Source organism: Nanorana parkeri, unplaced genomic scaffold (assembly GCF_000935625.1).
Source record: "Nanorana parkeri isolate BGI_ZX_2015 unplaced genomic scaffold, ASM93562v1 scaffold26, whole genome shotgun sequence".
NCBI classification, from domain to species: domain Eukaryota; kingdom Metazoa; phylum Chordata; class Amphibia; order Anura; family Dicroglossidae; genus Nanorana; species Nanorana parkeri.
In genome coordinates this window covers 2599527-2671615 of record NW_017306294.1, presented here as the reverse complement: position 1 = coordinate 2671615, position 72089 = coordinate 2599527, and positions in this window count along the sequence as shown.

The following is a 72089-nucleotide window of genomic DNA, read 5'->3' as shown; positions in this document are numbered from 1 at the left end:
TGGAACATACTGCAAAATATAGGCCTTCTTGATCAGATTACTTTTTACTAAAAGCGTTTTAACCTACTTTTCCCGTAGAAACACAAGCAAAACAAGTAGTATGAGTGCATGGTTAGTAAAATAGGGCATATGCAGTCACAATGCCTAGGGCAATAGCATCTCAAAATATGCACATAACAATCAGACTGTTGTATTAAATTTATAGTATCCTCAAGAATTAACCTTTGTTTGTTTTAGAATAAGTTAGACAATAAAATAAAAAATCTGATTGCTAGAAGGTATGTTGCCTTTGCACTGATCATTAGTATGCTTTTGTTACTTTTAAAATTGCTCTACAGGAGCATACAAATGATTTCTGACTTACATATTTAACACAAGATAATATTGGCAAAATGCTGACGGGGAAGTGATTCTACAAAAGGACATTTAGTTTAAAAGATGTCCTTAATTATGCATGGTGAATAAATATAATAATACTTTACTCAGTCATATTATATTCATCATTTAGCTGCTAAAAGTGTAAATAATTTGCGGTGTATATGCGATTTCATAATTAATATGTCTCTTAAATGTTTCATTGCATGTAAACTTTTCTTTGAATGTTTATTCTTAAAAAAATTATGTTGCACAAGCAGATCATCCTTTTTGGTTAAATATTGTCGGTGTTTATACCATCCAAAAGACTCCCACTCACTGACTGCCTTAGACAATCTGTGTTCCAGCTCTGGCCAGTATGGGTCCCAGGAATATATGCCACTGTACATTAGTATTAGACACAAGTAAACACACATAGGGGTCTATTCACTTAGCTGCCATAGGCAGCCGAGTGAATGACCGACCTAAAGCGAAGTGAGCCGAACGCTGTTAGGCTATTCACTTCAGGCTGGTACGGCTGATTTCAGCCGCATATCGGCTGAAATCAGCCATACATCAAGTGGCTTCGAGTAGCTTCGGGTCGGCCGAATATGCTCAGCATGTTCAGCCGACCCGAAGTGCATAAGGAGTTCAACTCAGCCGATCCAATGTCCTGGGGCCGAAGCTAGCCAAAGGATCGGCCGAAGCTACAGCTAGATCCTTTGGCTGCTTCGTGAATAGACCCCACGGCCTCGGAGCAGCAGGGAGTAGAGGGGCGGCAGGGGTGTGGAATTCCAATCGGCCGTTGCCCGGGAAATTCAGTTCCGGCTGCTGGGTGGGTAGTTTTTTTCTACATTTAGCCCTGCTTCAGGCAAGCAGGACTAAATGTAGAGTGGGGGAAATTGGCGCTCATTTAGTTCAAGTGATCCTGGCGATGCCGAGATCACTTGTAATTTGACTGCTCATCCACCCTCCCCCTCCATGGTCTGCCCCTACCTCCAGCTGCCTCTCTCCGCTGGTCGTCCCTCCCTGCCATGGTTTTTGGGGTCTCCCACTCTTCTGGGGAGACCCGGGACCATGGCAAGGTAGTTCAGGAAGGAAAGTGGGGAGCAGAGCGGAGAACTGCCCCATGTGAGCACATGTGTATAGGAGGGTCTTTAAATGAGTTATGTTACTTCTAATGCTTACTAGGGTTTACTACCTCCACTAATGCAGGGAGTGAGAAGCAATTGTATTCTCTATTCATATGCATTTATATAAGCTGTAAGATAATTTGCAGGTATTACTACTGGTGAAATTTGAATGACCATTTTTCTAGAAGATAATATAATATAGAACCATTTTTTTTTTCAGAGAAAACCTCTTTGACAGTTATAATATATAAGCTTAATACCCTTATGGTTGTCCTACTGTGATAATATAATTATAGGTCAAGCCTGGTGAGATGAGCCCTTTATCTCATGGTTACTCCTACAATGAGATCTTTCTGGCATAATTCTGTTTCTAACCACTTGGTAGTTTTGAGGTCTCAACTATTAAATACTCTAGCTCAGGGGTGCCCACAAGGTCGATCGCGATCACTGGTAGATCGCACTGTCCTCTCCTCCCGCCACTTCTCTGGATCCCCGCTGCTCTCCCCAGCAGGGATCCGAGAAGAAGTGAAGGAACCGGCGGCGGGGGAGGGCGGTGGACGGAGCCGCTGTCACAGAACAAATGTAGAGCGGTGAAGAGAGAGAGAGAGACGCTCGGCCAGGATCTGACAGCCGGCGCCTCTCTCTCCCCTCACTGCTCGTCCGTTCTGTCACAGCGGCTCCGACCCCCCCCGCGGCTGAAGTGCTCTTTCACTTGTCGGATCCCCCGCTGCCTCTGCCTGGGAGAGCAGGGGGGATGCAGAGAAGAAGCTGAGCCCCCTTGTGCGTGGACGAGCGGCGGCAGAGGATCGGTACATGTCACTAGTATGTACCAATCCTCTGTGCAGGACAAACACTGGAACTAGTACTATGTGCCCCCAGTCCCCAGACATCACGTCCCGTTCATTCATGAGTTTCTCAATGGTGAGAAGCACTCTGTACAGAGGCTCCTCCCCATTCAGAAACTGCTTGATAGTAAAATATGTTCTGAATGAATGGGAAGCCTCCTTGCTTCCCATTCATTTAGAATAGAGGCTGCAGAAAAAGAGATTGAGGACTTTGTGTCCTCAATTTCTTTTTTTTTCTTGCCTCAGGCGCAAAAGGAGCTGGCTACGGCTATGCTCCCGTGGTGCTCGTGCGGCTGCCGGCTGAATGTGTCAGACGCTGCAGATGGAAAGGTGCAGGACACCCCATGTGCAACGTCGGCCACACGAGCACCACGGGAGGACAGGACGCCGGGACCTGTAGGGCGCACTGGAATGTAAGCCGGCCGACTCCCTGCGTTCAGGTGCGGGAGGGGGTGTGGAGCTGTATTGAAGTCAATGGCATCGCCCAATTGCGATCGCCCGCACTCGGAACGCAGGCACATTAGTGCCTGCATTCCGGTCCAGTGCAATCTGCAAAAATAGTGCTCGCAGAATTTTTGCGGATCGCACTGGACTGGAACACAGGCACTAATGCAGGCGATGGCACTGTGGGCGAGGGGCCTGCCTGCGGAGCCTGGCTGCGGTGCCATTGACTTCAATGCACCGCCACGCCCCCTCCCGCCCCTGAATGCAGGTGTTTTTTCGTTGGTAGATCTCAATGAGCTCGTCATTTGAAAAGTAGATCTCCAGGCGAAAAATAGTGGGTGCCCCTGCTCTAGCTGCTCATGTCGTCTTTTCTACAATATAAATATATATCTCACCAATAGGCATCCCAAGAGAAAAAAGAAACTGTCAGGTTGTCAGTCAAATACAAAAGACAAAAATGAATGCTGCTCTGGATTCATTATTAAATATTGTAAGGTATTTTTTTTTATTGTAAGTAGTATAAGCTTCTGAATTTGACTTGGTTGCAGTCTCTGGCAATCCCGGTACAGTCAGGCTCAGACTGGAAGTGGGAGAAGCAACACAAGGAGCCAATCAGTTGTGTTGCAGTGCTCAGTGCTATGCAGGGACATTCTGATAGGTAGAAAGAGCAGACTGACAAACTGTCTGCTGCTTTCACTGTCCAGTCTCAGGCTGGCAGAAAGACAATACCTGTTGGGGCATGTTCACACCAAATCCGGACCAGATCTGGATGAGTTTCTGCATATGCAGTACAGAGCGTTTTGATGCGTTTTTGACACAATCCAGTCTGTTTGGGTTTTTTTGTGCCTAAAATGGGTTTTCAGGTGTAGTCCATTGCATTCCAGGGTGTTTGTATGTGTTTTGGTGTGTTTCAGATCAGAAAACATAGTGCATGCTGCAGTTTATCCACATGCACTGGAAGTGAATGCTGTGGTGTGAACATGGGCCCAAAATACCATTGGAATACATTGGATGCATTTTTGATGCCCCGAGGCGACCACAAAGTACTCAAGTTTTGGCAGAGTCAACAGGAGTCTGCCAGAATTTGATCAGTATATGGCCAGCTTTAGTTTGATTAAATGGCACAGCAAGAGCTATAGCAGCCCACCTAAGTTTACCCACTTACAAAGTAATGAAAGGTCTATAATTTTTTATCGTAGGTGTATTTTGAATGATAGAGACAGAATATCAATCAAAAATTCAGAAATAACACACGATACAAATGTTATAAATTGAGCTGCAGTTCAGTGAGTAAAATAAGTATTTGATCCCCAAGCAAAACATGGCTTAGTACTTGGTGGAGAAACCCTTGTTGGTAAGCACAGAGGAAAGACGTTTCTTCTATTTGGTTACCAGGTTTGCTTACACATTTGGTTACACATCTCAGGAGGGATTTTGGTCCACTCTTCTTTATAGATCTTCTCTAAATCCTTAAGGTTTCTTGGCTGTCGCTTGGCAACTCGAAGTTTCAGCTCCCTTTTAAAATTTTCTATAGGATTTCTTTTGAAACTAAAAATGTTTCTATAGGATTAAAGTCTGGAGACTGGCTAGGCCACTCCATGACCTTAATGTGCTTCTTCTTGAGCCACTGCTTTGTTGCCTTTGCGGTATGTTTTGGGTCATTGTCATGCTGAAATACCCATCAATGACCCATCTTCATTGTACTGGCTGAGGGAAGGAAGTTCTCATCCAAGATTTTACAATGCATTGCCCTATCCATTGGCCCCTCAATGCGGCAAAGTCGGCCTGTACCTTTAGCACAGAAACAGCCCCAAAGCATAATGTTTCCACCTCTGTGCCTGACTGTAGGGAGGGTGTTCTTAGGGTTGTAGTCAGCATTTTTCTCCCTCCAAACACGGCGAGTCGAGTTAATGCCAAAGAGCTAAATTTTGGTCTCATCTGACCGCAGCACTTTCTCCCAATCCTTCTCTGAATCATTTAGATGTTCATTGGCAAACTTCAGACGGGCCTGTACATGTGCCTTCTTGAAGAGGGGGACCTTGCGGGCGCTGCAGGATCTCAATCCATGGTGGTGTATTGTGTTACCAATGGTTTGTTTGGTGACTGTGGTCCCAACTGCCTTGAGATCATTCACAAGCTCCTACCGTGTAGTTCTGGCCTCATCTCTCACTTTTCTCATAATCATCCTTTTCCCATGAGGCGAAATCTTGCATGGAGCTCCAGACCGAGGGGGATTGATGGTTATTTTGTATTCCTTCCATTTGCAAATAATCTCTCCAACAGTTGTTTTCTTCCCACCAAGCCTCTTGCTAATAGCCTTAGGCCTCATTCACACTGCCGTGCATATGCGCATATTGTCCCATATGCAGCATATGCAAATAAATGGCTCCCTACACATAGCTGCGTATGGAGCTGTATATTTGCATAGCGTAAGAATGCGCAAAAACAGAATGGAACAGAGATGCGTTCGGGCAGCGTATTCCATGCGCATATGCGCATATACGCGTGTTTGTGGCCGTACAGTTCCTTAAAATTTCTATTACGAATGATGCATTCTGGGATTACATATAGTACTCGCATATACGCACATACACGCGCATATACGCATATATATGCAATATACAATTTTTCTCTTGCGTTGTGTGTGAATGAGGCCTTATAGCCCATTACAGATTTGTGCAGGTCTACAATACACCTATGATAAAAAAAAATTATAGACTTTTCATTTCTGTGTAAGTGGGCAAACTTACAAAATCTGCAGGGGATCACATCATTATTTTCCTCACTGTATATCCTCAGCACTGTTCTCTAGTAGTGTACTGACTATGCTGATAGTTCTCCTGCTACCTGTCCTCTTTGAGGTATGCTTTATGGTAGCATTATCACAGTTTAAACTGTCATGTGCTAGAGAATAATCAGTGTGAGACCCCATTAAAGTTTTGCTATGGGGCCTCATTATCTGTATTTTCCCCTTTGTTTTCATTTATAATAAATACATGTTTCAAAAATGTGACTTTCTTAATGCCAGCAAGTAAATATAATTAACATTATGTTAAAGAAGAACCCCAGGATTTTGTTTTTTAATCTGCTGAGTTACAACATGGTGCATATCGCCTCCTGGAAGTCTGAATGTTTTTTTTACAATTTACCGTTTCATTGAAGCCGAGAAATATAGTTTTCACTATACCTTTGCCACTCTGAAAGGAGACTATGGACTCTCCTACACATAAGCTGTCCTACTATTGGCCTACCTCTCCTCTCATCCAAACACAGTCTCAGCCGAGCCGATGCATATACGTTCGGCTCGCCCGAGCCGCTCGGCCATGATCGGGAGCTGTGCGGGCTATTGTGAATAGCCCGTACAGCACCCCTTCGGTTCTACTGAACCGAAGGGGTCCTGGGGCCGAAGCTAGTCGAAGGATCGGCCGAAGCTACGGCCAGATCCTTCGGCAGCTTCGTGAATAGACCCCTTAGTATTATGTGGACCAATATAATACAAAGCATTCTGTATATGGACAGGGGAGCAGGGGGCACACAGGTGGGCTTGTGTGTTAGAGAGCAGCAAGCTTCCAGTTGGAGCACCACAATTATAGCAAAAGCTTTACTTCCCAGCTAATGAGATTTTAAAGAACACACAGTGATGCAGGAGGTGTCATTACATTTAACTATTTGTAACCCAGCAGATGTTAAGGTTTTGTTCCTGGAGTTCTTCTTTAATGATGTGTGAAGATTTGAAATGTAGCCCAGCTCTAACAGTTGAGCATGTTGTGTTTCAGTGAATACATGAAATTACACATTAGTAGTGGCATCCCTTTCCTACGCTAGGCTGAACTGTAATTACCACCCAGTCTGAATCCATTTCATGTGCCTAAAGAATTACTATATTTCCTACTGAAAGCTTTTATAAAACGGCACAGGCTTACCACCTTATACGTTATCTTGCTGTTTATTCTTATAAACAGAATATAATCCGTCCTCTAATCCACACTAAATCCAGTTGTTGATGGGTGGTGAATCTCACTTTGGGGACCTTTCATTATCCTTCATGACCCTAGGATTTCCTGGCTTCAGAAACTGATAGAAACCCTTATATTATAAACTCATAGAGTTCCAGTATTATCTTCCATAGTCTCTGAGTACAAACATCTGGAAATATGTAAGTGAAAATGAACAACGACAGCATTAAAGATCCTGTACATTTTAACGTAATTGCATATGGCATTTTTTCTGAATCTGGAGATGAGTAAGAGATAACAGGAACGTGTGTGTGTGTGTGTGTGAGTGAGTATGTATCAGAGATAGATATAGTATATTTGTGTTATAGATATTTTTTCAAACAGTAATAACAATAGTATTTTTAAAATGTATTTTCTTCAAGCGGAAGGCATACAAGTTTAGCAGTCAAAACTGTGATTCTTGAAATACTGTGTGCCTACTTCAACAACAAAATGTAAAATAACTGGTCAATGAGAATGCATTTCATTTTTTAGAGAGGATAATAAATTTAGCTGAAGTATGCATTCATCTGAATTTCTTTTTTTAAACCAACAAGGTCTTCCTGAAATCTTCTCACGGTGCTGTTCGGGATTTCCAGTTATAGTAAATGACAACATAGAAAGAAGATCACCAGAATAATGCCTTTTTCTATTAGGATTTAAATTCATTTTAATCTCTTTACTTAAACTTGGAAACAAAATTAATTATTACAGATGGATGTTACTTTGAACAGTAGCTAGCTGCCTCTGGTTTATAAATGGCATCTTGGGGGACTGCAGGTGACCCTGATAACCTGTCCTTGCAGCTCATGAAATGAATAAAGACATGATTAAAACACATTTTTTTATAGTTGTTCATTCACTCTTTCACTGACCAGTTTCAGTGAGGGTTGAGAGAGAATGTAGCAAAAAATGACTAGTCGGCAGTGGTATTCCTGCTCTACCATATGATCACTTATAGTCACAGATTGTTATGGGGTAATTTTGTAATTGATGGCATGTTATACCAAGGGTTTTTTGATTGGTAGCCCTCCTTCAACAGAAAATGCCGACACACACTTGACTGGTAATAGATTCTCCGCTGCAAGCAACTGTAAACAATATAATTGTCAGCCCGAGCATAAATGTAGAGCAACTGTAAAGGTTAAAACTTTGTAGGGGAGTTCGCTGGTGTAGTTATGTGAAGTCTGTCCAGGAGGAAAAGCATAAGGACATTCTCCTACCTATGGGGAGCTAAACCAGGATATTTATTTACCCAGTGCAGGGCACAGGTCTCTTTCCAATTCTCTCTAACATTTTCTTTGAAGATCTTTGTAACTTTCCCTAAATACTGTATGTGCCTCCAATACTATAAATGACGGCTGTTTATCATCTGTTGCCAAGTAAAGTTGATGCTTTGGCACTGTTACAGGAACAAGTGTGGACTACTGGTATTCTGTACCCATGGGAGACTGCTCTTTGGCATGAAGTTATGCCTGGTGAAAGAAGTGGGACAAATGTTGGAAGGAGCGAGCAAAATGGAAGAAGGGTCTGGTCAGGATATCACTGACTCTCCAGTACAACAGATAGCACCAGAGAATAGTCTACAGTCACTCTGTTTTTCAACAGTATTTCCCTGTTTAAGGCTGCCCTCAAGCCCAAGTACATCTCATTGAGGGCAGAGCTACAATAACTGTTGAATCAAGTCTTTATACTAGAGCCAAATGGCTTATTTAAAGGTTCAGTCTGCATTGTGTGTTTGACTATAGGGGGAGGAATGTGTATGAGTATGTATATTTATTTTGCCATTTATACCCATTCTGGTCATGCTAAGCTCTTCTGGGCCTTTCCTTGTTTGATATTGTTCTGTCATTAAAGTGACATGGTAGACAGGTATGTACATGTTACCAGGGCAGGTGCAAGGATTTTTGTCTACCCAGGTGAAGGTGCCCCACACTGCCACCCTCAGGCAGTCTTATGGTAGCGCTAGCTCTGCAAAGACATCCCATAAAGCAGCACTCCAAATCTAATAGGAGATCTGTGATATCCATGTTACAGGTCAAACCAATTATCTCAGAAGCATTTAGAAAAAAGGAAGACCATCAGCTACTAGTGCTGTATATGCGAAGCCACAAGCAATTACACCCCAAATAGTTTACTGTGGAGCACCCCAATGCAAAGACACCCAAAGTGTACCACTCCAGAAAGCATAACGAAGCAGCTTACACTAAACATATCCAGAATTTGGGAAAAGAAGGACCATCATCTTCTGAAGCCCTATATGTAAAGCCACAGGCATTGACACCCCACGTCTATTACCATGGAGAACCCCAATACAAGGACACCCCCCATAGATCTTCACTAAAGATAGCATAACTAACAGCTAGCAAGTATTCACACTGACCGCTAATGTACAAAAGTAATCACAGTGACCGCCAATGTAACAAAAGTATTCACACTGACCACCAATGTAACAAAGGTATTCACACTGATCGCCAATGTAACAAAGGTATTCACACTGACCACCAATATAACGGAGGTATTCACACTGATCGCCAATGTAACGAAAGTATTCACACTGACCACTAATGTAACAAAAGTATTCCCACTGACCACTAATGTAACAAAGGTATTCACACTGACCGCCAATGTAACAAAGGTATTCACACTGACCACTAATGTAACAAAGGTATTCACACTGACCGCCAATGTAACAAAGGTATTCACACTGACCACTAATGTAACAAAAGTATTCACACTGATCACCATTGTAACGAAAGTATTCACACAGACTGCCAATGTAACTAAAGTATTCACAATGACCGCCAATGTAACAAAAGTATTCACACTGACCGCCAATGTAATGAAAGTATTCACATTGACCACCACTGTAACGAAAGTGTTCACAATGACCGCCAATATAACAAAAGTATTCACAATGACCGCCAATGTAACGGAGGTATATACCATACGCATACTTAAACGTACCATTTTCTTGCAGTCTTCAGGCTGGTGGGCAGGACTGCCTTCAGTACATGGAATGCCATGCAGTCCAAGAATACTGTGAGCCCTGGGGGGGGGCAGTGATTTGCATATGAATTAGCCGCAATGTTTACATATGTATAGGCTGCAGCTTATTGATATGCAAATACCATTGCCCATTCATATGTTAATGTTCCGGTGATGACAGCTTCAGGGACAGTGCAGACTTCCAGCAGGCTTCGAAGAGAGCACACAGTAGAGTGAACTGGGGACGAGGCTCATACTATAGAAGACTGAATCTCAGAGCCCCGCCCATGCTGCTGCTCCTGTGAATTGTTTTTCCACCCTCCCCCACCAGCACCCTCAAGCGGCCGCTTGTGCTGCCTATATGTTAACGCCGGCACTGTATGTTACCCTACCCGATGACCATGGCTGTAAATATAAAAATGTGTCACTACTTTTTCAACATGCTGGTGTCTGCTACTAGTTTTTTTGTAATGTCAGTACCTTCTAGTTGTCTGTTACCACATGTTTGTAGCCTCTAGTTGTATCTTCTAACTGGATGCTGGCCTCAGTTTGTCTCTTTCAACATGTTGGTGGCATCAAGTTGTATCATGTGACATGTTGGTTGCCTCTAGTTGTATCTTGCAACATGCTAGTACCTTTAGTTTTATCTTGCTAGTGGCCTTAAGATGTCTCTTACAACATGTTGGGCATTTAGTTGAATCTTGTAACATGCTGATAGCCTCTAGTTGTATTTAGCAAATAACTGTAAGCTTCTACTTGTATCTTGTAACTTTCTAGTAGTCTTCAATAGTATTTTGTAACATGCTGGCAGCCACTAGTAATATATGGTAAAATGCTGGACACCTCTACTTGTATATGGTAACATTTTGGTAGTCTCTATTTATATCATGTTATATGCTGGTAGCCGCTAATTGTAGCTTGTTACATACTGGTGGCCTCACATTGTCGTTTTACAACATGTTTGGGGACTCTTGTTGTATCTTGTAGCATGCTGGTAGCATCTAGTTGTATTTTGTAACATGCTAGTGGCCTCTAGTTATATCATGTTACATACTGGTGGCCTCTACATAGCCCTTCAAACACGCCACAATCTAAAATAATTTCTTGTGCAGGGGGTAATATACTGCAGGTGGCAAAGTTGTTATATTGTTTGTTGCAATAGGAGTTATGCCACTCATTAGCACATAAAGGCTAAAAGGCCTATCATTATTTAATCACACCCTATAAAATCTCACTGACATTTTACAACAGCCACAGCCTTATAATCACGTTAAGCCCCTTCTTTTAAATCTGCCATAGGACCCTCATTCTGTTGAACCACTCTGGCCACATTCAGGATGCATTAAGTGAAGGACTCTTTATTGTATACAGATAATAGCTCTACATGAAATATTACTGCTTGCAGGACAAAATGACTAAAAACTAGTCACTTTATGTCATAAAGAAATACATGTAAAGTAATATTTGTATGGCATATTATGTCTCCTGAGCTGTTACAGTAACAGGAACAGTGCACATGGAAATACTGTATATGTGCCTGGAACTGGACAAAATATAGTAGAAGAGTACTTTTGATTCTTCGCCTTGGGTGCCAGAGGACCATGTCCATGCACCACTTCACATATAGCATATAATGTTTGGTGTATAATGTTTCTTTAATTTAGTCACAATCACATATACTGTATATCTAAAAAGAAAAAGTAAAAATACTGTAGCCTCCCTCTAACAATGCAATAATAATGTAATGTCTTGTATTATATTTCCCCTTTATAAAGATATCAAGGTCTGGAGTAACATATGAACAACATTATTTTCTTCCTCAGCCCATTATTGTAAATGATGTAGCCAAGCTGTTAACGGGAACTGCATTGTACATTTTATTTCAGTGTTACACAGACCAACACCTTTATAGATAGCACGTGACGATAACATCTATCTAACAGTACTGCATTGCTGTTATGCTGTTATTAAGTGGTTAAGGGGTCCCCCTAGTGGATATATATATATAAATATATATTTGTTTGCTAAATTTTGAGTTTAAAATATCCAGCAAGATTTACTTGTAAATGACATTAACTACATTTAAGACATACATTTTATATCTGAACATTGAAATAGAATTTATAATACTGTAAACCTTGCTTAATGTATTACTTGGAGGGGATAACAAGAGGGGGTAGATCCTCAGAATAGTGTATTTTCTTTCTTTTAATTTGGAACATTTTGACCATTTGTTTTACTAATTTGACTAATTTTTCACTTCAATTAAATATTTACACCCATGTCAAACTTACAATGGAGAAAAAAAAGGAACATGAAATTGAGGTGAAACAATTAGTAATTTTTTTTACTGATCCTTAAAAATAGGTCCCTGAGCCACAATTACGTATACTTAGCTCAACACTCCAATCAGGGAGAAATAATCTCTTATGTAGTTTGCAGAAGCTTTGGGCTCTTACAAAGACCCCAGAAAGTAATTGACCACTTGTTAGGACTGAAGAGATGGTGTGGGGCAGAGACTATTGTCCTGTGCTTCTAGGTTAAGAGAAGCAGCTGTCTAGTGAGTATCCTTTCCAATTACTTCTGAAATAGCTCAATGTGCTGCAAACATTTCTCTAAAAATATATCACAGCAAAGAAACTGTAATCTGTTTGTTCCAGTATCCTAAAGTCCAACTACAAGCAGCTAAGAAGAATGACCCTTGCAGTGCAACCTCCTCTACTGCAAGGGTTAAATGCTAATTTTCTCTAGGGGTATTCTTATTCCTCATATCTGCAATCTTCTGCCACTATGTATGGCTTGTCCCTGAAGCTTCTTTCCTTCACCGCTCTACTGTTCGCAGGCTCTCTGACAACTTCATGCACAGAGCAGGACCAGTAGTCCTATATTGCAGGCCTCAAAATCTCCACTCGCCCCCTCGCAATTGGCGAGTGAAAATTGCGTGGGGGCGAGTGGAAACACATCGAGGAGCGCCGTGGGACCAGAGATGGGACATTACCGCCGCGGCAATTGCTTACTTCTGTTCTCTCTTCTCATCTGCCGCTGCAGCTACAGAGCGGCCGACAAGGAGAAGAGAGGACACAAGCGAACGATCGCCGTGGCGGTAGTGTCCCATCTCTGGTCCCGCCGGCGGCGCTCCTCGATGACATCCGCTGTCTTCTGCAGCTTCCTCCGCCCACCTCAGCTGCCAGGCTGGGAGGAAGATTGCAGAGACAGTGAGACCGGCCACCAGAAAGGTATGCAGCAGGGGGAAAAGAGGATACATGGACGATCTCTGCACCCTACAAGAAAGTTATGCAGCAGGGGGAAAAGAGGATACATGGACGATCTCTGCACCGCCCCCCCCAACCACCACCACCACCAGGAGAGAGAAGAGGCACCTGAATACCAGCTAAGTGCACTGTAAGTCCCTTTTCTTTCTTCCTTACACTGTGCGTCACACTGACCCTGCACTGTGCGTCACACTGACCTCCATGCTGTGCGTCACTGACCTCTGCGTGGCGTGTGTCATCTGATGTCTGCGCAGTGTGCGTCACTCTGACCTCTGCGCAGTGTGCGTCACTCTGACCTCTGCGCGGTGTGCGTCACTCTGACCTCTGCACTGTGCGTCACTCTGACCTCTGCACTGTGCGTCACACTGACCCTGCACAGTGCGCCACACTGACCCTGCGCTGTGCGTCACTCTGACCTCTGCGCTGTGCGTCACTCTGCGCTGTGCGTCACGCTGACCTCTGCGCTGTGCATCACACTGACCTCTGCGCTGTGCGTTACATTACTGACCTGGCGGAGTTAAGTCCGGGGCAGGGTAGGGGTTAGGTGGGGCAACTGGTGGCGAGTAACTTTTAGGCCTGGCTAGTAGCTCAGGACTTGAAATTTTGAGCTCTGCTATATTGCATGTGTGGACAGTGGTGGCCCATGCAGTGGAGGAGAGCCCCTGCTGCCGAGAAAACAAGGAACAAATAAGTATAGCTATTTTTATCTCTGCCCTTGAAAAAATGAACATTTAAAGTGACAATAAAACCAGGAGTTGAACCTTAAAGCTGAACAATGGTTTACATTAAAACATGAGTTCAAGTGGTACTAAATTCAGGAGTTAAACTTTAAAAATGCATTCAAGTACCTGTAGATTTTTTTTGTATCACTCAGCTGTAGATCCTCAAATCTCTGAATTCATGCTGACATTGTCCTTCTTTCTGGTCTCCAAGCTCACTCCTGTGATGGACTACAATCTCACATTGGACCATGGGGAGCAAAAGTAGCCACCCTCCAAAAGGAAGGATGGTGATACATTTTTGTTAATAGTTAAGGTACTTGAATGTATTTTGAAGTTATATTCTTTACCTCATTCTGCATCATTCTATCCTATTTATTTTCACTTTGAGAGTTAAACATGGAGTTGTTAGGAGATATTGGAGAGAAGAAGATGATCCTTTAGATTATAAAGATCAGTGGCGTAACTACCACCTTAGCAGCCGATATGTGGCCCAGGCCAGAAGGGGGCCTGGTCGGGAGAGGCTCAGGGGTCCTTATATTCCATGCAGGTGCAAGTCCAAATCTGTGCAGAGTTGCACGGAACATAAGGACACCTGCACTCCTCTCCCCTGCCACAGTGTAAAAGTGGGGGAGAGTGGAGTTATCTACTGCCTGTGTTCGGCTGGAGTAGAAGCAGCGGCGTGTGATCTCCACTGCTGGTACTGCTGGGACTACTGAGGTAAGCAAGGGGTCCAGCTGACAGGGACTGCAGTCAATCAGTCTTATCCTGATAGCTGCAGGAGCCATTAAGACTGGCTGCGGCTCATTCATATGCTAATTGTGGACTTTGCATATTAATGAGCAGCGATATTCATATGTAATTCCAGCCATGCCTCATTAATATGCAAATCGCACATCCCACTCCAAGGGTACTGAATGAGGGGGTGGGACAGGTGGGAGTTAGGCCCTAGAGTTGTAGAGTAGAGAAAGCAGGGTTAGGGCTTGTTCACACCATATTCCAGTGTGGTTAGCTGCTGGAACACAATGTATCACATAGTAAACTCCGCCTTGCATGCTGGGGCAATAGGGGCGTGGTGATTTGAAGTAAATGGCACCACAGCCACGCCCCCTGCCTGCAGTGCGAGCGCCTGCACCAGAACGTGTAGCACATCAGTGCCTGTGTTGCGGTTCAGTGCGTTAGGAAAAAATGCTGCATGCACCAGAACACAGGGGGGAGTTTACTATGCGATACAGTTTATTCCAGCAGCTAACCTGATATGGTGTGAACAAGCCCTTAGAACTGGCCAGAGGCAGAGAGGTGAGATGCTGTGCATCCACACTGCCCACTCACTCTGTGTACCCACCCACACTGTCACCCTCTCTGTGCACCCACCCACACTGCCACCCACTCTGTGTACCCACCCACATCGCCCACTCTGCGTACCCACCCACATCGCCCACTCTGTGTACCCACCCACACCGCCACCCACTTCACTCACCCATTCACTCACAATTTGTCGCCGTTTCACGGACGCACACAGTTTTTAACCTGGGCATGTTGGGTATATATGTACTCGTTGTAATCTCATCTTTTATATTTTATTTCAAAAATGTTTATTTGTGTTTTGGGTCAAATAAGTGCATTTTGCACTACATTTTGGGGTTTGATAAGGAGTTGTGCTAATATTGTGCAACATAAAAATTTGCAGCTGCCACCATTTTATTCTATAGGGTCTTGGCTTTCAGAAAAATATATAATGTTTGGGGGTTTTAAGTAATTCTTAGGCCTAAAATGTGGAATATAACATGGGTGAAAAAAAGGCTTCAGTTATGAAGGGGTTAAAGTTGGTGAGATTTTGAGCCCTGAATGTCTTAACTTTAGGATTGCAATAGGATAAACGGGACCATTCAGTTAGAGCAGCACAATATGTATTTTAATATAGTTACAATACCATGTTACACTTCTGCGATAGGCAGGTTTTGTGATGTAGTTGCTTGTGTATTGCAACTACACAGCAAGAGGGAGGTGGCTTGCAGCAGATAAATAAGTGATACTAAACATGCAGGATTAAAAATTATTTATAAGGAAACATTCAGAAAAGGCCTATATTGCCATCAACCTACATTCTTTAAAACATACATCATGCAGCGTCATTTACTCCAATACAATAATCACAATCTGAGAAAAAACGTAAAGCAAACAGGTTAGTAAGTCATGCAGTCACACAACAAACCTAGACGGCCCCATAACATATATTGATATATGAAAAATAATATAATACATTTGTATCAATTATACAAAGTCCCAACAATCCACGCTGTAAGCCACACCTTGTGATCACAATTCAACAATCTATCCAATGAACCTTCCCATGCAAGATTATACATTATGTGCAGATCTAGTCTTCATGGGATTTGTAGTTTCATCACAGCTGGAGGGCCGGAGTTTGGCCATCCCTGCTCCTATCCTTTACAGCAACGGAAGGTTCCATCTTAGCTTCTATTTGAATTGCAATTGGTGCCATGGTGCTGCACATGTGACCAGCTATGACGCCAGCCATTTGAGGGCTTGAAAGATTAGTTGAGAGCTGAAATAAGTGCACTGGAAACCTTGACAGTTGGCATGCTTTAAAAGTAGCTGTTTTGGGAGACCAATTGGTGGGTAAAGTTCCGCTTTAAGGATACTTTATTTTTCCACATCATCCAACTGCAACATAGATGATTGATCATTGTAGTTCCACAACTAGTAGAACCAATCGGTAATTGTTTAAAGCACCAATTCAGCCGCTAATGGATTACTGCATATGAACAGGATGAAAAGATAATAATGCTTGTCCAAAGTAAAAATTAAATAAAAATTACAATGTCCACCATTAGTATAGGTACACAACTTGCAATTGGAGGTATCAGATAATGTCACCTGATAATGGAATATGCATCAAATGATCACCCCACAATATATGGGAACAAATAGTATGTAGCCACCCTGCCCTATGCATTAATTACTTTTTAAATTTAGCTCTACTAGGCTGTGGCAGCCTAAGCTGAATGGATAGTACTGCTTTTTTTGTGTTTTCCTAAACTCAGTTTTATTGTTTACTTTTACCTGCTGCTAGATTATTTTCTCTGGCAATAGTGTGGGACTATGCAATAATCTGAGTTATGCATATTTACCTCCCCCTGGTCAACCACTAGAAAGTTATTGCCAGTGGTGCATGCTGGGAAAGGATATAAATATTTGGGAGAGTCTTCTGGAAGCTGTCTTGCCTCCCAGGCTTTGGCATGGGAAGAGTGTATGCTGTTGGTTCTGACAACCCTGGCCTGCTGTGTTATTTGGAGACAGGTCCACGTTTGGTGCTTGAACCTTGCTCTGCCTGGCCAGATTTGTTGCCCGAGAGGAGTAAAGCTGCATCTTGGACTGAGCACCAGTAGGAGTAAAGCTGCATCTTGAGCACCAGTAGTGAACTCTTGCTGAGAGAAGAGAGTACAATGAGTGGTGAAAAATCTTGACTTTTTCAAAAAGTTTGGTGACTCTTCTAGTTAGATAAGTGCCATTACTGCTACTCATTTTTACCCAATATACAGAGTGCTTGTCTAGGCAAAGGTCTGGGACTGGGAGCAGTATTTGGAGTCCGTATTGTGTGCTCTACTTTGGCATATCCTTTGACCTTAACCCTCTCAGTTTATCAGCCCAATTAAACACTTTCAACTGTACTATAGTGACCAGTGCCCATCTATTCACAAGGTAATCTTTTTACACTTTTTGTAAATACTGTACGTTGTAATACTCTTTGGAGAATCAAATATAATCACGAGTATCAAGGTTTATTTAAGGGTAGTCAGCTCTGGATGCCAGTTGCATAAGGAAGGATATAAGGATATTATTTTATGCCATTTACTCTCATGTATATGTTTTTATTACTATGTATTAATAAAGGAACTTGTTTTTATGTACCTATGTAGTAATCATTAGTGGTGTTCTCTGATACCGTTAACCCCCCCCCCCCCCCCTCCTCCATCTATGTGGCCTTCCAAGCAATTCCAGTGATTTATATTATTATTCTGCTAGCTCTGTTAGCCACAGCTTGGCATTGCATGCTATTGCTAATTTTGTGGTCTACTAGGACTGCCAAATCTTTTTCCATCTCTGATTTCCCAAGAATAGCTTGCATTTATATTTTTAGCACCCAAATGCAAAACATTTTACTTTCACAGCATTAAACCTCATCTAAACCATAAACCATACCAATGTAGTTTCCCATTTCCCTATTTTTTTTTATTAAGGTCTTCCTGTAATGTTGCTATGTTCTGTGCTGAGTTTACTACCCTGCATATTTTGATATCTCCAGCAAACAATGAAACTGGAATATTTCTACCAACCTCAATATTGGTAATAAACAAGTTAAACAGTATTGAGCTACTACAGAACCTTGCGGCACACCACTCCAAACCCTAGAACATTTAAAAAATGAGCCTTTTACCAATACTCTCTGGGTTTATATACTAAAGGCAAAAAGGCTGTTCACTTTGCAAGGGAATGTAGTGAAAATTCACTTTACACAGAATACCCAATCACTGCAAGGAAAAAAAAGCAGTATTTTTGCTTGCACACAATTGGATGATGGAAGTCAGCAGAGCTTCACCTTACTCTCCAAGCTAAAGGAAAAGTACTTACAGCCTATTTGCCTCTAGTAATTCAACCCCATAGTCAAGCAGGTGTATCATTCATTCTAGCAGGCTAATTCAACAAAAAGCAAAACAAGTTCATAAATGTACCACAAGTCCCAGCAAGCTGATTGTAAAACATTTGTATTTGTAGCAGCCAATTGCATAGTGATTTAATATAGTTATTTATCCAAGAACCAGAAAGTGAATTAGCAGTCACACGTTTAAGGGAACGGTTCTTCAGGAGACGATCAGCATGTGGGGAAAACAAAAGTGTTACCTGATAGACCTGTGGTCCAGCACTGGGAAGGCAACAGTAGTTTGGGGCCCAGATACCGTTTAAGAGCGTGAGATGAGTATCAAAAACAAAATGCCAAATAATATAAAGTTTCACAATTGTTTTATTTATGTACAATATAAAATCACAAAAATGTTATAATATTTGAAAAGAAAATGTAAAAAAAAAATTGGAAAATAAATGACATCATAAAAAATGTAAATGCATATGCCTTCTGTTTGTAGATCCACCACCTCTTGCGCTGCAACAGCAACTAGACATAAGATCTGTTTCATTCTTGAAATTCAACGAATTGTGGCATATTCGGACATTCAGATGCACCCGAATTTCCAAATGAAAAAATAATGAATTCGAAAGTATCCAAATGTTTGATAATGAAAATCTCGGATGCATCCAACATTTATCTGAATGTCATTCTGAATGAATTCATGTTAAATTTAAAAAAAAACTAAAACGTGGAGTCCCCTCCCCAATTCATTTGTGTCTGGTAGGAATTTTAGGGGGGAAACCAATGCCAAAAAACAACAAAAAAAGTGTGGGTTCCCCCCTAAAATCCCTTACCAGACCCTTGATCTGAGCAGCAGAGAAGGGAGCAGAGCAGGAAAGAGGGGATGAGCGTGCACTCAGTCCCTCCTTCACCAAAGCAGGCCACATGTCCTCAACAAGGGGAGCACATGTGGCCAATGGCAAAGCACTATGTCCCCATGTTGATGAGGACAAGGGCCTCTTCCCCACAACCCTAGCCCGGGGGTTGTGGGGGTCGGCAGGCAGGGGGGCTTATAGGAATCTGGGTGCCCCCTTTCTGGATGCCCCTTTTTCGTGTCCCCTCCCACCCTCATCCTTGTGAATGAGTAAGGGGTAGTTGTTAAATACAGTAAAATTGTAAATAAACACACAGCACCGTGAAAATATCCTTATTTGAAAATATAACACAACACAGGTTTTGAAAATTTCTTTTAATAAAAACAAAAAAAGTCCATGAATCTAAACAAAACATCGGTCACGTTGTCCAGCGATGTAGATCCACATCAATCACGTGGTCGATGGCCACCGACTCACCGTAAGAAAAAATACCCAATGCTCACCAACACGGCCGAACCCGATGTACCCTTGCCGAAAAATGACCACTCTGACCCAAATGTCAGAGCAAGTCATGACGCCATGGGACTTGTTCCGCCTCTTTGTTGACATTTGGCAGCAGAACTGTCATAATAACAACTCTGCTCATGAATGTTAACAAAAGAGCAGAATGAGTCCTGTGACATCACGACTCGCTCTGCCCCTTTGTTGGCATTCGGTTCAGAGCTATCATTTTACAGTGGTGTTCATCAGAATCCATCATGTCGGCGGACATCAGGTATTTTTTCTTTTGGCGAGCCAGCTGCCGACGTTCATTGTGACTGACATGGATTTATATCACTGGACGACATGATTGTAGAGTGGATTACATTGGACATTTTTTTTGTGCTTTTTTTTTCTTCAAATAAAGTACTTTTCTTTACGGTGTGGTGTGTTTATTTACAATTTTGCTGTATTTGGTGGGTGAATCGGTAGAGGTAACAACTTCCTCTTACTCATTCACAAGGGGGGACAGCATCTGGTTGCCCCCTTTTTGTCAGCTTATATGTCTAACAGCAATTTATCCATGTTCCAATGCATGATGTTTTAAGTATGAGAGGTATTGTGTTGAAAATCTGATATGTCTGTTTCATCAATAGTCTTCTGCTCATTTCCTTTTTATGGATTGCTTTCAGAGCAATCATTATGGTTATAACTCTTTTTTGGTAAATTTACCCAAGAGCCCCATTTACTTACTTGAATCTGCAGCCATGTGACAGGTCAGGTTCCAGGTCGTTTATCCTCTTTTCTGTAGTGTGGCAGGGTTCTTCTTGCAGTGGCCCTATCTCTCCCAGCTTAGGTCCATCAGCAAGGTCCTCAAAGGGCCATGAAAACTTCCAGTGCCACAGTAGGCTGGGCAGCATCAACACTGGTCAGTCTTAGAGTTTTTTTTATTACCCCTTTTGTAGACAATGGTATTGGAGGGATGGGAGGTTGTTGTTTTTTTTTCCAGCGATAGGTTTTAAGATATCTGTTTCCGAAATAATCATATTAATGTTCACATGATTTTAAAAAAATTGTGGAGTGTGTAATTATGTATTTACTGGGAGGCAGCCATATTTTCTTATTACATGCCTAGCCTTCACTTCCTGCTCTGTAGTATTACATAGTGATTGTGCTTACTGCTCCTTCTTATTGCTCTGGTGACCCACTTCACTATACACTCCCTATGTGGCTAATATCTCAGCAGCTGTTAAACAAGGAATGAGTATGGTACAATACAGAGCTCCTTGTAGTAGATAATCTAGAAATCCTTTTATTTAATAATAGGGATGCACCGATACTAGTATCGATATCGGTGCCGATACCGAGTATTTGAGTGAGTACTCGTACTCGTCCAAATGCTCCAATGCCTAGCCCAATACTTCCGGCATCAGGAAGCCGAGCAGAGCGACATTACACGCTGCCCGGTTTCCTGATTGGCCGGGAAGCAGCTCTCTCGTCACTTGTGATGAGAGAGCATGGAGCCGACTTCCCGGCCAATCAGGAAGCCGGGCATCGTGTAATGACGTGCTGCCCGGCTTCCTGATTGGTAGGGAAGCAGCCCAATCAGGAAGTCGGGCGCCGTGTTATGACGCAGCGCCCGGCATTCTGATTGGCCGGGAAGCTGGCTTCATGCTCCCTCGTCACTTGTGATGAGAGAGCATGGAGCCGACTTCCCGGCCATTCAGGAAGCCGTGCAGTGTTCAATGACGTGCTGCCCAGCTTCCTGATTGGTCGGGAAGCTGGCCAATCAGCATGCAGGGCGTCGTGTCAATACACGGCGCCCGGCTTCCTGTTTGGCTGGCCAGACGGCTCCGGCTGGGTACCGGAGGAAGGCCGCGTTCTGGCTGGAGAGGCCACGGGGTGATAGGCTGGACACACCAAGGTAAGAGGGGACAGACTTTCTTGTTAATCTGAAAGCCGGGTGGCAAGTCTTTACACGCTGCCTGGCTTCCTGGCTAATCAGGAAGCCAGGGGTCAAGACATTACACGCCACCTGGCTTCCTGAATGGGACTTCCGTTACTCGGTAATTGGTATCAGCGAGTACCGAAAAAAATTTATCGGTACTCGTACTCGGTACCAAAATACCGGTATTGGTGCATCCCTATTTAATACAAAAGCAAAGTGTAGAAGTGTAGAAGAGCAAGCATGAAAAAAATGTCACATAAAAACTGCTTAAAAAGTACAATTGCAATACCTCAAATTTTTGTGAGAGTGGAACCTGTATAGCAGTTGTTCAAAAACAAATTGCCAATGCACTGCCTTGAACCATGTTGACTGCCTTCCATGGAACAATATGTTAGGGTGGAGCCTGATGCCCTGAAGACTTTGGAGAGTTGAGCTTGACTGGGGTATTTTGTAGTGGCTGAGGAGTTGCTCTGGGAGTGGAAGAAAAAAGTTGCCACTAGTGTGGCAACTAGTTATAGGGTGTGAGGGGTGGGGCCTGTCAATGAAGCAATAATTGCCAAGCTGTCAAGGCAACAAGGGAGTGGTTGGCATACCCAGTGAAAGGTAGTTGTGATAACCCTGCAGTCATTCATACCTAACATATAGGAAAGTCTCTTAGTGACAGCTGTTTCAAAAAGACAGATTTAAGATCCAGTGAATGAAGAAATAATGTTTGATGCAATATGTACTGGCTACACACTTTAGACTATTAGGTGGAAATACACACGGATAAGGAGCGCTACTACCTTAATGGGGGGTACAATCTGCCTCTACAGATGAAAAACCGGGAGGTCCGCCATGGTTCCAAGCCCAGCCCATAAGCTATTGGCCAACCTATCATCAAGTCTAATTATTTCCCGTGGTTGAAATTACACTGAGGCCTGATAAAGAGGATATACCTCGAAATGCGACCCTGTGAGAGCTCTTACTCCATCCATAGCTCCCATCGGTCTCGTAATATCCCGACAGTCCCCGTTACTTTGTCCTGTCATAGTGACGTTATAGGACACTAATCTACTCTCAGCCGGTCCCGGCATCTGTCCCTCCTCCACCCGCCGCGGCTCAGCCTGGCCAGCTGAGTCCACGTGTACATGTGGAACATTCGTTTTGGGTGGCGATCTGAAGCCTACCACTTCCCACATCTTCGGATGGTGTTACTGCCACTTCGACTGTGTCTTTTCCCTTCCTTTACTTGCATAGAGTTTTTCATCTGTAGAGGTAGATTGTACCCCCCATTAAGGCAGAAGTGCTCCTTATCCGTGTGTATTTTTTTTAATGTTGTATGGGGCTCCTCTCCCTGTTTAAAGGAGCTTAGCACACCGATCTTAATGTGACCATTGAACTGCAGTGCGCTAATTTTCTGTTTAGATCTCACTTTTTTTTACATACTATTAGGTGTTATTCTAGCACATAATAAACTCTTACCCCAAAGTGATGAAGACACCTTAAAGAACAGATTGTGCTTTTTAACCTAGACACAGGCTTAATTCAGCCATGCCTGAAACAAAAGCATTTCATGACTAGTCTTGTAAACTCCTTGATATTGCCATCATTTGAGTTACGTACAAGCTCCCACCTTCAACTGGTTTTATAAAATCACAGACAAGATTATAAAAAATTTCATTCTTTGATGTGATGCAACAAAAAGGGTTAAGACTGAATAAGCTGAATGTGCCTCCATTCATAATTCAGGCCTGCATAAGCACGTACAAATGTCAGCAAACTGCAAATTAAAGCAGAATGAGTACATGCAAATGAGAGAAAAAAAGATTGCTTCTTTTAAAAACTCTTGTAACATTTCCCCATTTGGCGTGCTATTATACATCAACATGGCAGAAGTTGCCATAATTGAGAGCAAGGCAAACAGATGAAAAATTGCCCCTTTCATAAGGGTGACAGGACATTTTTCCTGATTTCTTCATTTACTGGTTCCATATTAAAGAGCAACTCAACAAAACAAGTAAAACTATTCAGCAAACTGCACCTACTATATAGAAAACATATCACTATACTAAGGTCAGAAAGTTATCTATTAAATTGCTTCTAGTTTTAAATACCCCCTACCTCCCTTGGAAATTCAGCAGCAATGGAAGTTAATTTACCAAGTGAACAAAATCTTTTTGAATAATAAGTAGTGTGTATAATACTATGTGATGAAGGACCATTGGCTGGATGGGTCAGGTGCACTTTAAGAGCATGGTATAAGATGTAAGGGATTACAGTGAAAAAGTATTATTGTATCCTCTGCTCTTGGGGCATGATAAAGACAGAGCTGTCATCTGTAATGGGAACAGAAAAAGAGAAAAGCGGGAAATGGGGGGGGCAGGTTTTGGTATGGGGTACATAGGACAGGTGCTCTTCGTAGTCATGAAAAAAGTGTTCTGGCAGAGATCAGCAAAATCCTGATGGCCAGAATCAAGTAAGTAGGGCAAATGGGCTTTAAAGGAATTAAAATCACAGGCATTTAATGGGGTAATTTATCCCATCATTACCCCATTACCCAAATAGCAGGTGTTTCAAAGACCAGCAAAAATCTCATGATTAAAGAGTAAAGCATGCAAAATAAATAAGCTTTAAATGCCACATGAACCATGGCATTTGGGGGGTAATTAAACCAACAATCTACAGAAAAGTGACTGCACTGGAGGATGTGGATCCTCTAGGGATGCTAAAGGCCCTAGTAAAAAACAAATGCACACAACTAAAGTATACATCAGAGAATGCAGCATGAGAAAGACCTTCTGGACAGCAGATCTATCCAAGGACAATGCCCCACAGTGGGCACAGGCTGATTAACTAAGAAACGCAAGGGTGCAAAAGAGACCACAGGGAGAGAACAAAAATATTGGTGGAATATGAGCAAAAGGCACCTAATCACTTAGAAATGTTACAGAAAGTAGTATGTAAAGCCAAAGAAATCAGCAAAGCCTACCTCCATCAAAACACCTGTATATGCTAAAATGGGAGAGCGATTCAGAGGCAGATATAACAATAGACAAATGGCAATTTTGAGGCAAATGGAACTTTGGCATGCTCCATACATGCCTCATCAGTTTAAATGCAATTAAAAGATTCTAGCTCAATGATACATGGTATCCTAAAAATTATACAAGATGAAAACTCATGGCTCCTCACTATGCTTTTGTAATTTTGGACAGGTAGGATACACATTTAATAAATGGTGGCAATACCCCACAGTCAGCGAGTACTGGTCAAGAGTTTCCTCACAAATAGCCCTCCTTAATCAACCTGTAACCAATACACCCAAACACTAACAACTATTCATATCCTTTGTCCCACAAGAAGCCAAAATAGCTATAGCACATTTCTCAATAACTGAAAAGATATCCTGCAACAGCTTTAAAAAAATAAACTCTCTTGAATCATAATTAATGAGAAACTTTTTAATGGATAGAAAAGCAAAATCTGAGCTGATTTGGGAACCATGGCACACCTATATCAACCAGAAGAAATAGGCAAAACACACATACAGATAACTTTCAAATTATGCAGCGCCCCCAACATATAATGTGTTGAATGTCATAAATCCTAAATTTAATTAAATATAAATATAAAATAATTCTAATAAATAAATATAATATATATAAGTGATTCAGATAAATAAATTATATTCATATAACATACACATGAATGTTCAGTGCCTTCAAAATCTTTTTTTATAAGAAAAAGTCATCAATGGCCCTGGATCATTGATCCCACAGGGTATGTGAAATAATTAGTGACAACCACCATAAATTGTTAGTTGATGTGATGTGTCAAAATCAAAGAAAACTGTTCAAAAAATATTCCAGAAAAGACAAATGTTCAAAAGAAATTCCGTGAACTGTGTTGGGGATAAGGGTTAATACCACCTATATCCCCTCAAAAGGTGCACTCACCGTGAGTAGTGGCTGTGATAAGCAGCCGGAAAACGCTCAAACAGAAGCTCCCAGGGCTGAAGCATCCATCCACCGTCTCGTTGTGCTCGTGAGTAGTGGCTGTGGCAAGCCGCCGGAAACCGCTCAGTTGTGCTCTTCAGTGAAGGATATGTCTCCCCGTTTTATGGAAGAAAAAAGCCTTTCATTGTGTAATGTTTTTCAAGGCTTTATTAAAAACATCAAGTTTAAAACGAACAAATACGAACACCCAAAGTTTTGTTCGATCAGTATAAAACAGCCTAGGAACGGAGTCCTGTATTCAGTATGGCGTGTAGTGAGGCCCGCCCCTACGCGTTTCGTCGTCTTGACGTCTTCAGGGGGTTTTAGCAGGTCTATCACGTCATACCAAATCCTCTACTTATATTGAATAATCAATTAAAAACACACATACAACTTGTAAACCCTGAGGGGCGGCTCAGAGATTAACAGAGTTGAGGACACACAGAAAGGGATCAATTTAGGGCATAGTATCTTGCTGATTCTGTGCTGTAGTAGGTGCCTCCGAGTGACTTCACATCAGTTCAGGTATGACGATAGACTGTCCTAAGGGCTATTAACGCCAAGGTGCTCTATTTTCTCCATTACGAAAATACAGAGAAGCTCTTATGTGTTGTGGCTTACCCACCACAACCACCACCTGTGCCTCACTATAGGTCATAATGTTTCTCACCTTAGAGACACACCAATCAGCCATAACATTATGACCTCTAACAGGTGATAAATTGACATTGATTTTCTCATTTCAATAGCACCTGCAAGTGGGCGGGATATATTAACCAGCAAGTGAACATTTTGTTCCTGAAATCGATGTATTGAAAGCAGAAAAATGGGCAAACGTAAGGATTTGAGCGACTTTGACAAGGGTCAAGTTGTGATTGCTAGATGACTGGGTCAGGGCAACTGCAAAACTGCAGCTCTTGAGGAATGTCCCCGGTCTGCAGTGATCAGGACCTACCAAAAGTGGAAGAAAAAATGGTGAACCGCCAACAGTGTCATGGGTGGCCAAGGCTGATTGATGCACGTGAGGAGCAAAGGCTGGCCTGCGTAGTACAATCCAATAATAGAGCTACTGTGGCACAAATGGCTTGGTGCCAAACACCACATCATATCTTCAGAGGTCTAGGGGATTCCATGCCTTGATGGATCAGGGCTGTTTTGGTGGCAAAAGTCGGACCCACTCAATATTAGATGAGTGGTCATAATGTTACGACTGATCATTACAAAAACCTATCATATGGTAACAGACTGGTAGGGCAGGTTAAACGGGTTATAGGTACACTTTAATCAGTGTATAACTATCCATCCCTCATAAATCGGCTTGTTATATTTAAGTAGCACAAGGAGACAAATATATTATAATTTGCATTGATACTGCCACTTCCAAAGTACTTGTACAGCAGGCATTGCTAAGGGCTTCCATAGCGTACATCACATCTAATATTGAATAAATAACAGCACAATTGATTCACTCCAAAGGTCCAGGATGAAGCAATTGCATATTAGATGAAGAATATATAGCAAAATGTAGCAGCTTGATGTACAAAACCAATGCTATCATGAAATTAGGAGCATTTTACTAGTAGGTTTTGTTCCATTGTCTAAATGGCAAAATTATATGTCTGATCGGAGTGTACCTTAAAGACAAGTCAGCTTCAATCACAGTGCAGAAATGGAGACCACAGGATAGACAGATTTTGTGCAGTTAGGTGGGAACTGAGTGATAATGATGTACACTGATCAAATTCAAATGGACCATGAACTTCCTATTGTGATTAAATCAGTTTTTTTTCCATTCACTCTACTATCAAAGAGGACTCCAGGCAGTGAATATTACTTGTATTTCAATATAACTTTTTCAATCTTAGGTGAACTGCTTGGTTGCTTCTGCCTGTCAGGAAATTAGAATTGCAAATTAAATGCGGAAATGTAGCAGACAAGGGTCTGAATCAGTCACTTTTGAGAACACAATTATTGCCTAGCAACCACAGAGGAGATCATGCTGTACTAAAGTTCAGCTTTCACAACCCCTTTGTGACCCAGAGATGCTCAAGGGTAGATGGCATGCCGTTACTCTGTATGACGCACTGGCAAGGCTGGCATATGAATACAAGAGAGCTTGATAGAAACCAATATAAAGAGGCTTCCTATAGTCGGATGGGAATTTGCATTATCTTTTAACGTTGAGTTTATTTTCAATTGCACATCTGAAGAAAGATATAGATTGTCTTAAAAGCTTATAAACACTCAAGGTTTTAAGTAATCAGGGAAGATGTGCAAATCACCCTAGTAGTACTTGATGAAGAGTTAAAAAGTCATTGTCAAAAGCTACAATTTTCATTTAGTTGCTGAGGTGTTGAATACCATATGCTGTAATTTCTGTAGGAAGTAGCAGATTCAAATTTTAGCACCAAATCGTTATCAGGCTTTTTTTTTATTGATGAATGAAAAGTCATGATTTCATGTTTCCATAGGAAAACGTAGGCTATGCTACCTACTTTTGGCAGGTAGACAGAGAGCACAAGAAATATAACTTATGGATTATAATTATTTTACCACATTGCTAAAGTAAACTTTATCTAACTTTTATTTTGTTCTGTGAACAGAGCTTGTTTCCTTAAAAGTATGCATATTTGATTTAATGTTGGATTTAGTTGCTCTGTATGGTTCCAGTAACTTCTTATTCTGTGCCATATACATTATCACTGACGATTTTCAATAACATTTATTTAGGGGAAAAGCTGTTTGTTAATTAACAACAATAATTGTGAATACCTTTGTCACAAACCCCTATACTCTACCAGCTCTAGAAGAAATGGGGTCTTGGGAAAATAATAAACGTGGGACTCGTGATTATTGTATTGGACAAATGTTAGCATTCAATGCAGAAGCTTTGTGTTATTTTGCCTGGGCCACCACATTGCCATTTTTGAAATAAAGAATAAGATATCTAGTTTACAATGTGATACCTTCTACCTTTAGTAATGCCAAGTTGTCATAGACTGAGGTTGTGACAACCATAGTGCTTAAATGCTACCTTAAACTGTATTTCCACTTGTGCAGTTAAATTTGAGAAAACCCCTCTATCTGTTTGTTATGTGTTCCTTCCTCACCAAAGAAACCGCAAAATTACTCATCCACTCACTTGTTATATCTCGTCTTGATTACTGCAACTCCCTCCTCATTGGCCTTCCACTACACAGGTTATTCCCCCTTCAGTCTATCATGAATGCAGCTGCTAGACTCATCCATCTAACCAACCGCACAGTGTCTGCAACCCCCATCTGTCAATCCCTCCACTAACTTCCAATAGCCCAAAGGATAAAATTCAAAATATTAACAGTCACTTACAAAGCCATCCACAACTCTGCCCCCGGCTATATCTCAAACCTTGTCTCAAAATATCACCCTAACCGTCCCCTCCGCTCATCCCAAGGCCTCCTTCTTTCCAGCTCCCTTGTCAACTCCTCCCATACTCGCCTCCAGGACTTCTCTAGAGTCTCTCCCATCCTCTGGAACTCTTTACCCCAACTTGTCCGTCTATCTCCCACCTTCACTGCCTTTAGGCGATCCCTTAAGACTCATCTCTTCAGGGAAGCCTATCCCACCTCAACCTAACCACTGTACCATCATGTTCTCAAACAATTCATCCCCACACAGCTACCTCATCCTGTATCACTTGCCCCTCCCTTTTAGATTGTAAGCCCTCCTGGGCAGGACCCTCCTTACCATCTTGTCTTGAATTGTATTGTGATTGTAATTAGGGATGTCGCGATACCGATGCTAGTACCAGTATCGGGGCCGATACAGGGCATTTTCAGGAGTACTTGTACTCCTGAAAATGCCCCAATGCATAGATCAGATACCGGCCCTTTAAAAACATTTTAACTAGCTTCGGCCATTGACCCCCATAGCCCCTCCCCCGGAAAACCTCTCCACCAAATGCAGGCTGCCTCTCCGCTCTGACTTCTCCGGATGGAAGTGTGACAGCGTGGCGGGAGGTAAGTGTTCTGTGAAGTGTCTCTTCTCCCTGCTGGTGCTGGCTGCAGAAGTCTGTGTCCCTTTCACAGACCGCTGTAGCCAGCACGAGAAGGGAGAAAAGACTGACTGTGAAATCCCCCGCTGCCCCCCTCCCCTCTGTACCTTAGCTACTGTTCTGTTGCTCCTCCGTCCTTTTCAACTTCATGAAGCTGTTTCCTTTTGGTGATATATCACAATATGTGAGATGTCCATGCCCATAAGGAGCATTCACCCGACGTACACAGCAGTTTTCACTCTCATTGAAAGAAGAGAATGTCCGTTCTGTATGTTCACGGGGGAGGAGAGGAGAGAAGCTGTAAATCTTGCCTTCACACATAATGGACCTTCTCTTCTTTTATTGAGAGGGAATACTTCTGTGTATGTCTGGTGATGAGCACATTATTAAACACATAGGGAGCATGGACATCTGACACTGAGATGTATCACCAAAAGCAAACAGTTTCATGAAGTGGAAAAGTAATGGACACTTGTAACAATAGCCAGCCTGTTATTGGATATTCTAAATTGCAATAGCCAATAGCAGGCTAGCTATTGTACCCGCCCATTGCCTGCGTCTGTCAATCAGCAGAGAGAACCTGATTGAGAACTTCGTCTTCAGTTCCCTCCTTTGCTGATTGACAGCAGGCAGTGGGCGGGTACAATAGCCAGCCTGCTATTGGCTATTGCAATTTAAAATATCCAATAGCAGGCTGGCTATTGCTCCCAGCCACTGCCTGCTGTATTTACTTTCAGTGAATCCAGTGAAGTAGAAAGGTGACACTAGAGGTCTAAAAGACCCCTAATGTCACCCTAAAGAGACCCTGTCACCTCCAATGCACGCAGCACTGGTGAGAAACTGCCCTAAAATCATTAGTATTGTTTTTAAAAAAATGTCACATGTCCCTTTTAAGAAAAAGTATCGGTAATTGGTATCAGCAAGTACATGAGCGACAGTACTTGTACTTGAACTTGGCCATGAAAAAGTGGTATCGGGACATCCCTAATTCTAATGTATTCCTTATATTGTAAAGTGCTGCACAAACTGTTGGCGCTATATAAATCCTATATAATAATAATAATAACTTTTTTTTTTTATTCTTACTTTTAGATGTTTTGTTAAAGCAGGCAAGATGGCTGATTTCAGTTTTTCTTAGCCCTTTTACAGTGGTCTGTCCTAATGGAAAGTCTTGGGACTGAAATCTGAGTATTGTGTTTATCTGATAAGCTTCATTACCATACAATGGACAAGCCAGCTTAGACCTCTAAGCAACCTAACATTAAAAAAAAAATAGAAGCAACAAGAAAACTGAACCCTTCAAACCCCAACCCAAGTAAAAGCAATTTAAACTGCAAAAAGCATTTTTTTTTTTTTTTTTTTTAGCTTATGCTATGTGAATGAGGATTTGTATCAAATATAAAATGTGTTATCCCAATTTGGCTGCGAAAGTGAAAATACACTTTAAGTGACACTGTATTCATACAGTCATGTAAGCAAGAGTTATGTCAAGTTTTTACTGTAACATTATTGTGTAGGGACCCGGTCCATAAGATGTAACTAAAACCACCAAAGGACACCAGAAAAAAAGCCTATTGCATACACAAATGCCAAAGACAAAGGTAAAATTCTAGCAGGTGCCCAAAATTTGCAAATAAAACACGGTATACTTAAATATTAAGTTAATGGGCTTGCATTGGCTTAAATGTGATGCTGTTGTAACTTTCTGTAAAATTTTTACACTCTCATTTTGCTATGCCTTGCCTTGCTGTAACCCCATCATGCAGTAACCAGACCTCTAGCTTAAAATAAAAGTTAGAGGATAAGTATACCTTTTTAAGTCACATTAATGTAAAAATATCTAGAGTGATAGCACATTGCTAAATTTAGCAGTGAATGGTATGTTACCATAGAGTTGCCATGTTGTCCAGAACCAGTTATCATAGTGATGCCAGGTTGTCTAGATACATAGCTGTAAGGGTCTATTCTCAACATCTTACTCATCTCTAGTGTGTCTAAAAGTTACCTTAGTGACTTGCTGTTGGCCTACATGAAAGCATGGAGTCTATTTTAAGTGAAATCTGTTAAACTTTCCTCCAACACATTCTGCTGTTTGTTTTCTCCCTGAGCTAATGGCTTTCTTCCTAAGCTAATAATATAATGGGTCACAATAGACCAGTGTCTTTGCTAGACCTACTGTCAGAGCACAATGAAAACCAGACAAGCAAAAGGTGCAAGTTAAAATATTTATTAAGAACAGTGTCCACCGGAGCAAGCAAAAATCATAAGCCGGAACAAGCCAAGGTCAGGAGCCGGAGTAGGTAGTCATACAAGCCAGGTCAGATCCGCGTTGTCAGGAACAAGCCAGGAGAATCGACCAGGAAATCAGCATTGTCAGGAACAAGCCAGGAGCAGGAACCAGAGAACATCAGCCAGGATCGGGTCATACACAGAATCATAATACTCAGAGCAGCAAGAGCACCAGCAGGTAAGACCACGCAAGGGCATGGTCAGACTGGACTGAGTGGTTTATATAGTGAGTGGGGCGACATCATCACTCAGACAGGAAAATCCCATCTGGCTCTCTCAGATTATGCTCTCCTGTTTGGTCATAAGAGGGAGCCTGGAAGTAATGAGCAATGTTACAGAGTCTGCTCAGGCAAAGGAGGAATCACAGGTGGGTAAAATGGCAGCCAAGCCAGAATGCTGCAAACCAGATAAGTCAGGGTGGAACCCTGACACCTACTTAGTGATTAAGATTTAGGAAGACTTATCCCTACTCCTATTAACTCCTACTCCTACATTATGTCATGACCTTAATGGGGATAGTCTGCTAAGAGTTTCCCTCATTGGTATTCCAGCAAATCAGTGAAGTCTCTATATTGTTATTGGCAGGCATTACGGAGTTTGGGGAAGCTGTTAACTTTTTCAGGATAATTTACATATCTACAACACTTTTTTTTGCCATACTCTTCATGAATCTTGTTTTAGGGAGTAGTCTTAAGGGAAAGTTTTCCACCACCATGGTAATGGGTTCAGTAACTAATACAAGTTTGTGGTGGGTTCCTTTTTGTTAAATTGTTAGGTGATTACCTGGTGGTTTCTTTGGGTCTTCACTGCTTTTATGTAGTGAGTCAATGGGGGTGATTTACTAACCTAAACACACGCACGCACTAGGTGCGTGTGATTTTTACACAGCAAAACGTATTTATCAACCAAAAAGTTTCTAAAAGCATATTTCCACTAATGCCATAAATGGAAAAATCATGCACATGATGCATATATAATGCTGCTTCACAGTTTAGACAAAAATGGTTAGCTCATGCATTTACATTCCTGCATTCATCAACGCAAGCAACACAACATAGAGCTAATTTACACAACGTCACCTTGCAAATTCATGCAGGGCTTTGCACAACACACCTGCTGGGTGTGTACACACTACAAAGGTGTTTAGATTCCACCCATAGATCATGCTGGGAGGGGACACACTACAGAAGTGTATACATGTTCGTGGTGTGTTTATAAGGTTAGTAAATCAACCCCAATATGTGCATCAAAGAGCACTTTCAAATATTCATCCAAAGTTCCTGGCACACCTCCAAAATGGTGTCTTGTGCACAATGCTGGTAGACTGGACCACCCTGCCTCTTCTTGTGATGATCACCATTACTGTCCTAACTGTAAAGAAGCATGACACAATCTAGCATCTTCCTTCTACAGAGTACAAGTAAAATTTCAGAAAAGAAAACTTAGTTTTGTAGAGTACTGTATGAAAACAGGATTGCCTTGTTTTTTTGTGGAAGTGCCTGTGGATACACCTTACATCATCAGGTATAGTTTAACTGAAAAAAAGAAAATATAAAAAATATATACTTTGTGATATAACAGGAACAGCTACCATATGAACTTAGGCAACTTGGGTCTACTTCCTAAATCTATGTTGTATATTTAGCTCTCTCAGCCTCTGTATTTATCAAATTGGTGAGGTGACATAGTTTTCAATCACCAGATTTCTAACTAAAGAGGATGGACTAGTGCGCTATAGCAATGTCTGATAACAATTTCTAAAGATTTGCACAGGACGGTTGTGCAGACTAATTTTCCATTCTGGTGTTAAATATTCAAGGGATTTACATTCTTCTGACCCCTCTGTCAGAACCATATGAGGAAGCCAATTGTAATTTTCATCTCAAGCAGAAATCAACATTTTAGACGCTAGCTTCATCATGACGGGAGAATGCTGGTAAAATAAGATATAGTTATATGGTCATTTTCACAAAGCAGCTCTTTGTAAACATCACTTTGTCTGAATGAAGTCAGATGAGATTTGTCTGAAGTCCGATGAGTCAGGTACACAATTAAACAAGAGTCTAGTTGTTAATTAGAGGCCTTTGGTAGGTGGGCGCATGTTTGCATTATTGCATGGAATGGTGAACACCAGATGTGAGATATAACTTAAAATCCCTGTTGAGTCAGTAAAGAAGAAATTCAGCTTGATGCTGAAGAAGTGTTTATGATAGTAAATCTTAATAAAGTGAAAACAAGTTATTGCACAAATGATGTTTTCTTTCTTCCTCATTTAGCTTTCTATGTATTTTGAGGACAATTAATCCACATCAATCATGTTGCTTGAAGTACAGTCATTATATTTATTTTAAAATATATTTATATTTTTTTATGTGGATCCCTAGTGAATGCCTTTTATGTCTTTTCAAATATCCTTTGTTCTCACTAGACTTCAAGATATCAGCAGTTAATTGCATGGTAATTACTTGATGCCTACAAATGTGTGTCTTGGAAATATGATGCAGGAATAATTGAGAAAGTAAGCAGGAACAAGAACGATATAGCACATGGGCCCTGGCTCTGCTATACTGAATTCTTTTTTAGTGCAAAGCCTTCTGTCAGGACTAGCTGTGGACGCATGCTGTCAGAGCCAATCGTTACGAGTTGTTTCACCTTTAGCAGCTGCCGTTCCCATAGGGCAAGCATGCATACCAGTACTTGGATGCCCCCAGCAAACTATTTGCTTTGATCAGGTGATGCCACAGGCTGGCCCCCAGGAACAAGGAGGAGTACTGACTGATGTCAAGGTACAAGACAAGCAGAAAACAAGACACAAGACAGGAACAGGAAACAAATACAAGACAGGAACTAATACAAGATAAATACATGATACAGGAAGCAAAACATGTATAGGATTAAAGAACCAAGGCAAGACTAGGTTGCAAGAGCAAGGCAGGACTGAGTTTCAGGATCAGAATACAGGCTTGTGTAGACAGAGCAAGACAAGACAAGACTGGAACTATCACAAGCCCAGAGCTATCATGTTGTAGAGAACGACATTTGCCATCTGTGTAAAAGCAGTTATCTCTATAGCAGAGGTACAACATATTCCCTGCTAAGTTAGAGGTGGTATGTTAAATCCATGCAGCAAAACATATGGTTCCAGCTAACTGAAGAGCTCTAGTTCTGACACAGTAGGGAGAGCATTGGACATCTGAAGAGAGACCACTGCTTCCACACAGAGAGCAGGGGAACTTCTCTGTAGTATGTTGGCACGGAAAACACTTTTCTATTCAGGCTGTGATTGCCATTTTAAAGAAAATGAGCTGTAGGATTTTTCACACCTTTGGTTTTGATGTACCTGAAATGTATTTAGCTAATTTAAAGTGAAAGTTCAATTGGGCTTTAAGATAAGCCAGTTTATTTTATAAAGGTTTACAAGAATATTAAAGTTGTCTTAACAACAACAACTGGAACTTTAAAAATGCCAGCATATAATAACATATATAGGGTTGTCCTGTCTGCCACACTTTGGGGTTCTATTATAGTAAGACTAGGTAACAGACATATATGTTGAATATATCTGGTACTCATAAACTGCTTCCAGTGTGCTATATTTTAATCTATTAAGATTATTTGAGTTAAATCTAAACAGTTTGCAAAATGTGAAAGCTAACCATTGTGCAACTGCTAACTACAGCTCACATTAACTCTTAAATACTATGTATGTGTAGTTACTAAGTTAACTGAGGGCTCAGTATTGACTAACAGACACAAGGGTAAGAACTGCAAATTTTCTTTCAAAAAGGTTCCAGTCTGCAAAACCTTATCCTATGAAAAAATGCTTTGCAATAGTTTATAATGACAAACAAAAACTGCTTGATCATTTACTTACCTTGTTTTTTCCAGATATTGAAAGGAACTTATGCAGTAATACTGTAGTATCAGTATTTTTTCACATTGATTTTAGTGTTTTCTATTGCCAATGGTATAGCAATTTCTGTATAGTACTATACCCAAGGTATTAAAACACATACACCTCTTCTGATCATGCCACAGCATTTCAATGGAATGGAGGTTAAGCCATATTTATTCTAAGAATTTTAATTTCTTATGTTGGTTTTCTAATGAAAGACACAGATGTTATGTAATGCAAGACATACTTTCAGATTCTATAAGTTCAAGAATACAGCTTGCTTTTACGCTAATGTTTATATGATGCCCAATCCATGGTATTACATTTCCTTTCTTTGTAATCTATCTTTTTTACCAAGGGATGAAGAAGGCCTATGCCACTGGAAATCCTTTTGTAACACTTCCTCGGGAGCTTGAACAAGCAAAACAAGCATGAAACCAAATTAGTGTGTTTTTTTTATAAGATCATGTTTAACCCATGCTTGGGTTTTGTTTGGAATAGCTGACTCCAGTCACCATATTTGAAAAATGTAGTAGTCGAAAGGTTTTTTTTTCAATAGTATCGTTATTCAGACTGAACAATCACAGGTATGATCAAAACCTTCTATATATGACAACATCATGTAAATTTACCTCAATAAATGATCACCCATACAAATGGTATATGCCAATATGCCATCAATTTTTCATGTAACAAGTTTAAACACAGCTATATTGATATATATTAGAAAAAGAACAGAGAATTCTGGGAGAAAAATAGGGAGTATTACAAAAAATTGTGGAAAGGGTAAGAGAAAAAAAGAGGCACAAAACGTCCTCAGTATTTTTTTGTAGTGAAAATGTTTACATTTACTTACTGTTGATTGACTTACTGCCTCTGCTGGATGTCTGTTTCGGGCATCCATACTCTTGGTAAAATAATACTTTCTTTTACAAAGGTTTGTTGAAGTATTTCAACAGTTCACAGAAGACATATTAGCAGAAACATTTGGATCAATTTACTAAAGGCAAATAGGCTGTTAACTTTTTATATGTAATTTTCACTTTGCAAGGCAATTTCCTCTTAGCTTAGTAAATGAGGTGAATCTTTGCTGATTTCCATCATCCAATCATGTGCAAGCAAAAATAACGTTTTGTTTCCTTGCATGTGATTGGGTTTTCTTTGCCAAGTGAATTTTCACCACATTCACTAAGCTAAGATAAAATTTGATAAAATTTGAAAACTCCTTACAAATTTAACAGTCTATTATTCTTTAGGAAATCAACCCTATTGTCTCACATGTATACAAAGTACAGTGGTATATAAGGACATGGTAACAGAGGCAGAATATGAACATCAAAGTATGTTGCTTAAGCACTTACATAAATGTGGCTAACACAGAAGTATTTTGGTAATTAAAGGTTTTATGATGTGGAACCAAAGGGGTCATGTTGAATAAAGCAAAAAGTTCAGGAAAGGGAAATAGGGAATATGCATTAAAGAGATTGCAGAGAAGAAACATTTAGGGGTCTATTCACGAATCAGCCGAAGGATCTAGCCATAGCTTTGGCCGATGGAGCTAGCTGTCATTGCTAGCTCCGCACAATTGTTTTCTATTTATTCTTTTCTACTTTTTAAACTATTTTTCTGTTCTGCTCGGTCCCAAAGAGAGGCCGAGCAAAACAGCTGAGCCGAATGCCGCTCAGCTGCATTCGGCTATTCACTCACTGCTGTTTGGCATCTATAAGAATAGACCGAACAGCAGCGAGTAGCCTGCCAGAGGTTCGGCTTAGCCGATCCAGATGTTGGATCGGCTGAGTCGAACTCCTTCTGCACTTCGGGTCGGCCGAACATGCTGAGCAAGTTCGGCCAACCCGAAGCCACCCGATGTACGGCTGATTTCAGCCGTACCAGCCTGAAGTGAATAGCCGAACAGCGTTCGGCTCACTTCGCTTTAGGTCGGTCATACACTCGGCTGCCTACGGCAGCTTAGTGAATAGACACTTTAGAGTTAAGGAGAGGGGGCCATGAGAAAGAAGAAGGGAAGGGGAGAAGAAAAAAGGAAGGAGGGATGGGAGTGAGGTAGGAGAAGAGATGGGGGTGTGGGTCCCCGGGGGAAAAGTGCCCAAAGTGATCAGATGGTTAATAGGGTTAGTAGTAAGCTGTCAAGCCATTGAGGTTGTGAATAAGATATCCAGGGTTGCTATATTAGAATAAAATTGTCATGGGTATCGGCTAGAATAGCCATCAGTTTTTCACTAAGCATAATTCTGGTAAGTCTGTTATTGACCACCTGTTTTCCAGGATCTAGCCATTGAGAAGCAACTAACGAATGAGTCTAAAAACCCATATCGAAAGCCTGCTCGCTATTGGGTAGGTCCACCAAATGTGCACTATTGTGCCAGGATGGGAACAACCAAGGAAACGGGTAGATGGATATTTCAGACTAAAGTGTTCTAAAAGCGCTGGGTGTAGTACCACCGGTAGAGAACTTTATAGGATTGTTCTAAAGTTAAAACATTTCTATATCTTTTAGCTGTTGCTTGCCATATATCTTGCCAATCAATAGGTGTTAAAGAGGAACTTAGCTCTGATTTTCAGTGGAACTAATACACCCTAATAATTGTGCATTTAGAAGACATTATGGAGGCATAAAGTTAGGATATCAGATTGAGTGAAAGGGGATCAACCATTTACTTTCAAAAGGGGTACACATAAAAAGGGGGGTGCAAGAATGGAGAGAATGGAGCGTCTATTCTGAACACAACGATAGTGTTCTCTTCCGGGATATGTCATGTAAGATGCAAGGTTGTTGATAGGGTATGAAGTAGGAAAGTAGGGAGTAAATATAATGAAAGCCATGTTCCTGCCATCACTAGAATTGAGCAGGATGCAGCATACCAGCAAGAAAAAAGGGGGAAATTTTATTAAAAGGAAAGTGTGGTGATAAAGGACCCCCTGAAAATCTGATTGCGTCCCAAAGGCAAAGTGAGTGAGCTAGAATGGGTTTTCGAATATATTCAGGCAATGGGTGGTGGGAGCTCAGAGAGGGCGGCTATGGTATCAGATGGCATTATATAAAATCCAAAGAGGCCCAAAGTGGAAGATAATTGGTGGTGTGGAGATGGGATAGGGGGCAATATTTGCAGCTAAGTAATATTGATAAAAATTGGGTATAATTAAGCCCCCTGCTATCTTTGGAGCAAACAAAATGTGCTTATTAATTCTGGGTTAAGATTTGCCCCCAAATGAATTGCAAATGTTTATGTTGTAAAATTCAGAGAATATAAGAAGTGATAGACACCGGGAGAATTTAAAAACCCATAACACTGCCTGTGGAGATACAAGTTAAAATGTCCAAATGGAGGGAGGGTGGGGTTAGGGTAAAATAATACTTTTTGAGGTTAGTTTTGAACTTTCCTCCTGCTTTGAGGTCATATTCATGTGTTCTTGATCTCAGTTTGATATTGAAGATACTGCCCTCTTAACGTTATTCTAACACTTAATGTATTTAAAGGTTTTAATTATGTCCCCCATCTTTCCTTGAGGATGTACATTTTAAGTTATGGCACTGTCTCCTGATATGCTTTATCCCTTAGGCCTTGCACCATTTTTGTTGCCTGCATCTTAACTTTCTTCATCTTAATAAAATATTTTTGTAAGTGACTTCTCCAGAACTGGACACTGTTTGCTAAATGGAGTCTAACTAAAGTGATATAAAGTGGAATCAGGTCCTCCTTCCTCCTGCTGGTAATCCATGGAGTGACACATCACAGAATTCCAACTGGTTTCCCTGCTGCATTGCCACACTATTTACTTAGGAGAAAAATTGAGAAACAGAGACAGTTATAACCCCTCAACTCCAAATTCCTGAACAATGCCTACCAGGTATTATTTTATTAATAACTGAAGATTTTAAGAAGATTAAAAATGACTTTTGAAATTATATTAGCATGTTAAAGATTATATGACATTTGAGTGATTGGGTTCTAGTTATTGGCAACGCAAGATCTATTTTTAACACAAGAAACTATGCTTTACGGTGGGTACAATCTCTTGTCTGCATTATACTGATAATAGACCTTCAATGACATTACAGTGCTTTAACAAATACAATGTATAGATGCCTGTCATAAGAGGATACTCCCTTTCAAGTGTCCAGAATGTGAAAATTCTGATTTATCTCCCCTCTGGCCCTAATCTGTCCAGAAATATGCTGACCTCTCTAGAATAATTTGTCAGAAGTGGCCATGGATACTGTACCATATATAGTTCATAATATGTTTATTGATCCCTAATACATGTTAATCATAAATTAACTGTTTTACATAATTTTCTCCAAAAATATATAGCAATATAAATGCATGTGTTTGGTAAATCAGGAAACATTTATTATGACTGAAGAATATAGAGAGGATTTGTAGACATTCACAGTTTATAAGATAGATAGAGATAGATAGATAGATAGATAGATAGATAGATAGATAGATAGATAGATAGATAGATAGAGAGTTACGCTGTTCTTTAAGGCTACATCTAGGTACATAGTATGTTTGAAAATTACAGGTCGATTGATTAAAAAAGACCATTATTTCTATTTTAATGAGCTGCTTGAATGAAATTACTTCATCGAACTTTTGCCTGTAATCTGATGTATAAAACGATGAGATTTTCATCTTTACACCTATTATCATTTCCTGAAGCAATGTCACAACTCCAACCAACAAATTAAATACATTAAATGCATATCTGTCAACTTTATGGAGTCTGTATAATTTTGGTTAGCTCAAAATTGGAAAGTGATAATATGGTGCAGACATAGCATTCATTTTTGAGCAAAATCTATTACTGACATAAGAAAAAATATTTTTGGTGAATGGAACATGATTTCTTAATAACACCTACTTAAAAAAGTTAGCAATAATCAATGTAGTGTGCTTTAAAATATTGCATTTTCTGTGGACAACTACCAGTACGCTTAAGCAAAGCATGTGGCCCAGCCCCAAAGGTTATTTTTTTCTGGGGCACTGAATTTTAATTTCATACCTTCTTAGTACACTTAAATTGTGTTGATCCCACTCCCCTTCAGTTTAAGATCTTTGCTAGTGTGTTTCTATACAGATACAGATGCCTCATTCCCATCATGCTTGATTTGTAACTCCACCAACAACCTGCTCTTTTTACATACACCATCTGATCCACAATCTTGTTTATAGTCATGTTACATAAACGGTTTTACACTTCAGGAAACTGTTGTGATGCCAAATTGCCACACAACAATAGCCCGTTGAATGATGCAAGGCATGTTACAGAAGCTGTTGTAAAATAAACTACCATTATATACAGGCGCCATGTTACAAGAGGTTGTTTAAGACTTGCAAGTTATAAGAGATTGATAAAGACTTCTGATGTATAGTAGACTAAGGGGGTTATTCACAAAGCTGACAAAGTGAAGTAACCCAAGCGAAGTGAAGTGAGCTGAACGCTGTTCGGCTATTCACTTAAGTCTTGTATGGCTGATTTCAGCCGTACATCGGCTAAGATCAGCCGTACATTGGCTGCCTTCGGTCAGCCAAACATGCTCTGCATGTTCGGCTGAGCTGAACCCCAATAGGACTTTGGCTCGGCTATTCTGCTCGGTACCTCCGAGGTACCGAGCAGAATAGAAAGGAAGTGCAAAGAATGAAAAAAAAAGTTGAAAAGTTATTTTTAAAATTATAAAAAAATAGGGAAATTAAAAAATATATATATTTTAAAGAGAAAAAAAAAGTATTGGGCGGAGCTAGCGGTGACAGCTAGCTCCACCCAACTGTTTCCTATTGGCCGTCACCTTCCAGAGTCTTTAAGCAGGTCCCATCCACTGAATAACAACTGGGTGGAGCTGGCCATGTAATAACAGCAGGCTCCACCCAGTTGTTATTGTTTAATGAAAGATCAGCATCCCCAGGTCATTTGGCCCAGCTGTCATCTGCATGGAGATCGGTCGCCTGCAGCAGGAAAATTACACACCTAAACATTTGCAGTACAATGGATGACACTGCTATCACTTTCACAGAAAGAGTACAGATGGAATTGCTTCAGTAACTAGAAAAAAAAAACACAGTATCAGAAAGCAGAAAACATATTATAGCAGTACAAGTGCTCATGTAGCAATATGCATATACATAATTTTTTTCATGATACTTGCCCTTAAACTACTCAAATCACAGAAACTTTTTGAAAGCTCCCGCTTTCATTATAAAAAAAAGTTCTTGCACTTAAGTTCAGTGACTGTGGCTAGACACAATTGGGTTTATTCGCTTAAGGCAATTCACTTTGCAAGGACATTTTCCTTTATCTTAGTAAATGTTGTGAAAATGCACTTTGCAAAGGATACCCAATCATATGCATGAGGGCATTTATAAAAAAAAAGGATTTTTGCTTGGACATGATTGGATGATGAAAATCAGCAGAGTTGATCTCGTTCACTACACTAAGGGAAACTTGCCCTGTAATGTAAAAATTCCCTTCAAAGTGAACAGCCCATTTGCCTTTAGTAAATCAACACTAAAGTGTTTTATATAAAACTTCAACAAATAAAGACATCTGCTAATATGCTGTACATGAAGGTGTTAATTGTTTTGTATGCCATATTTGCTTCTTGGCTAAGCCAATTACACACTGTGATCTTGAGCAAATCACTTTATCTCCCCATGCTTTCCCTTGGCATATACTTGAAAATGAGATGTATATCTCATGCCTCAATAAAGCAACAAGATGAGAAAGTTTGATAGCACAAGTTATTGATGTATAAAGGCATTTAACACAAAGACGTAATTTTCAAATAAGTAAAGGCAATGTTTTCATTACTTTGATCATTCATGGTATAATTTGAAAAGAACTTGTTTTTGCAGTGTCTTCAGTAATCCTTTCCCAGAGGGTTAAAGTATCTAAAAAAACAAAAAGACTTCTTAATAAATAAGGTCACAAAGTACCTATAATAAATCAAAGGTGACATTAAATCTGTTTTCTTATGTTATTGCTACTAAAATGATTTGAGGTCATTTAGGGAGGTCCAAAAGCTCCAAGAAATATCCAACACGTTCTTAAAGTCTGGATATTGCTGATTCTACTTGCACTAACAGAAAATAAGTGAGTAAGGAAAATATGGGATGGCTACTTAAAGTACATCTTAACTTCTAAACATCTAAACTGGAAGACATTTAGTTTGATAAGGCATTGTATATAATAAACAATTGTTATTTTCTTTCATATATTACTGCTGGAATCCCCTCCAGTCTCATTTAGGTATTGTTCACAAGGCTGCTTGGATCGGGTCCGCCTGTCAGGTTTTTTTTCAGGTGGACCTGATCAGATGCCCAATGCAAGTCTATGGGCAGCTGTGTGCAAAGGGACCGGCAAAGGGATCAGGGGTAATCAGATGTTAATGGACTCATATTCGTTTACATCCGATTCCCCATAGACTGACACAGGGTCCAGTAATTGCAGTTATCGAAAGATGGAGGAAAAAACTGTACTAACATGGATGTCACAGTGGTGACATCTGCTCCCTACTGCTGTGATGACGTGCATGGATCCTCTCCTGTCATTTTGACATCTATCATTGATTATTACATATTTAAGAAAAATCAGACTTTGCTTTTAATTGTTGATTCAGCATATTATTTTCAATAATAAAACAAATGAAAACGGCAAGGCCAAAAATTATTGGACCCTTAATTTAATATTTTGTTGCATGAAACCTTGTAGTTTGGTCCACTCTTCTTAAGCAAACTCCGAAGGCAGTCTCAGGTTTAAAGTAGGTATGCACCGATACCGTACTTGTACTGGCCCAAATGCTCCGATACTTATCCCGATACTGGAACTGCCCAGTAGAGGGAGATTTCCTTTGACCGGCAGGGCTGCAAGGGAACATGGAAACGGCTTCCTGGCCAATCAGGAAACCGGGCCGCAGGTTATGACCCACGGCCTCGCTTCCTGATTAGATGGAAAGCTGGCTCCATGCTGATTGGCCGGGACAGCCGGCTTCCCAACCAATCAGCATCGAGCCAGCCAAGCAGCATAGAGCCAGCTTCTCAGGCAGTCAGAAACCCGGGCTCCTGGCTTTCTGATTGGCCCGGGAAGCCGGCTCCAATGCTAATTGGCTGGTATGACGGCTTCCTGGCCAATCAGCAAGGAGCCGGCCAAACAGCATGGAGCCGGATTTCCGGCCAATCAGGAAGCCAGGTAGTGGTTGGCCTCTGATTGGCCAATTAGCATTGAGCCAGCCAAACAGCTGGCTTGATGCTAATTGGCTGGTAAGCTGGCCAATTAGCATCAAGCCAGCTGTTTGGCTGGTTCAATGCTGATTGGCCAATCATCATGGAGGCGGCTTCCCGGACAATCAAGAAGCCGGGTGGCGGGTAATGACACGCTGCCTAACTGGTCTGGACAGTCTCACAGGTGCAGGTGTAGCAGATGCGACTCTCTTATTAGCCAGCCTTCTAAGATGCTTGATTAGAGGGCCGCCTCTGCCTGATCCGGCCAGCCCGAATCGCCTCGGGTATACCGAGGTGATCCAGGCTGGCCGGGACAAGCGGCTGGCAGATGGAGCGGCACTATCTCGGTGGGCAATTGCCCACCACCCCACGGGATCTGCCACTGATGCAGGCAGAGCTGGAGTTCATTCTGTTTGAAGTCTACTGATATCTGGTAAGAGGTAAGTTTTTCTGTGATAAACTGTTTATGCTCTGTGCTAAGGAGACATTGACACAGCTTATTGTGTGGCAGGTGTTGTGTACCTGAAAAAGTTAAAGAGGGTGAGTGAAAGAAACCGCAAAAGTAACAGTGCAAAATGTTGCTAAAACCAGTCACGTTCCTGTGGACTTTGTAAGCAGTGTGTCTGCAATATGGGCCTCTCAGAAAAGGACATTAGAGACTAAAATTAGGGACAGAATTCTGTGGCTGGAGGGGATTTTGCCACCTGGGGCAAGCCTCATATGAGACCAAACAAAAGTGCTGTGAAATTGCTGTGCAGAAGCATGAGGCTAGTGCTGTAGCAACGCTGTTGAAATTAGACCAACCAATTTAGTACAACAGATGCTGCCAATTGATGATGCTAAGGTTTTCTAAGTGCCTTTATAGTGCAAAGAATGAGGGCTGGTCCTCCATGCTGAAGAAAGTCTGTGCCATACTAGACCAGACCTGTCAGCACACCTGGTCTAGTATGGCACAGACTATTAAAATTATTGTTCTTAATTTAAAATGATAAATTAGTGCAGTCAGTTTCTTGAACATATGCTCTTTTCATCAAAATGATCATTGGATTAAATGATTATATTGCCACGTGTATCTGCTGCATTGAACAGTCCTAATTCTTAATTCTACATGTGCTTTAAAGACTTACAACAACTGCTCTGTTGGAAATCACCAAGACAGTATGCTAATGTTTTCATTTTTTCTAAACTGATGCAAAAATTTAAAAAAACAGATGGTAATTCAACTTTTTTGAAAAAAATAATTGGATCCTTAGCATAATTCTTAGTAACATGCATAACTTGTTGACAAAACATGACAAATACTACATACAAACTTTTCATATAGCAAATTAATTATATACTTCATGCTGTTTTCTATTGAGGTTTGAGATTGTAATTTAATTTTATTAAGAATGTTGTCCAATAGTAGAATATTTTTGAATAAGAAGATAAATTAAAAAAAGCTTCCAAGGTTTTTTTTTTGTTTTTTTTTACAGAATTTTAAATAATAAATGTAACATAAAAGCAAAGGGGAAAATAACATACATAAAAAATAACTATTCAATGCTCACTTCATGCGTCTCTGCATTGTTTGTCTGCTCCAAATAGTTTTTGTGAAGGTATAAAGTTAAAACCCCCTCTGTCATGCAACACTGCTGAGCTATTCGGATGGGCAAAGCTCCTACTAGTGTTGAAGTTTACCCACTCCCTCCCACACATGGGTGGAGCCACACACAGCCACACTGCATTCAAACAACAGCAGCAGCCTGCAGGGAGAAGAACCCTTTAATTCAAGAAAGTGGAGTGGTGGAAGTAAGGTGAGGGGTTCTATGATCTGCCCCTGAGGGAAAAAGAAACAAGTGTAGAAGCAGGACTTTTTAGGAAAACTCCCATCTCCATGAAGAGGATGCAGGACTCTGGGCAATCCCTTCACAGCTCTGGGCTTTACCTTGACGACTTTCATCTCTCTCATTGGTTCTTACCATTTGTCATTAAGGACTGTGCCATCACCTGATTATGGATGTCTGTACGATGTATATATGTACAGGATCAACTATTTCACCATAATTGCACACCATTAGGTTCTCTTAAATAGAGGAGATTTGGATGAATAGAAGACAGAATCTAGGGGCAGTTGCCCATAGCAACCAATCAGCTTCTCTCTTCTGTTTGTTCAGTCAAGCTTTAAAAATGAATGAGAGAAGCTGGTTGGTTACTATGGACAATTGCTCCAGATTCTGTCTGCTCCAGTTTTGATAAATCCCCCCCAGAATGCAAAATAGTTCATGGCTCCTGGAGGCCCAAACCTAGATCTACATGTAAATGACAATTTCACTTTATTTCCACAGCATAGTGAGTGGGCTGCTGGTATTTTTCTCTGTGGGTTACACTGTAAGTTTTAGGTTGTTCTTTAAGAGCACTTTAATCTTATCCCATCATTGTAACAATGAAGTCTTTATTATGGTGCTTTTTTAAAAATAAAATATAATACCTTTATATAGGTACATTTATCTTGATTATTTTATTACTAAAAACATGAAAACTTGATACACAGTATTTATAATGGTCTGGCCCTCTAGCAACTTCAGCATGAAATTATAGCTAATTTGTCTACAAACGTCAGGTGGTCATAATAATCTGGCCACTCAGTGTATAGCAACACCTAAACATGAATTCTGGCTCACGCACAAAATATCTGTGTATACAGGATTTAAGTTGGGATCATCTCAGTTGTGTTACTAGAACATTGAACTAAATGTGCTGAAAACATTGAAAAGTTCAACTTTTTTTTTCTATTTTCTGAAATGTCATTTAAATTGTTCATTGAAGGCCTTTAAGATATTATTTATTGTTCAAAAAGGAGAAAAGAAAATCTCATGTACAAGTCATCCAGGGAGCTAAGGCCTGTATAGGTCTGTAAAAGGATAAAAAGCATAGCACTTGTTGAAGTATGACTTATGCTGAATTTGGAACAATCAATGGATATAGAAATGACTGATGTTCAGATGCTGTATTGATTTTAAAAGTAGACTTGAGTGCAGAGTTCTGAATTGACTTTTAAAGCTCTTGGTAAATGCAGTGTCTACATTTCATCTATAGCCAGTTTCCTGTATGAGGGGGTGCTAAATGTATTATTTTTCAAAGCAATAATAAATTGCTCAAATATAGTTGCTGCCACTGATTTCTTACTGGGTAAATAGGTTGACTGATCCTTTCTCTCAGCAATCAATTGACCATTTTAAAATAAACCAATTCTAATAACTTCCTTAAGCAATTATTTATAAGTGTGTGTGTGTGTGTGTGTGTGTGTGTGTGTGTGTGCTTTTCTTTTAATTTCAGTAGTGCTCAATACAAAAAAACAGCAATAGTTTTTGATTGAATTAATTAAAATATTTATTGTTCAGATACATAACAGATCTTTCCAGTGGTCTCTAATAGAGTTTTCACAGGCTTAGTGGTAATTATATTATTAATATACAGTCAGACTAATGAAATAAACAGCTTAAGGGCCAAACGTGATGTGCAGTAACCTAAAGCAACCAAATAAATTGTGTTTTGCTATTGGGTCATTTTGTATTATTTTATTGGGTCTATTTATTATTTTGCACAGAAGGCCATCCCTGCCATCCACCTGTATGTGGAAAGCCATGAGGCAGCAGGAGGTATAAGTGGGATATGAGGAGTGTTGGGTGGCTGGCAGTAAAGAGTAGTTGTAATTTTTTTGGGAAGGCTTCAACGGAGATGTTTCACCCTTCTATGCCATCATCCAAGGGGGAGCACTGAGTGCTCCACTCTGAGACAATGTTGCAAGGAACCTCTTTCCCATATTTCCTGATCATGGCTGGATCCACTGCATTGTAGGCATAGTTTCCTAATAGGACTAGGCTAGCCATAAGATGGCCTTGGTTTCACACTTGTTGCTGAAACAGGCAAAACTGCCATCTGTGTGTGGCACATCACTGCACACTTCTGCGTAATAATGGTGTGTTTCAGCACCCCCTAGTTCAACTCCCTATGTTCTAAAGTTGCCATGACATTTAGTAAATCCCCTTTATTAAAAAAAATAAGCCCTACCAGGCTTAAAGTAAGAGGCAAAGGTATTAATTTGTCAGTTTTTGTATATAAAATGGGAGGGGATAGGTATTAAAATTAAAAATCGCAATAGTTACTTAAAAAAACAATTAATATCAAAATCAATGTTTAACCCTTTAGGAAACATGCTGTCTAAGGCAAAAATCCACTTTGATTCATTCCTTGAAGCTTTTCTTTTTAGGTTTGAGCCTCTGCAATGTTTATGTACTTTATCGATCCCTATAATTTTAAGACCTCTGGGGTCACAATTATGAAAGAGCCTAACATGTCTGGAGAGACTATGTTTATTACAACTATTCTTTATTTCATTAATATGTTCCTCAATTCTCTTTTTTAACAATCTGCTGGTCCATCTGACATACTGCTGTCCGCACAGACACTCCAAAAGGTAAGTAACAAACATACTTACTTACAGGAGATATTTTTTTCATTTTAAACATTTTATTATTACTATTTGATCGAAAATGTTCTACTTTTTACTTTTGACCCTGTAGTCCTGTAACCAATGCAACGTCTACCAGGGTAAAATCTAACTCCTTCAAAAAATTTAACTATGCGTTTAGGAGGTTCTAAAACATTTTTTGCCAACTTATCTCTCAAGGTAGGGGCAAGCCTATATGTTATTCTAGGTTTATGCGGAAGTATAGGGCCCAAGAGGCTATCTTTTTTTTTAAATATTACAATGTTTCTTAAAAATACGCTCTTTCTCTTTACGTTTTGCCGAATAATCAGTGGTTAAAGATATGGGAAATGAGTCATTGTTTTTTTCTTTCTGTAAAAGTAATTGTCCCCTATTCAGCTTAGATACTTCCTCCTTTACTCTATACATTTGTAAATCATGTAAAATTTGGGATTGTGTCTTGTAATCTTCAGGTTTCATAGAATTATATTTAGTACGTGTAAATTGGCCCTGTGGTATTCCTCTAAGCCAATTAGGGAGTAGACAACTACCTATAAGTATATAACCATTTTTGTCTTTCTCCTTAAAATATGTTTTAGTGTAGATCTTATTCCCTTCCATAGAGATATCCAGGTCTAAAAAGTGAACATTTTTCTCATTAACATTCATTGTAAAAGATAGGCCATAGTCATTAATATCTAATCTAGTTTTAATCTAGTTTATTTTTTTATGCTACTAGACATATTGGCATAAAATGAATGGTGGACTAAATTAATAAGGCAAACAGTAATGTGAAAAGGTGAGATAACCCACAGAAACTATTAGGCAGTCTTTCACCCAAAAAAATTGTATAGCCAAGAAACATCTTATTGGATTTTATGGATTACTGTATTTAACAGAGGTGGCTTAAACCTTATATAAAAAATAGACCAGCGTAGATATAGACACACCAGGGTTGATTCATTAATGGACTTAAACACCTGAGCTGAAGGACATGCGTATAGCGCCATTATGGGTGAATCAATCCAACCTAAAAAAAACAAATTCATGCAGGACTTGTCGTAGATATCCCCAATGCACTCGGTCAAACGCCTTCTCTGCATCCAGAGCTAGAAGCAGAGAAGGCATTCCAGCATGCTCAGAATGGTGTATCATATTCAATACTCATCTAGTAGCATCTGGGGCCCCCCACCCCTAATAAATCCCGATTGATCAGGATGTATTAACATGGTATGCCTCACAGGTTTTTAGCATACATTTTCAAGTCAGTGTTAAGGAAAGAAATGGGGCAAAAGTATTGGGGTAAGGTTGGAGCCTTGCCAGGTTTAGGCAATGTAATTATCCTAGCTCTAAGCATTTCAGATGGGAAAGAGGCAGAGGTCAAGGCTGTTGATGAGACTTTGAGTAAATATGGGAATAGGGTAAAAGCAAAGTGTTTATAATATTCACCGGAAAACCCATCAGGGCCCGGCGCTTTGCTAGAAGGCAGGGAATGGATAGCACAGTGGAGTTCCTTCAAAGAAATTGGAGCATTGAGAGAGTGGAGTTTGCGAAATTGACAGATGGGGCAATGATAAAGAGCTCAAAAAGGAGGCTGTCAGTAGGTTGTGGAGTGGATGAATCCTCCTTAAGATTGTAAGGAGCTAAATAATAGGAACTAAAGGCGTCAGCTATATGCTGAGGGTGCCACATTTTCGCTCTACAATGGTGCTCATTTAATCTGGCAGCTAGTAATTTGTTTTGAGTCTCTAAGGAAGGAATCTGTGACAATAAGTGTGTAAGATATCCAGACCTTGGCCTGTGCACCTAGTTTCATTAAAACACCTCTGATATAGGCCTAATGTGCATTCCATAGGCAGAAAATATCATCAGCTGTGGAGTCATTCAAGGAAAATTCCTGAAAATTATCACTGATAAACTTTTTGTTTTGGGTGCAGCATAAGAGATACATTGTTACACCATATAAAAACATCAGAAGAAGAAATACAATCTGACACAATGAATGATACTGGGGCGTGGTCAGACCACGTAATATGAAATATGGTAGCAGCACATATTTTTGACAGGAGATATATATCAACTAGAAAAAGATCCATTCTTGAGTATGCTATGTGGGGAGTAGAGAAAAAAGTATAGTCATTCTCCGAGGAATGCAAGCAACACCAGGCGTCATACATTTTCTTTCTGGAACAGTTGTTGCAATGCAGAAGAGGGTCTCTTAAGGATATTAGTCGAGTCAAGAAAGGAATTGGGCACCAAGTTGAACTCCCCACAAACTATGGTATGATCATGACACATCTTGGATAAACGCTTAAGGACTTTATGAAGGGATCAAATATGGTGCGTATTGGGAGCATGTATGCAGGCTATAGTGTATGACACTGAATTGATGGAGCACACTAATATTATATAGCAGCTCGAGGGATCACAATAGTAGCCAATAGAGGTGAAAGTAACAGAGTTCTCAATCACAATCATGACTCCACAGGTTGTAGTAACAACAAAAAACAAAAAAAGGACCCCAGGGGGTCAAAATGCAGTAAGTTGTACTGCGCATAAAAGGGGTATCACAATGTGAGTCATGTGGATACATGAGGCCAAAGGGCATCAAATAACATGCTGAAGCAAAGCAAGTCACGAAAAAAGGAGTATTCATTTCACCGGCTAAGATCTGCATTTGCGAGAGGCCAAACACCAGTCAGAGTCGACTTTGCTCGGGGTTGTGGCCTTCATAGAAGTAGACTCAGTAGCTGGAAGGATATCCCAATCTTTAAGTAGAGATAGGCCTTGCTGCAGAGTAGATACAGTATAGCAGGGGTGCCCTTTAGGTAGATTGTGATCTACCAGTAGCTCACAAAGGTGATGCTGGTAGATCACAATTGTAAGTTGGCTCACTATCCCAAGAACCCTCCCATCTGCTGCGTCTGACACATGAAGGCAGAGGCTGACAGCATGAGAGCAGCGACTTTAGGATGGAGGACTGAGAAGTACGAGGTCTAGCTTCCCGGTGTTCTGTAATATTGCAGAGCAGCGACTTTAGAGAGAGCAAGGAGAGACAGCCAGGAGAGACAGCCAGGAGGATGAGCAAAGAGAGACAGCCAGGAGAGCGAGGAGAGACAGTTAGGAGAGCGAGAGAGAAGGAGCACGAGGGAGGTTTTTTTTCGTTGGTAGATCTCATGTAGCTCATCATTTGAAAAGTAGATCTTAACACAAAAATTGTGGGCACCCCTGCAGTATAGGATTCATCATCCTTGGTCAGGAGAAGCTTGGTAGGATAACCCTAACAATATGATATTTGTGTATTCCTAAGTGCCTTGGTGATAGGGAGAAAACGTTTCCTGAGAAGCATAGTATGTTGGCATAGGTCTGCAAAGAACTGTAGGTTTGCATAGCATGCAAACCTATGCAACCTATCCTTCACATGAAATAAATGGACATGCATCAAGACATCCCTTGGTGATTTTTCAGGTAGGTGAGCAGGTTTAGGGAGTCTATGTATGCAGACAATGATAAGGACTGCCTGTGAGAGATCTGGAAGTACGGAGCTAATGAGCCTTTGAACATACTGTTGCAGGTCTGACTGGGTAACCAATTTGGGTTTACCATGAATTTTTAGATTTTTTTCTGCGTGACCTGTTCTCGAGGTCAGCAGGTTTTGTCTTAATCCACTCCAAATCATCATCTCTGGCATTATGGGAGTCCACAAGATCATTAAAGATCCCATGCAAATTCCACCATCGTGTTTTCAATGTGGGAGACCCTGTCTCCAACCTGATGTTATTCAGTCTTAAATTGTGTGATCAGAGATTGCATATCACTATTCAAAGAGCTTCTCAGTGACATCAGCATGTCATTAAGAGTAGAATCAGAGATTGGTTGATGAGAGATAGGAAAATCATCAATAGGCTCTATGAGTTTCCTGGTGTCGTCAAGGGAAGAGTTAATAGTGCTCACCTCTCTTTGTGACACTGAAGAAGAAGGCAACCAAGGCCTGGATTTCCCTGGGCTATGGTCTGTAGGTGAACCTGGCTGGGGGAGGAAGCCAGGGAGCCCGGTCCCATTTGTACCAGAGGAGATGTGTCACAGGAGGAATCCTCGTCAGAGACAGCAGGTGGAAGACGCTGAGGGGAGCTGGCGCCATCTTGGCTGCACGAGCGGTCTGGTGCAGTGAAGAAATTAGTACGTTTGTGCAGGTGGCCGCCCTCTCTCTTCTTTTTAGTCATCCTCATGGTTCAGGAAAGGCTGACAGTGAGGTATCCAGGAAAAATGTTGACCTGCCGTATGATAAATGTCCCCTATGGCTCTGTTATCCGGAGCTCTACAGACCCACGTCCATGCTGCTTAAACACAGGGCACGTCTCCCATTAACATTTTTTTATGTATCATACCTAAATTTGTTTGAATTAACAGATATGTTGGTGCATTCATTCATCCATTTTTTTCATCCCAAAATAGGCTTACTGAGGTCGATATACTAAAGGAGTAGAAAATGCTTACTTTGTAAAGTGAATGTTCCCTTGGCTTAGTGAATAAGGTAAAGTTGTGTCTACTTTGAATACCCAATCACGTGCAAGGAAAATCCACAGGATTTTTGCCTACACATGGTTGGATGATCAATGTTTTAATAAAGCTTTAGCTTAATTACTAAGCTAAGTAAACATTCTGTACTCCTTTAGTAAGTCAACTGCTATGAGTCAGTTTTGGGATGAGAAAATGGATGGATGAACTCATTAACACATTTGCTCATTCAAACTTGGTTATGTATGGTACATAAAAAATGTTCATAAACTTCCAAATGTATTCACATACAGTTGCTTTTTTTAATCAAAATCTCCTGCTATAAAAAAAAATATTTTAGGACCAAATAAAATAACTTGTTATTTAAGTATATTGTTTCCATGCAAGGAAGAATACTAGCAAAGGTTAACAGTCCACTACATAACAAAGAAGAGTTGAAGCATAACTTTCTCAATTACAATAAAACACACAAAGCAACGAGAGAAAATGCTTATAGAATGTGCATGCTTATTATGTACAGAATACTGAACAATTTATGTTTTTGAATGCTCATTATATTAAATATAATTAAGTAAACATCTAGCTAATGCCTTTGATCTGCATGTTTCTTATGGAGATCTATATTTAATTAACTTGTGGTCATGATCATTACTTTATTATTGATCATACTCAAAGCTAGCCATATTGATCAATGATAACATTTAACCAGGTTTGTAAGAAACCTTTCATTTTTCAAATAAAATCTGTTCAGCAGTTTTGAAAACATTAAATATTGTAGCAAAAAGATTCAAGCATTATAGTTAAAAAAGTCTGTGTTTCAATAATACACTACCATTTTTCATACAAAACGTTTTTGCAGCTTGGAAATATTTTCATCTAACTTATGGGAAAGTCATTCACAGTAGGGAATATTAGAACCAATCTCTTTCAATCCCTGATATGTGAAAAATTCAAATTGGCCAAAGTAACAAATGTCAAAAGCTGGTTGTAGTGGTGTGTCAAGAAACCTATTCTTGTGTCAAGAGTGTCTAGAATTATACTTGCAATGTGTTACTTGGTGAAAAAAATGCAATGGGAGACGCCATCTTTAGAATAAGTGCACACATATGTATTTTTAAAAGTGAAATTACAATAGTGATGCAAATAATAGAAAGGAGGTGAACACAGCACATAACAAGACACAATGCTAAGAAAATTAATACAATTAGAAATTAGGGCAAATAACCAAGTACAAGCCAAGCTATATCCAAAACTGCAGTATATACAAGGGATATAACTAAAATACCAGAAAGCAACAGTTTAAATATGGCTGGGATAGCACCAGACTTGGAACCAACAAGATAGAGTACAGGATTACAGGCAAAGCATAAGGCCAGAGCAGCACAATGGAACAGAGTAAATGCTAAGGTACAGTATATAACTGTTTGAGAGGCATGACATTTAAAGTTTCCCAGCAGTAATGCATCGGTGACAATTAATTTCAGGGATGCATAGACTGCAGGGTAACATCTGCTGGTGGCATCTGGTGTCATATGCATTTGGCTGTTCTCAGTGCCACCAGCAGCTAAAACACAGAACAGGGTGCCACGCCACTAAGGGGCAGACTAGGACTGGGATTATATTGAGGTTTTTCAAGTTTTGGAAAGCTTGCCTTTAAGAAACTTGATGCCAACTCCAGGCTATTCAAAAAAGGTGTGAGCTGCTTGTATCCTGCACAAACTAACAACCCAACAGCGGGAGTAGACCATATCTTTCAAATTTGGGAGGGAACTCTTAAGGAGCTAAATATAACACCTGATCAACTGGCTTTGTTTCTCTCTAGTTGGTTTCAGCATTAAACTGGTACACTCTGAATTCTATTTCTAGTTGTAGTGCAGTCTAAGCTCATAGTTTGATATGAAAACTAAATACATTTTTTTCATCACATTCATATAGTAAATATTTACATATTCAGCTATGATGTTATAGGCAAATATAGACTGTACTTTTCTCTAAATAGCAATTTGTCTTAGACTTACAATTATGGTTATTGAATCTTGATTATTATTGAATATGATTGAATAGGATTATTGAATCTTTTTCTGTTATTGACCTAAATTCCAAAGATTGTACACTTCAATAATGATTTATATGTATGAGTTTAGGAAGACTTTCAGTTACTGTTTCAGGCCTGGGGCTGGAAGTGGTCAGTAGTTGGTTGGTGGGCAGTATCCAGCTTGCACTAAGTGTGCCTAAAAAAGTCCTTAGCATAAGATGGATTCAATAGTTTTCTCTCTTCCCTGCAGCAGTTTTAAAATGTTACTATTTATTTTCAAGATTCACATTTTCTAGAATACCTGCATGTAGTGAATTTTCTAAGTCATACTTGTCATACATCCTAATTTTTACTTTCTATATTCCAAGATTCAGTAATGATTTATTGTGGCGATTATACAAAGTTATCAATATGTTATGTTTTCAAACTAGCATATAGCAACCTAGAATTGTGTTCTAAAAAAAGTTAATCAGTGTTTTGTTTGGGTAGTATTTATAATCATTTGTAATATCTGAATGAGCCCAAATATGTTAAAATAAAATTTTATTGGGGGCATGACGTCCACAGAATGGGGGAAAGATGCACTTTCCTGAAGCTCCCGCTCAGCCCAACTTAATCTACGCTAATCCAGGAGAATATCTGCAGCACACTTAACTCCATGTAATCGGGTTGATTTACTAAAGGCAAATAGGTGATTCACTTTACAAGGGAATTTTCTCTTAGCTAAAATGTGGTGAAAATTCACTTTGCAAGGAATACCCAATCATGTGCAAGAAAAATTTAAAATAAACAGTATTTTTGCTTGCACATGATTGTATGATGGAAGTCAGCAGGGTCTCAACCCATTCACTAAGCTAAGAAAAAAATATTTGCAAGTGAACAGCCTATTTGCCTTTAGTAAACCAACCCCAATACCTCACAAATTGAGTACCTCTCCACATCCTCAGTGAACCCCAAGACCCCACAATCAAGCCATTGATTATTTTTTTGCTGACTGCCGGGAAGATGAACAGGCAGCACCTTAGATGGCGCAGGGGCATGAGTCATGAGGCGACACTCACCAGGCCGTCTCTGCCACTACTACGTCTCTATCCCTGTCTAGGGTGGTGAGTAACCCAGCTCCCCCTGACTCACATTAAAAACAAATAATTTTAGAAGAGAATTCAGATTATTTTCTACAATTATCTTGCACAAGAAGTGGTGGATAAACCAGCCGGAGGGCAAGCTATGCTAGAGTTGGTTTCTTCTAATAGACGGGATAAAAATATCTCTGCATGCACTGATTACATGCTAAAAGTAATAATATCACTTCATCCTAAAATGGAAAGTTTAAAGCATTATTAATGCTGAGTTTTTCAGTGTAAAGTTTTAGATGTAATTAAAGCCTGGGATTTTAATACCTAATTCGCTAAGATTTTTCATTAGTAGAAAATGGTACATTTGGATATAAAGAATTTCTTTACAGTTGTCAGAAGCTGGTCAAAAGCTAGTTATTAAATGGTCTGCAGTGCTTCTGTTATATTACAATAGGCCCCTAATATGACAAGCAATTTTAAAAGTCTGTACATATTTAAAGTGTATCTATTCTCAGTCCACTAGGTTACAAAAGAACACAGTAGTGACGAAAAGGTTTGAGGATGGAACCACAGCATCCAGCAGGGAACACAGTCATCTGACACTTTTAGAAGTGTTGAATGCTGAAGAATATTCAAAATAATTGTGTAACATTTGTGTAATTTGTGTGTAATTTGTGTAACATTAAGCTAAAAGGCAAAACTCAAGGTAACACTAAACTCAGGAGTCAAATCTTAAAAATGCATTCAGGTACCTTAACTGTTAACAAAAATGTCTGTGAAGGTTCTCATTCACCCAGGTCATGGTATATCTGTAAAAAAAATAAGTCAAGGCAACTGGACTTGCTTTATTTTTCTTGAAGACTTTTCACTGGTCATCCAACCAGTTTTCTCAAGCTGGTTGGATGACCAGTGAAAGGTCTTCATGAAAAATACAGCAAGTCCAGTTGCCTTGACTTATTTTTTTACAGATGTTAACAAAAATGTACCTTATTTGTGTATCACTCAGCTGTAGATCTTCAAATAATCTTTGAATTCATGCTGACGCTGTCCTTCCTTGTGGAGGGTGGCTACTTTTGTTCCCCATGGGCTCTGTGTATGTTGTAAAGTAGCCGCTGCTCCAAACGTGCTCCCATGATGGACTACAATCTCAATGCAAATTACCTAACTAAACATGAGATTGTAGTCCATCACAGGAGTGAGCTTGGAGTGATAGCTACTTTACAACACACATAGGGACCATGGGGAACAAAAGTAGCCACCCTCCAGAAGGAAGGACAGTGTCAGCATGACAGTTTAGTGTCACTTTAAAAAACACATGCAAAAGCAAAATCATGGATATAATAATGGTCATAAACTCACGTGAGGTAGGTGTAGTTTGTATAAATCAGGTGTATGGCCTTATCTTGAGTAGGGTATACAGTTCTAGGCAATGTGATGTAGGAGGGACACAGGATATTGGAACAGGTTAAAACGTAGGTAATTAATTGGTAAAATAGCAGAGAACATTATTTGTCTAGGAACTGTACAAAGAACAAGAATATATATCCTTTGCATATAGATAAATACTATTTTACTAACTATCAACATAGTAAATGTGTCATGGTATGAATGCCTAAAACATATGCTCTACTGCTTAAGGTTGTATGGGAAATCCAATAAAGAATTTTAAGGGCTTGATTCTTTTTCATCACTATTGGTATACACACTTTTAATTATTAAAGGAAAGAATTTAAATATTTTGAAATACGGTTTATTGATATTAGGGATGCACAGATATTTTTCGAGTACCAGTGCAGATACTTGGCATTTTCATGAGAACTACCAGGGTTGCAGCGGTTGCAGCTGGGACCTGGCTCTGGCACTCTACCACTGTCCTGAAATCATTAGTCTGTATTGTTTTAGAAAAACTATCACATGACAATAAACAAAAATGTATCAGTACTCGTACTTGTAAGTACTCGGCAAGTACCAGTACTCGTACTCGCAAAACTGGTATCTGTGCATCCCTTTATTTATATTTATAAAAACAAAATCATACATTAAAACAGAGATGTACAAATCCCAGGAGTCCCGTATGCTCCTTACAAATGACAGCCGCCTCCTAATTTTTGAATTTTTCTCTAGTCTAGTCTTGGAGCTCAAAAGTATCGGTACATGTACTCGTACTTGTACCGAGTACTGTACTTGGTATCTGTGCAACTCTAATTGATATGATGACACATTGTATTTTATGCATTGGGAACTGCATGTTTTAGAGATGTTAGCGTAGTAGCAAACTAGTAATTTGGATCGAAATCAAAATTAAGCCCCAAATGAGATAAAGGACTGCCAGCTGCAGCTGTATTCTAATACATCCTTATTATGGGGAAAAAAATGTTGACCCAATCTAACACAGCTGTAGGGAAAAATAAATGACAATGCAAAATGTTTTGAATTTTGTTTGTCGTCTGTTTTGTTAATAAATTTGCTTTTGTTATTTTTAGCTGTTTTTAAAAGCGTTATCATAACAAACATCAACCAGATCCATTTATCAAGATATAAAAATACATAACATTTAAGCAATTCTTTTCTTTCTAGAACCATCTTTAACGTTTGGCGCTGACACACCTGATGATCTTTGAAGCTGTAAGACACAAGAAAAGGTGAATTGACCTCAAATTCCATGGACAAATGTACCAATAGGATAGAATTTTTACACCAAAAACCAGTGTGACTATAGCAGCTAATCAGGAGACCTAAAATGTAGGTGGTATCAGCAGAAAGTATTGAATCATTCTAAAATCCTTTAGATACATTCCTCAGAGACCATAACATACAGGGGTACAGGTACTCTTAATGACTGGAACACACAGAGACTCATATACACACACACACACACTCACAAAGGTTGAACTCGATAGACCCGTGTCTTTATTCAACCTCAAATACTATGTAACTATGCAACTATGAAATTTGTGAAAAATTGATGACATTTTTTTGTCAGAACTGGCCAAATTACATGCTGCTGCTTAAGACAATTTTAAAATATGTTTAAGACAAGTTAAAAACAATGTTAAGTGAATATGGATATTTCCACCCTGGAACATGAACTTTATAAAAATCAATATTGCCAGTATATTCACCTGGAGCTGAAACACTGACATAAAAGTTGAGTTTTATACAGATAGAATTAAATACAACAAATTTAATTAAATTTCAACAGAGCCCTAGCAATTGTTCATTGAAATGGGTTTCTATAAAGACTATCTGTAATTGTCTAATTTAGATAAGAAACTTGGCTGACCATGTACAGAGAAATTAAATAGTGTGAAAGGTTTCAACACCAGGTTGACCAAATCAACCAAGGTTTCAAAAGTACATTGTTTTCACCTGCATATCAGGTGCCCTTGTTTGGTTTACGTAAGTAACCATTGGTCTCTTTTAAGCCCTGGTTCACACCTGGCATTTTTTAGCAGTTCGAAAAGTGGTTTTAACTGCCCAACACAAGAAATCTCATGATTTTCAATGGCCGTATATGTCCTCTCTCATTATTTACTTTAAAGGAGTATATATCTTTTATTTCATCTGTTGCTCATAACATTTGTATCATAAAAGTGACATACTTTGTTTTTTTGGGTTTGGTTTAGTTTCCCCTAACACCTCTCTTTCATAATCTGGACTTCCCTCCAGCTTTATATGCACATACATTTCGGACTTGGTTGGCTAACTCTCCAAAATCATAAGATATGTTCCCTGGTTCTGCTCCCTCATGCTTTTAATAAAAGCCTTGCTTGGATTTCACATATCCAGCTATTCTACATCTTGAAAGGGAGGTCTCACTAGAAGAAAGAAAAAAATAAGCTATATGTGACCCGGTCAGAAAAGGAGCAAGATAAGTCCTTGGCAGCTTTTTCCCCATATCTGAGATAAAGATGGAGTCATTTGATTTTCTGTTTCCCCCCACTTCCTCCACCCTTCAGACTCCTCCTCCTATCATCTTGTGATACCCTGTTAGAAAAACCTGTTACATTTAAATATAAATTCTATGGCTGGGTTATATGGGTTCACATCCATAATACCATGGATTAACAAGCTTTCTATATGAGTTTGGTGCTCAATGGGAATCTTACATTCCAAAACTCTCGATGTGGGGTTGCATCTCTGTTTTTTCTTTCAGTTTTGTTTAAGAGATTACATTGTAAGTTTCACCATACTTACCTGTACGCAATTGTTGTGTTTGGCTTTTGCATCAACTGTGACAATATAATGCTGGGACCTATGTTGTCTTTCCTTTTTAATACTTAAACTTTTACTGTTTACTCCTCATAGTAAAAAAAGTATCTTTTTAATTGCAATAAATATGCATTAAACAAAATAGTGACATGCTATACACACAGTAAATCTACATGCTTTGGTAGTGGGGTGCACAGTGGTGTCCACTAATTAATTTTAGGCTCACTGTAATTATTATTATTATTATTCAGGATGTATACTGTGCCAACAGTTTGTGCTGTGCTTTACAAACTAAAAGGAGACAGTACAGTTACAATACAATTCAATCAAATGTCCTTGTTTCTGATTGGTTAATGCTGAGTGGTATGGCACATAGATGAGGCTTTGTTTAGTTTTTGGGCACTTATCCTCAAATAACTTTTTAAAAATTTTGTAAGAATACATTTTCAACTTTTTTTTGCCGAGAATTGCTCTTTTAACTTTCCAGATTTCAGTGAAAAAAGCGAGAAAAGAATATTCGAAAAGGTCATAATTTCTTTCTCCTTACAATCACACCATTTTGCCAGTAATTTTACAAATGACTCAGATTATGATCATCACAGCAACAGTTTCATGCTGCACTGTCACATTGCCATTTTTTATTTTATTTGCTTATGGAAAAGTTTTAAAATAACAACATTTCTGTGGCAAAATTAGGCTAAATGCAAATACAAATTGGTACTTACATGTTATCGTACACTATATTTAACTGTTGGGTAGTGTAGTAAAATGCTGTTTGTTTGTGTTTATCTGTTTATGCAATGATCTTCAGTTTATATTTTATCATTTCTAGAATGCACTATTTTGTTTTGCCATACATTTTGCTGTGCAGCTTTACTGTTTAATGATATCATAAATCCCATTTACTTTCATTACAAAAGTGCCAACAGACAACATGCTTGCCTTGCCCTATGCGATAAGACATCACATAATAAAAGTAGTTACATACTGTGAGGGGAATAAAGCCTCAATCTTCCTGCAATAAAGTACATTAATTTTAACTACAACTATATAGTATTTACCTTTGTCTATGTTCATGGGCCATTAAATATACATTCTATATGAAAAAGTTATTGATAAAGCAAAAGCAGCCAGTTTCACAATGACAACAAATGTCATATTGGTTTTGAATAAAGTATTTTTTGTTTATAATGAAATTGCTTGCCTTTACTTAACCCAAATTGTTAATAACCCACATTGTCCTCAGCTACCAGTAGTAACAGTTGTAACAGTTTCAGAGAAGTCTGAATTTACATTAGGACACATGATTTTCAATGTAATAAGAACAAAATATAATTATGCAAAACACTGCTCATATTTTGAATCTGGATCCTCGCTGATGATCTTTTGAAGCTGTGCCCCAGGTGCAGGCAGCAAGCACTAAAGTTCAAACAAGCAAAGTTCAAAATTCCACACTTCACAACATTTTTTACTGGAAAATAAAAGCCTTTAGTCACAGAGCAAAACACACACTGTCCAAAGACTACTCTCCTTGATCCTCAACCTCTATGATTAAGCCTAAATAGTGAAACATGTTAGAGGTTGAGGTTCATGGAGGGGAGTCTTTGGACAGTCAGTGTTTTGCTCTGTGAATAAAGACTTTTATTTTCTGGTAAAAGATTCTGTGGAGTGTGGCATTTTGTAACTTTGAAAATATGAATAGTGTTATCCTCTTTCTGGGTATTAAAGGAGAACTATGAGATGAGTGATTTCCACTCACCTCATAGTTCTAGCCGACCTGTGACAATGAGACTGTCACAGGTCGGCTCAGTAGATCGGGAGGTGAGCGAACACATACCAGGTTCGCTCACCTCTCGATCCTGTCACGGCTCTCTGCCGTGACAGGGGGAGGGGCTGGATTCCCCTCTCCCCGCTCCGATCTGCCAGCGCTGACTGGCGGAACGGACGGGGGAGGGGGCGGGTACAGCTGGCTCTGACTCTAGATAGGCAGAGCCAGCTGTCACTCACGCAGCTGGGCGGATCCCGTCATCTACGTCGGGATCTGCTCCGGCTGCGGCGTCTCAGTATACCGCGAGCTGTAGCTCGCGGTATACTGAGCTTAGGGTAACGGGAGGACGCTAGTTTGTGTCCTCCCGTTACCCTAAGGAGAACTATGGGGAAAAACACTAACCCCATAGTTCTCCTTTAAAGCAGGATTCCAGCCAATAATTTAAAAAAATATATAAATTAAAAGACCAATAATAGATAATATAAAAAATGGTTTTGCTATATTCACCTTCATTCCAGAGCTATCTTCTGCAATATTTCTTTTCCACACTGCTAGATGTACTCAGTCTTCTAGGTCAAATGATGGCCAACATAATTCATCCCTCTTCCTTTGAGCCCAGACATTTATGGACCTGTCCCCAGCTTGGGACTGGCCAGTGAAGGAAAGCAGTACAGTTATAAGCTCATCTCTCTGTCACTCTGCTTTCCCCTTCCTCATTGAACATGCTCCTTCTCTGTACGTGAACAGGCTCACCATGCTGTTTCTCCCTCTCTAAGCTCCACTCTGAAATTGCAAGAGGCTGATGCCAGTTCAGGTACTTACACTGCTTGAATTTAAAAAATAAATGTAATGATGTATTAATGAATACAGAACTTGCACATTAATTGTCTTTTATATCTGCCTAGAGCCGAGAGCTTTAAATAAATACTGGATTTAATTTTAGAAAAATGAAAAATCTTTAGCCTCTTATTAGCTTCTTGGTGAACATATATTTCTTTTAACTTTTAGATGACCACCTTCTTGTTATATTTTCTTTAGAAGTCAAATGTATTTTCAAATGTCATTTTGTAATACTGCATTATAGATGGAGTCGAGGAGCACAGGAAATTAGTACGGTATTTATTTGCACAGAATGTACATTCACAGAGATTCACAGGGCCAATGGCTCTGCAAATTGTTTATAAATAAACACCTAAGCAATTCATCATTTTACAATGGCCCAATCAGACCATCTGGTTCAGGAGAATCACTTCTTTTTTATTTTATCTAAAGAAGACTGGGTGCTTAAAAAGGAACACATTTTCACTGGTAAAGTAAAAAAGAGTCAACTGGATTGAACTGTTCTCAAAGTGCTGCTAAGACAAAGAAGTGAACTGCAAACCTGTCCACACCACACTGATTTACTAGTAAAATGCTATACGCTTACCCTGCACAACGGGAAAGTGTATTAATAGTTTATATAAGTGTGTTCATTTGCAGCAGACTGATTGCTACCCTATCCTGTGTTTGCCCAGATGAGACGGCATATTAAAGGCAGTAGTACCATGGCACCTAAATATCTATGTATAAGAAACTTAAAATTAGGTAATCAGATAGCAGAGAAAAAAAATAGCCTCACTTTTTACATTTGGGAATAACCAAAGTGACAGATTAAAATGTCTGTTTTCTGTAGGAATTTATAGTTAAACACTGTTTTCAGTGAAAGCTTTGTCTTGGTAACTGCTTTTTTTGCCATGGGTATTTTATCTCTCTTATTTTGTGCGCTGAAATGCTTCTGTAAGAGAATTTCGGCCGACCCGAAGCCAGCCGAAGCAAGCCGATGTACGTCTGAAATCAGCTGTACAAGCCTGAAGTGAATAGCCGAAGAGTGTTCAGCTCACTTCACTTGAGGTCAGTTATTCACACGGCTGCCTTCAACAGCTTTGTGAATAATCCTGTAAATGTTGAAAAAAAAATATTCATTTAACACTGTCCCATAAAATAGCATGTTCAAGTGTATTACATATTTGTATTTTCTAATTGCATGTGTAATATATGTTTTGTTTTTAGAATAAAATATTCTTGTAATTATTTCAGGTAAATGTGTTATCAAATGTGCTTGACAGGTACATTTAGAATAAAAGTCTGCAATATTATAGGTTCTGGGAGAAAGTTTCAGAGATCATCTGGACGGAGCATGTAAGGCCTGAGTGGAAAGGTTTGAGAACCACTGATCTAGAGCAATGTTTTTCAACCAGTCGTATATAGTTCACTTTCTGTCATGTTCAAGAGGTGCTTATAAATGTGTTAAATTATAGCATATTAGATTATAGCAAAAACCAAATCCAATGTAAAATATATGATCAATGTTTTTATATTTAAGAAGCTAAGGGGCCTTTTAGAAAATACACAAAAATAGATGGTATAAGTCAGCGGTTTCCAACCGTTTTCCATTTGGGAACCACTTGAATGCCTATGTCAGGGTGCATCAGTCAGCAATGCGTGTATTCGGCGCGTTGCCGCTAGTCCTGCGCATGCACGAAAACGTGCACGTACACGCGCAAAAACGTGCACACGCTAATAACATGCACACGCATGTCCTTGGCGCCAAGTGGGCTATTTAAAGATGGCTCCTGCATCTGCACTTTGCTGAGAGATCTTCAGCTGTAACCTGCATCTGTGTTTCTGCTCCTGATACCTGTTTGACCCAGCTTGTTTCTTGACTCTGCCTGCTCGCTGCCTGCCTTGTGACCTCGGCTCATCCCTGACCATTCTCCTGCCTCCTGATCCAGCCTGTTCCTGACTCTGCTTCTGTCACCTGCTTTTGTACCACGCTGTCTGCACGTTACCGATCTGGATTGTTCCTGACTACGCTTCAGCCTCTCACACAAGTGTAGTCTGATCTGCCATCTTCCATAGTGTCGCCCAGAAGAAGGGACGCTGTGTGGCCCCGAAACGTTGGCTGTTTGATGCATATGACGATTGAATAAAAAGTGCTTTACTTCTTGCACACATCATCAAGTGCTGGTGACTTCTATTATGGACAGCAGTCATACCAGCCACAGGCACTCGTGCCCCTCTCTGTCTGTATAACTACTGTTCCATATCCAGTGGGGCTCAGACGAGAGGAGCAAGGGAAGGCCTTCCTCGTCACTTGAGTAAATTTCATATTACCAATGTATATTTGAGATTCATGCATATTGCAAATATGATCGGTGATGCAATAATCATGAACAATAACCTCTAACACTAACCCTAATCCTTAACCCAACTGTAACCCCACACCGTGACTGTAATTCTAGTTCTACAATACATTTAAAAGTATCACTGACACTGACTTAACATACAGAGCAAAGCTATGGGTTTTCTTTAATGCCCTTCTTCCCAGCTGCACATACTTTCCTTTTGCTTCCTGCAAGTCTGCAGTAAAGATTGCTATAATCCTTGCAGTGTGCCTTGAAGAGGATTGTGTTCTGTTTCTTGAAAAAAAGTGGTACATTTAAAAAAAACGTAATTAATTTAATGAGACAAAAAGCAAAATAACCAAAGCAACCAATTAGCATTTTGTGTTTTCCACATAGGGTAATTTTATACTATATAACATATCCCCAACTCACAGAAATACTATAAATAAAGTTTTTCTGTGAGTGCCCACAAGTAACCTTTTTTCCTTCTTGTTTTTTGTTTTGTAATATTAGTTGAAAATTTGGGGTGCACTTTTTATTTTTGAAACAGTAACTTATTATATGAGGGATGTGGAGGAGTCTTGTTATAAGGTTTAATTAATTTTATAATATATTAACTCTGCCTTTTACGGGTTACTAAAATTTGCATATGCTCGGTTGTGTACTTTTTTCCAGAATACAATACAGCTTTTAGCTTCACAAACCCAAGTAAACATCTGAATAAAATCAGAGTAGATGCACATGCTCTTATGTCTGTCTGCTGTGACCTCAGTTCTATCCAAAGACAATATTAAAGTAAATAAAATAAAATAAATCTTTGTGTATCCTTGAAAATGTAAATTCATTGTGTTATTGAAAAGAATATCATTCAAAAAAACAGTCTTTTTAATAGAAAAGTAAAAACATGTCAAAATATATTGTCTATTGAAAAGCACAGGGCTGCAATCAGTTTAGAAGAGGGTATTGCTATAGGAAAAACTGACAGCCTATGGCAGTTCATAGGAAATCTCACGTCACATTTTTTTCATTTACAAAAATGCAAAGATAATCTTATTCATCTAGAATTCTTTAGGGGAGAAAATAATTTCCATTTGTTTTTGTTCCACTCTATCAGACACACTAGTTCTAAGATTAAATGATAACAGTGGACTTAATAATAAAAATACAATATAATGTAATGAAAGTAATGTAGATCTAATCCTCTTTTTTATTGCATCCTGAGTGCCTTTGGTTCTATTATTTCCCTGTGTCTTTGCCTTTGACTTATTGATGTCTTGTCAGGAAAGCTAAAGGATTTGTAAAGATTATGGTATTATGCGGTCGTGGACATTCTTGCTCGGGGCATCTTTAATTACAAAATGCTAACGCTGGCAGTATTTCTTGCTGTGGAAACAAATACCTTCCAGTTAACAAATAACATTTCATTTAATAGAAAGAAGTTACCATTTGCTTATTCGAGGATTACATCATAGTGTGTTTTATTTTTGGCTGTGTTCAAGTTTTACTATAAGAATCATTTGGCTAAAATTTGCAGGCACGTCTGATATTCCTGAGGTTTTAAATTGTACTAAAACTTTGTGAATAAGGAACCACCAGATGATTCATACTAATATAAAATCACTAGGGATGAGTGAATTAGTCGGGGTCCTGTTATTTTATTTGTTTATGCAGCTTATTATGTAAGTGTGCTTATAAATGATTATATAATTTTTCATCTTATTTTCTTAAGTCATACTGAAAATGTTCATGTACCTACGAGTATGGCACAAGTAGCATTAAAATAAAAAAAAGGATGAAGATACCACAAAGGTCACAGCAGTGTAAAAGTAGCCAGCAGCAGAAGAGTTTTAATCAGGAATAGTAGGTCTGACCAGTATATTATAATATTATAGTATAAATAATTATTTTATCTATGGGGATAAGAGGTTGCAGTGAGTGTGAGTAATGTAATGTGAGCTGGTGTAGCTGGCTTGGAGGTGGTTAAGCTGTCACATGCCTGCCAGTAAACTGTTCATGCACAATGACCAGGGCTTTTACACTATTTTTACATTTTTTTTTACCGTTAAAAAGGACTTGTAAATTAGGAAATATGCCTATCGAAAAAAACAAAAAGCTTGCAACTGGTTATCAGTGAAGTGCATGTGAAAAGGGACAAGGTGTGAAAAAATAGATTGCAGCAAGCTAAAACAGATAATACGCCCTGTGAAAAAAGCAGCCTATCATGACTGTAGTGCATGTGGAGAAGGACAGGTCATGAAAAAAATCAATTGTAGCCAACAAAAAATAGGAAACAGGCCCTTTTCCCCTGACATGATGTGCACTGTCACATCTTCAAATAGTCTGCGCCAAAGTTCCAGGAAAAAAAGGGAGATGGATTAATTTGCATTGGTGATAATGGCCCGCATAAGCAGAATGGAGAGGAAAAGAAAATTAAGGTATGCAAAGAATAAAAAGACTGCAATTATCTTTTAGTAGATTACTTGCCATTACTTTACATTATGTTTGGCATTATGTTTGCCATTACTAAACATTTCTAAAGGTGTCTATTTTTAATTTTTAAGATAAGGGTGAAGTTCATCTTTAAAACCCTGCCTTCCTCACCCCAAAATTCCACAGGATACACAGCGTTTTGCTACCTAAAGAACATTCAGTAAGAGACTACCTCTCTTTTAAGATACCAGTGCCTACAAGCCCTTCAGTAATCTGTCCCTGTGCACTTTATCAGCAACACTCCCTTTGCTTTCCCTATCTCAGCTTAGCACTTTATGGCTACTGGGAATCTAGCCTTTGTTATACTGAGAGGACAGGCACATAAGAAAACCCATTCAACAGCCAGCTATTGGCCATTCCAAGCCACCTGGCTTAAGTTCAGAGACCAGGAAGTGTGTTATTGGTTGTTGATTGATATGGCTGCCAACAGCCATGTTAGTTAACTGTTTTCCTGAACCGTGAATGCATTGGCTTAACCTCAAACCCATGCTCAACCTGAATTCAAAGCTCATTTCACAGAAATAACCAAACTCGCCAGTTATCTGTGCTAAAAATTCACTGTAACTGTTTTAGTTTCTACCAGAGATGTTGATGAGATGCCATCATCTCAATCTATGTAAAAAGAGAAAATATATCATTTCACAGCTCTAAAAAACAGGCATGTTTGAAGTGTTCTATATAATGCAACAGCTTCTTACTTTTTTACAAGATTAAAGAGCCATGTCTTCACTATTTTATTAGCAAAAACATCACCCTCATCTTTAGTTTCAATACACAGACATCATTTTCACACAGCTATTACAAACAAAATGCTATTACTATGTGTTGTGCTTGCTTCATGCTGCCTACACTCTTGTTGTATCATCAGCTGCCTGTAGTAATATGTGAATTTGCTTTTGCCTCTTTCATACCTCAAGAAAATAACCAAATTAATGCAATAGCAAAACTGAAAAGGTCAAATGATCCTAGCATAAAATCTGAAAATGTTTGCTGAAACAGTCCCCCACTTTTGTTTAGCTACTAATTTTTATTTTAACTTATCTCCCGGTCTGTTGAAGCCCTGGTGACATCCTCTCTCTCCTCCCTGAAGGAGTCTGCAGGACACCCTATGTGACATTGATACTCACTGAAAAACTGAGGGACTGGTCACCAAGCACACAACTAGATACAAAAAGCAGCCAGTTGGGGCTCTTTTGTATTTAGACTGTTATATCTAGTATTTGATAATGTTTGAAAGTACGTAGTATAATTTTGCCCTTTACAAATCTTAAAAGCCCACTAAGAGATGGAACAGCAGAAAACAAAGTAAGAAAATGTAGGAGAAAGAAAAAAAAATGTTGCTTTATTTGTTATTTATTTGTGAGAGCGCAGAGTAGATACAAATGTCAAGGTTACTAATCAAGGTTAAGCCACCTGATCTTTTAGGGCCAGTAGCATTGGGTACCTTAACATGCTGGGCAGTTGAAGCCTAAGTCCCACGATCTTTATTGTAATCAGATAAAGAGGTAGCCACAAATCAGTCAATGAGCTATAATTACACTGCATTGCAACTACAAAGGTGAACCTAAATACTGAAAGTAACCCTTACACTTGGAAAAAGTTAGAAGAACCTAAAAACAGACACTTGCTTCCTAGGCATCCTCTTGAGTTGTCAAACCCAGAGTACTCAGTATTAGGGGTTAGTGAGTAATTTAAAATGTTGGGCCCATTAGACTTTTAAATGTGAACACATGAAAAACAATTGTGTAAACACATTTTTCATGTGTTTTTTAGGTACACTATTAGGGGGCCAAAACACAGATATTCAGCTCTGTTATTAGGATATGATTAAAAGTAAGCATAGAGTAGTAGAACTAAAGTTGAACCCTTATCGTGCATGAAGGGAGCACAGGCTGTATTCAGAGGACTTTTTTATGTAGGCATTGCAGCGATGGACCAGCCCATTCTGCTTCTATTTATCAGTAGTGTGGTGACCTGGGAACCTTTTTTGCTTACCTATTGCTTACCAGTATAATTTAGGCAACTCATATGAAGATAAACTGAATGAACTGAATAAACTAAATTAAGTTTGTCAATTATGCACAACTGGAAGGTTTCTTGGATAGTATTAGCAGTTCACCACTAGATTTACCATAGCAGATACATTTACTTGTGACACTAAGGGGGTGATTTACTAACCTAAACACACGCACGCACTAGGTGCGTGTGATTTTTACACAGCAAAACGTATTTATCAACCAAAAAGTCTCTAAAAGCATATTTCCACTAATGCCATATATGCAAAAATCATGCACATGATGCATATATAATGCTGCTTCACAGTTTAGACAAAAATGGTTAGGTCATGCATTTACATTCCTGCATTCATCAACGCAAGCAACACAATGTAGAGCTAATTTACACAACATCACCTTGCAATTCATGCACAACACACCTGCTGGGTGTGCACACACTATAAAGGTGTCTAGATTCCCCCAATAGATCATGCTGGGAGGGAAGACACTACAGAGGTGTATACTTGTTCGTGGCCTGTTTATAAGATTAGTAACTCAACCCCTAAGGGTTTTAGTTATAAAAAGATCCTATACTTGTCAGTGCCATCTAGGGTAATGCAAATGGAAGTTTTATAAATGAAGACCTAAGTCCCTGTTCACACCTAGGCATTTTGACGCTCAAAGCTAAGCGCAACAAAACTCTTAGCACATGAAATCCCATTCATTTATATGGCCCGTTCACACCTGAGAGTTTTGTCGCAAGCTGTAAAGTGCCGAACGCTGGAAAAAGTACATAGCATAGACTTCAATGGAAAAACCTGGAAATGCGTGAATTAAAAGCTAATTATTAAAAACTTTACAGCATTTGTACCTACAATAGGTACATAACAAATCACCATTATAAGCTATAAAATACAAAATAAAAGTTGACTTCTTATGCAAGATTGTATCTCCTTGCCTCTGTCGGAAAATTGCTTGAATTTTTGTTAATGTGGCCAGATATCTCTCCCAGCAATGTGCTATGGAGAAACTGTGTTGTCATTTAGCCTTGTGTGGAAGGGTTGAAATAAACTGAAAGTATGTGAAGATATCAAGTACCTAGGTACTTATATGTAGGAGTGTTCACTGCTTGCATTTAAAGGGTAAGTATTCTTTCAAACAAAGCACACATACTCATTTTACCCCATCTCCTACCCCCCCCCCCTTAACTCACTTCATACTTGCCAAGTTCTTGCAGCTGTGGCCTTCAGTAATGTTCTGCCAGCCTGGACCTTCTTCCTGCTCTCTGCATGCGTTCAGAGGTTCTCAAACTGATTTATATGGGAATGTTTCCTGCTGCGGCAGAAAGCCCCATAGAAGGTAAATATTCTATCAGACTGCAATTGCAATAACTAAACAATTACTGTGTTTGGGAAAGGAGGATTAATTGGGGGGGGGGGGGGGAGATGGGTTGCAAAAAGTGTAAGTAAACTTTATTTAAATGTTTCAGTGGCTCCTTATTTTACGTTTTTAGAGTTCTTTTTTAGATAATTGTTCCAAACTTGCATCATCCTCACATTTTATGCCACTGCATACTAGAGAATTGATGATTGATAAATTGATGAGTATACACATAAACACTGTATACACATGTTTTATTAGAATTAATCTTCAGTTGTACTATTGCAAAGCTTTGTTGTGTTATTAATGTAACTTTTTGTGTACATTAAATAGTCATCTCCTATTTAATGTACACATATAAATGAGTAAGCTTGGTTTATGTAAAGAGAAAAATAGGAGACACAAAAAAACTAGCGATGGAATACAATTATCTTTAATTCCTCTTTAATTAATCTAACCTTATGCTTCATAGTATTGTATTATTTATTAGAACATAAGTGCAAACTAGATGATGACACAGAAGGCGGAATTTATAGCTAATTATAGCACTAGCTATTGGAAATGAGATTTAAAGTTCCTACGGTTAAAGTTCAGCCACTTCTGATGTAGAGTAGAGGTTTCCCTACTGCTCCAAAACTATAATAATGCATTCTCTTCCAATGTAATTCATTTATACGGAGTCACAAATATTTAAAGAGCATAACATCTCTTTTGATATGACATTGCTTCCTATCATTATCAAAGACACTATGTAATGAAAATGTGCCTAAGGTTAATTTGTCTAAACCCACTCATTACCAATCAAGTTCTACCTTTCATTTTACAAGACGTCTGCTGACTTCATTA